Here is a 60,406-nt window from a genome sequence, read left to right as displayed (position 1 = left end):
ATTCAGTGCTGGGTATAATATAGTAACTCTCTGATGTTTATATTTGATATGTGATGAAACTAAACCCAAAGTGATGAAGTTATTTAACAAAGCTCATGCAGCTGGTAAGTAGCAGCACTGGAATTTTACTCTAGAACCCATGCAGTTTATACTATTCCAGCCTGGCTACAAATCTGAATTTCCTGACTGCTGATCCTAGAGCTCAGCCTCCCAGAATTGTGAAGCCAGCTGATGAATCCTTACAGAAGATGGGGGGAGAAAAATGGCAAAGTGGGAGAAGTTCTAGCTTCCAGGGAAGAAAGCAGGCCTCTAGTCCCTGGCTGGCTACATACTTTTCTTAGGTCACTCTTCATCTCTGGATCTCAGTTTCCGTATCTGAAAAAATGGGAACTTTGATCAAATGACCTGTAAGATTCCTTTCTAGCTCCAAAATGTAGGACCTCACTGTATCTGCTCTCTACCTTGAAGGCCCAGCCTGCTCTCCAGCATGTTATGTGCTTTCTAAGAGTCTGTGGGATAGAATGTTTATCCACAGCCACGCAAAGCAAGACAGGACAAGATGCAGTCCGTCAGGCCAGAGTTCTGGCTGCAACCAGCCTTAAGTAATCAGCAAGAAATACCTAACTACCAACTTCTGGCTGCCTCTCCAAGTGAGGAATGACATTGGTTAGCATGTACTTCCTTTTTCATGTAAAGAGATTGTCATTGTGTAGCCTCTATTCTATTTTTGGTTATATGTTTTGCAGCAATTCTCCTATGAGATTGTAATGTAAATAAGATAGTTTTGGATTCATAAGGCAGTTATAAAATATATATTAAAGTGTTGTGTTCTAAAACACACTGAGAAGCTTTAAAGAAAGCACGTATCATGGGCCTTAGATGAACTCGCACATGTGTGTTAAGTCAGAGATCATCATAAGTGGAAATGACGATGGATCACCTCATTCACACCTCTCACATGTCAGATGAGGTCTTCACTGCACTCCCAGATGATTCCCAGAAACTCTGCCTGTACTTAGTGCAGGGACTGGCCACAGCAGCACACATACAGCAAGAAGAGATCACACAGAAGACCAAGGGGTGGGATCAGCCAGTCAACAGTGGGCCCAAAGAGAATTTTTGCCCTGGACATTGGGAGAGCAGAATCAGCTCCCAAGACAGAGACATTTCCATCGCCGTGGTTCTTCAAAGAGGAAGTACCTCCTTTCTCTTTTTCCAATGTGCTGCCCAAAATTCTTGGCTTCTCCTAGATATGTTTAGTTCAAATTTCCATGTATTACAAAAATAATTTTCCAATGCCTATAGCTTCTACTGATATTGAATAATATAATGAAGGCTTTTCAAAGAAGAGAAACCTTGTGGATGGAAGCTGTTTGACTCTGTGTATCACTCAAATCGGGGCAATGGTACTTGTGTCCCTGGTTCATGCTTACACTTGGCTTAGCAGCTGCTAGAAGCCTCTGTGCATTACAATAAAGAAGTCCATGCCATGCTTGGCTGCTGATTTTTACACATTCACATAATAAACACTGATGGAACAGAGAAAGACTGAAAATTATCTAGTCTCTTCTGACTTTTTAAATACAATATGACTCATATCTTGCAATGTGGCCAGCTATAGGATGGATAACTGTAACAGGATGGAGCATTCTTGGAATGGCTGAGAACTGCAGTTCTGCCCACATACCAGAGAGGCAGGCAGCAGGTAGGAAGTCCACCTACACAGACAGAAAATAATACTGAAATATATGGCAAGAAAAAAATCAGAGGCAATTGAAAGGGAAGCATGAGGAGGACAGAATACAGCATTAATTATGGGAGAAAAGACTGTAATTTCCATATCTGACAGAGCTGGATATCCACAGGGTGACTCAATCTGGAAGTTCAGGGAGGGAGACTGATGCACTGTATGTATGTATGTATGTATGTATGTATTTATTTATTTAATTTTATTTATTTATTTCAGAGAGAGAGAGAATGAGAGATAGAAAGCACGAGAGGGAAGAGGGTCAGAGGGAGAAGCAGACTCCCCGCCGAGCAGGGAGCCTGATGTGGGACTCGATCCCAGGACTCCAGGATCATGACCTGAGCCGAAGGCAGTCTCTTAACCAACTGAGCCACCCAGGTGCCCTGCACTGTATTTATTTTGTGAGATTCAGACGAAATGCACCAGGTCAGGGAGAAGTGGAAAGAACAAAGAAGATTCTTGGCCACAAAGTGATTTCCATACTCAGGAAGATGTCAGAATTGGGAAATACAGTGGGGCCAGCTCACCGAAAGTATGTCAAAGCCTATGAGGGAGTACGGGCCTCAAGGGGCGAGAGGAACACCAGTGGAAAGGGTAACTTGCTGCTGAGTTGGGGACCAGTAGTCCAATTCATCAACACTCCTTGCCTGCAAGAAGGATGACATTAAGCATTTATAGGGTTTCAGCTCTGCTGAGAGAGGCCCAGAAAGCCGAAAGACATTATAAAAGAGGTGCAAAGTTAGAGCAAGTTGCCAAGAAATTAAGTGGCACAAGAAATACCAGACTCTACCCCTAACATTCTTTAAAAAAAAAAAAAAGACTTCACAAAGCTTTCACCGGGTTTATAAATATAATTTTTTACTTTTGAAAGTATCTATTTTATCTTTATAACTAAGAATGTAATAGATTTGATGAAAGTTCCTCTGTGTATCTACTTTTTATTTTTTTAATTTATTTTATTTATTTTTTAAAGATTTTATTTATTTATTTGAGAGAGAGAATGAGAGAGAGAGAGAGAGAGCACACATGAGAGAGGGGAGGGTCAGAGGGAGAAGCAGACTCCCTGCCAAGCAGGGAACCCAATGCAGGACTCGATCCTGGGACTCCAGGATCATGACCTGAGCCAAAGGCAGTCGCTTAACCAACTGAGCCACCCAGGCGCCCTGTATCTACTTTTTAAAAAGGCAACAGTACTGTGACAGATTTAAGCTTCCCTGATCTGAAATGACACTTCTTTTAGAATAGAAAAAAAAAATTAATGATACATGTACCTACTTTAATACTATACAAGAAAGCACAGTAATTTCGTACAATTCATTTGTGAACATACAGACAGACATTTCATGAGCTGAGACTAACAGGATGCTACCTGCTCTTTACGAGCTTTTTTCTACTGATTTATGCCACAAGTATTTTGAATGGTTACTATGTGCCAGGCACTGTTCTTGTGGCTTGGGACCCAGCAGTGAGCAAACAGACAAAGATCCTTGCTCTTCTGAAGCTTGGATTTGAGTGAGGAAAGATACACAATAACCACAGATATATATATTTTAGTATGTTAGAAGATAATTTGCTATGGGGAAAAAAGTATAGAACGGAGTGGGATAAGGGAGATCTAGAGTGTGATGCTGGGGGGAGCATGATCTAAAAAGTGATCCTTGGGGTAATCTCAAGTAAACTTAATCATAAAGATCTGAGTGAAGATGTAAGAGCTGAGGGAGTTAGCCAAACTGACATCTAAGGGGGCATGTCTGGTGTATTCTAGGAATAGAAAGGAGGCCAGTGTGACTGGAGTGGAGGAGGAGAGAAGCAGGGAAGGGATAAGGGAGGGAAAAGAGGGAAGAAGAAGAATAGAAGAGACTTTGTTTCAAAAGTAATTTACAGGGGCGCCTGGTGGCTCAGTTGGTTAAGTGTGTGCCTTCGGCTCAGGTCATGATCGCACAGTCAAGGGCTGGAGCCCCGCATTGGGTTCCCCACCTCGGCAGAGTCTGCTTCTCCCTCTGCCCCTCCCCCTGCTCGTGCTGTCTCTCTCTCTCTCTCTCTCTCTCAAGTAAATAAATAAAATCTTTAAAAAAAGTAATTTACATGCTGAAAATGTAATTTATATTGAACTAAATCTCCATAAGGCTCACTATCCCCAATGTAGCATTTGTACATAAATAGACATGTTCTATAAGATTCCAGTACTCCAAATAAATGTAACATTGGATCAAATAAAATTTTAACTTTATATTAGGTTGGAAAGCTATGTGGGAAAGGGGGAAGGGGAGGTGCATTTAAATGTCATAAATAGCTTACTTCAATAACAGAGCTGAAAATCTATCATCTATCTATCTATCATCTATTATGTATCTATCTATGTTTAATCCCTCAAGGCAACAGAGACCTGTTCACCTACCGGGCACATTGGAGGAGATTGTGGAGCAACAAAATCACCAGATCTGGAGCCGTTTGAATGAACTGGGATGTAGGAACCTACATGTATCCAATACTCCAAAAACCAAAATATCAGTGTCAAGAAGAGGAAAATGTCAGTTGCTAGAAGCAAAGACTGGTCTCCTAATGAGTGGGTGAGTAGATACACATGCAATGCTAGTTTAATCATTAAGTGGTTTTCTTCTGCTTCTCTTTGCTTAGAGTAAGCTTAATAACTTTAATTTAATAAATTCCAACAATAAAAATGATAAGATTATTTGGAAACATATCTTTAAATGCACACATATCAACTTGCCAACTATGAAGAAAACAACAAAATTAGTCAGGCTTAACTATGCAGAGTATTCAATGCTGGAAAAAGTCTTGAGAGCCTCCCCTAACAGGGAGCAATTTTTATTTCACATCTCTACTAGCATTCTCTAAGCATTAGCTTATTTATTCTACACAACAATCCCATGGTCTCGATTTTATTTATTTTTAAGTAGGCTCAAGCATGGAGCCCAACGTGTGGCTTGAACTCACAACCCAGAGATCAAGAGTCAGATGCTCAACTGACTGAGCCACCCAAGCTCCCCTCTATGTTCCTAATTTTAAACAGATGAGGAAACTGAAGCACAGAGAATTTGAGTAACTTGCCCAAGGACACACAGACAATAAAAGGTAGAGCTGGGATTTGAACCCTAGTGGCCTGGGTCCAGAATTGGACTCTATACCAAGGGCATTGTGGGCTTACCATATGTGGAACTTAAGAAATAAAACAAATGAGCAAAGGGAAAAAAAGAGAGAGAGAGACAAACCAAGATGTGGGTTCTTAACTATAGGGAACAAACTGATGGTCACCAGAGGGGAGCATGGGGTGGGGGGGAGGGGGGTGAAACAGGTGATGGGGATTAAGGAGTACACTTATGATGAGCACCTGGGTGTTGTAGGGAAGTGAACAGCTATATTGTACACCTGTAACGAATATAACACTGCATTAACTATATTGGAATTAAAATAAAATGAAATAAAATAAGAAAATATGTATATGCCCAAGCTATTTATGAATGATATCATCCTGGAGGGAAAGCAACTATATACTATTGCAACATTAAGATAGGGAACACCAGGTAGACTGGGGCCGGGGGGTGGGGGGCGGTAAGAGTTCTCTTGAAAAGAGGCCAAACAAGATAAAGGTCAATTGTGGATACTTGACAATTGGCGGCAGTCTTCATACTCTTTCCATCTTTTGCAGGCTCTTCGTGGATCTAGTTTCATTACTGCTTCTGGAGCCCATAAGATGATAGATGTTTTCAGCCACAGGGTAGTATAACTTCTAGATGATTCTCATGATTTTGTGACGGCTACCGTGGGAGCTTCTACTGCAGCCCGGCAGCTTTCTATAGATGCCTGAATGGACCCTGGGCTCGCAGTCTCATCTTACAAATAAAACAGAGAATGACCCACAAATCACACTTGGGTGCTCAGTTTTCTCAATTCCTTCCGCTCTGGCAAGTTCTCCTTCTTTCTTTTTTCTCAGCTCTCTTTGGGAACTTGAGATCAGTTGGAGAAAGACGAGGGCTGCGGCTTTGCCACAGCTGCACCCACCACAGGCCACCCTGCCATCCTCGGTCCCCTCAAATGTGCCGTCTGGCCCCAGCAGCTGTTTATCCCACTGTCCTTGGCTGCGCCTGAACCCAGATGCGCTGCTTTGGTTTTACCATTTCATGAGCAAAAGAGTGAAGCTGAAGGGCACCTAGGTGGCTCCGTTGGTTAAGCATCTGTCTTCGGCTCAGGTCATGGTCCCAGTGTCCTGGGATCAAGCCCCGCATCTGGCTCCCTGCTCAGCGGGGAGTCTGCTTCTCCCTCTGCCCCTCCCCCTGCTCGTGCTTGTTCTCTCCCTCAAATAAATTTAAAAAAAAAATTCTTGAAAGAGCAAAGGAGAAGAAATGTTGTCAGTAATATCAAGTACTGCTGAGAGCACACAGAGGGTTGAGATACGAATAAAAGGTTATCAGTTACATCACTGAACATAGTTTCCACGGAAAGGTAAGTGGAAGGCAGACTTCAATGTGGAAGAGTAAAGAGAAGTTGAAGAAATAGACAAGGAAAGGAAATGTTGGCATTTCAATAAGATTGGCTGAGGAGAAACAGGGAAATGAACTGGTGGCCAGAGAAGGAAGTGGAGCCAAGGGATACTGTTTTTACTTGATGACTGGTTCTCTGAATGTGTTAGCAACTAAGGGAGAAAACATCAAAAAGGAGGCAAGTATAGTGGACTGGAGAATAGGTGGATGGAAAAGGCTGCTAAAGGGAGATGAACAGCAAGAATACAATTTCGGGAGAAACTCAAAATGTCATGTGGTCAATCCCCTCTTCTTTTAAGGATAACAAACAAACATAATAATAGGGTTCAAAGCTACTTTGTTAACTAGTCAGCTGGCTTTAATTTCTTACCTAATAAATTTTCCTAAATTTCCTTTTGCATTATTTGTGTAATGAGTAGGTCAGTTAATGATATGGTTTTGATTTGTGTTAGTAGAAAACCCCAAAACTCCTAACCACTTTTCTCATATCTGTTATGTTCTTCTTATGAAAAAGTTTTGCTTAAAAATCAGGTAAATTAGCTTAAAGGAAGAACAGGGATTAATTTATGTTTGTGTATATATAATCAGTCCCAAAGAAGTTGACAGGATATTAAATGTGAAACAAACTGAGCTTATCTTTAATAAACACTGTGGAATTAGTGGAACCATTGTTATTTCCAAGAATAGAGATGCTAAAATATCACGTTAATCCTCAGTTATTCACACAGTTGGAAATAGGCTTGAGTCAAGAATCCAAAAGGGCAAATTAATCATGCATTTAATACACATTGTTTCTGGAAGGTTTAGTGGGATTTCTATTTATATGTGGAGATTCTGATGCTTGAGAGTATTTAAAGATTCCCCAAAATGAACCTGCATATGTAAATATCTACCATTTAATTAGATTTACTCTGGTGCTGCTGCCAAAAGCCACACATACCCAGAGCTACATCTTCCTTCTTATTAAAGGAAAACAATTATCTTGCTAGTTTATACTGGTACCTAAGGTAGTCAATTGCATTAGCTAAAAAGGAAGGTGGTTTACTATGTAAAAAGTGTTTAAGTATGTTAATGAAGAATCTCCCTAATTAAATACAGGAAGTGACAACACTGGTCAGAATATTTAGGCATGACTGAAAGTTAACTTTACGTTAACACTGGATTCTTATAAGCTCTCTGCAGTTTTTCTATGCTCCCACTAGAGCCTGGGCATTTATCTATTATTGTATTATCAATATATGCAGAATGTTTCCCGGGAGCATATTTTATGTAAGCTACAAAAGGGGAGTTACAAGCTTTGGAACACAGAAGAAAATCATCTGACCTGGACATGAAGAGTAATTACATGAAGTCTTCAAGAGTAAGTGATCTATAAACTGGGATGTGAAGGATTGGTTTGCATTTTAGAGGAGCTTTGGTAGACGTTATGGTGACTGTAGAAATGGGCAGTAGAGATCATGGTACCGGTGTGGTAATTGGTAATAGAGAACATCTGGTTATATTAGACGGAGTTTTCAAGCTAATGTGCCCTAGTTACACTGCCATGATGCGAAAGAGTTATCGACATATTTGAATCTTGATTTCCCGATTCTTGGTTGGGGAGGGGTCTAGGTGCGATCCCAGGTCGATTGCCCCTAGACACAATGTTAACAAGAAAACCACAGGCCCAAAATGGCATTCGTAGGCCAAGTCACCAAACCAGGGCTTAATACCTAACCTAACTGCCTGTCAAGCTCCCCCAGAGATATGTCTTAACTAGTCAAGTCAGGAATTTTCTGATCACCAATAAAGTAATCAGTCTTAGGGGCCCTCTCTGTTCCCCAAAGGAAGAAGAGGTAATCCACCTAATAAGATCCCCTGTCCTTCCCCCTATGGGAAGGTGACCTTGCTTTTTTGGCTAATAACTTTCTTGCCCCAACCTCTTTCCTACAAAAACCTTCCATTTTTACAACTCCTCAGAGCTCCCCTCTACTTGCTAGATGAAATACCGCCTGATTCATGAATTGCTTAATAAAGCCAATTAGATCTTAAAATTTACTCAGGTGAGTTTTTGTTCTTTAATACAAGCAAACTTGTTGATTTATCCTGGCGTGTCATGCACGTATTATGATTTTGCCTGTGTTGTGAAGTAAAGTTGCTTGGAAAGCGCTGCCTTAAAGAGTGGGTGTGGCTACCACACTGAGTGAAAATTGGTTGGGGGAGGAAAATGAGGCTATAAAGGTGAGCATGGAAAGATCACGAAGGGCCTTGTAAACCATTATAAAGATTTCGGGGAGCCATCGAATGGATTTAGGCATAGAACTGACGTGAAGAAATTCACATCTTTGGAAAAACCACTCTAGCTGGGGTGACAGAATAGATTGGAAGGAAGTCAGCCAAGCAGCAAGGGAGACTAGTTAATACATTGTCACAATCTGGAATTATGATTACTGGCCTGGGAAAAAAGCTAAGGGGTTGGAGAAACTGTAGAACCTGGAAATTAAGTAAATAACCAAAGGAGGGCAAAAGGTAAGGGTCAAGGATGACTTTCAGGCATTTGGTTTAATCAATTAGGTGGATGATAATAGGAATAGCTGATGTTTATGAAACAGTTTTAATAATCTTATCTATATGCCTGCCACTGTCTCAAGAATTGTATCAATTCATTTCATTCTAACAACATTCTAACAACATGGCAAGTATCAATCTGTTACTCAGAAGAGCCACTGGAATGGAAATACACATTTGGGAGTCAACAGCTTATGGGTAGAAAGTTGAACCATGGAACTTAATGAGACTGACTGGCAAGAGTGTGTGTAACAGAAGAGGGCTGAGAATGAAAAATTAAGCCCATAGAGACATTGACATTTAAGGAATAGACAAAGGAAGACAAGGTAGCAAGAAAAATCTGAGCAAAAGGGGTTAGCAAGGAAAAATAGAGAAAGAACCAAAAGAAAGCAGAGGAGTGTGGTGTCACAGAGGCCAAGGAAAGAAAGATTCTGGGAGAAAGGAACGGAAGAATGATGTTAAGTGCTACAGTTACAAGGACTAATAATGATCCATTGGATTTAACTCTAAGAAATCACTGTAATCATTAGTGGGAACAAGTCTATTATAATAGACTTGTAAAGGCAGAAATCATATAGAAAAGTATGAAGAGTGAGGGGCTGTTGGGAAGCAGTGAACTGAGAGTAGGTAACCCATTTGAAGAGGGGTCCTTAATGGGAAAGGAAGATGATGGTAGATGGAGGCCAACGTGGGGTTGAGGGACACTTTTGTTGTTCTTAAGAGAGATTTAAGGAAGCTTAATGCTGCTGGGAAGGAGAAAAGGAGAAAGAACGTGGGTTCAAGAATATAGGAGGGAGATGGGCTCATTAATAGGTAAAGTCCTTGAGAGAGTGGCTGAGATAGAAAGGCAGAGAGCCCAGGCAGAGATTAGGAGGAGGGACACCGATTCTTTTAAAAGAGAAGAAATAAGAGAATAGTGAGTTTGGAAGCAGGTGAATCTTTAGATTGAGAGACAGATGTGGAGAGAGCTTTTATCTGATGACTATGTTTTCCCTAACGACTAAGTATTTTGGTGTTTTAAGAATAAGGGAGAAGTTGGGGAGGCCCTGGGTCGAAGTTTACTTTGTTGGTGTAGTGCTGGAAACACTGGATTCTTCTATGTTTGTTTGTTTTTTATGAGGCAGTGGTGGCAACAGATTGGGATCTAGATGATTGGTCAGAGGAGAGGTTAGAATGTGAACCATGGAATCATGGCTGGAGGGGAACGCTGTGAGTTATTGAAAAAACTGATAGGTGAAGATAAAGGAAAAGGACCCTGGAATTACAAGTTGTCAGGACTTCGTAGGACAGATGGTGAGGGTGTAACTACATGGCCAGAGAGTAGGATGACTAAGCTGAAGATTTTAAGGATGGCAGTTCTGCATGGTGACAAGCTCCAGAGCATGGTCACTGGGAATGGGAATGAGATGTTTTTACAAAGATGTTTAGCAGAGCCCCTGGGTGGCTCAGTCGGTTAAGTGACTGCCTTCAGCTCAGGTCATGATCCCAGGGTCATGGGATCGAGTCCCATGCCATGCTCCCTGCTTCACAGGGAGTCTGCTTCTTCCTCTGCCCTACTTGTTCTCTCAATCTTTCTCTTTATCTCTCTCAAATAAATAAAATCTTTAAAAAAAGTGAACAAGCTTACAAATAGGTAAAGTTATTTTAAGTAAGGAGTCAAAATGTAATCTGAAGTTCTCAGATCCACCTCATTCTGTTTCTTTTGTTTATCCACTTCATTCTGTTTTTTTTATTTTTACTTTTATTTATTTATTTTTTTTGAGGTGAAAGCCAAGTTTGTTGAAGCTATAGAAAGAGCAGATACAGATACAGATGGAGTGGTGTGTGTGGGAGACTCAGAAAGGGAATAAGGAGCATGAATCTCCAACCTCATTCTGTTCTAGTTCAAGCATGAGAATCAACAGAGAAATCAGTGATTGTCTCTAAGAAGGAAATTTCAAAACCAAGACACCTGTACCTATGTATACCTCTCAAAAACCTCTGGTGATACAGTTGCCATGTCCTTAGGACTTTGAACTCTTGCCTAGCACAGCCTTCCTTTAGCAGCGAGGTAACTTTGCACCCAGAGTCAAGGGTGCCTTGCAGAGAAAACCCAATGAACTTTCTGCAGCTGTTTTCCCCCCATCTCAGCTGGAAGCACCAATGCCTTGGCATCTTTTCGTATTATTAAAACAAAACTTTACCTCCCGACAATGTTGCAACCTGTAGTTCCAAGATAGCAATGCTTCCAGAGCTCCTTTTTATGTAAGTGTGGAGTGTTTATTACTATTAATGGGATGATTCTAATCAAATAGAAAAGTTAGAATCAAAGGAAAGTCTATGGAGGAAAAAAACTGATTTCATGAAATTTTATTATATCAGAATTGTGAACACAGCCTAATGAACTGTTCTGCCACTACTTTCGAAACATGGAAAAGATCTTTTACTTGTCTTTTCCGTTTCCAAAACTACCAGGCTGCACTCACTTTGCCCCGGTGCTCCTTCTAGCATTTGTGTCACTCCTGCCTTGGAATGCTGAATGTCTCCTTTGTCAGCTTTGAAATATATTGTCTCTCAGGCACTTGGGGCTTAGTTGGTTGAGCTTCTGGTTCTTGATTTCGGCTCAGGTCATGGTCTCAGGGTTGTAGGATCACGCTCCATGTTAGGCTCAGTGCTCAGGGGGGAGTCTGCTTAAGATTCTCTCTCTCCCTCTCCCCCTCAGCCCCCCCTTTAAATAAATAAACCTTAAAAAAGAAAAGAAAAGAAAGATATTGTCCATAGAACTTCTACAAGGATCATCATTCCTCCCCATATTTGAAGTTTAGGTTTTGTGGGCTGCTCATCTCATGAGCAAGTCACCTATCATTCTCTGTTCTTACGTGATGACGATCTTTTCCAAATACTATTCAAGATCCACTTAAATCTTATCTCCTTCATGAAGTCTTCTCTGGCCATCCTAAGCTGCAGAGTATTCTGTCTCCCATGACGTGAAATACATAGTTCAACACGTATTTGTTGGATGCCTACTAAGGGCAGGCACTGTACTAGGCGCTGGTGATACACTGTTCAATAAGATGACCTATGTAAGCATAAGGGCAAAATGCATAGTATGAAGTAAGTACTTAGTAAATAAATATTTCTGCAGAAGTTTCAAGGTGGAATAAAAGAAATTGAACATTTATTTATTAAACGTGCCTTTCTGTAGATCAGGACTTTAATCTTCAGAATATTCCTTAAGGCCTTACATATGACAAAACTGGCCAGAAGGGGTTATAGGTAAGTAACACCTATAAAAGCCATGTGATACAACAGAAATCAGGGAGCATCTGTTTGATCCCAAAGCCATGCTTTTACCTCTTTACTGAGGCTCCCTCGCAGAGTAGAAAAGACAAGGCTGATTACATTTGCAAACATTTATTGAGTGCTTATTAGAAGCCAGGTACTATATTAAGTACTTTACTTAGGTAATTATTTAATTCTTAGACAGCTGATACTGACATGAACACAATCATTATCCCTATTTTAAAGATAAAGAAAATGACTGATGAAGAGATTACATAACTTGTCCAGTGCCTCCAGCATGTAAATGCCACAGCCACTATTTTATCCCATTTTCTCCTGACTGCAGACCTCAAGATCTTATCCATTTTATTTTATTAACACCTAAAGGTGAGGAGACTAGATTGCACTTCTAGCTCCATCCTTATGACTTGATTGAACATATGTCATTTTCTTCATAGTCTCAATTTCTCGGTTTTTCAAATGAGAAAAATGATGTCTATTCTGAATTTTTGTGGGGCAGTGTGGGGTTCAAATGAGAATGATTTATCAGGTGCTTTATTAATAGTAAATAACAAAGAGAAAGGTATATTTTAGACCGGGATACTGGCTAGGACCTTCTGAAAAGCTGTCTATTGTCAAATCTATTACTCAGGGAGTCACTTTTAAGTTTAGAGTTCATTTTTAATGAACAAATTTAGTAATGATAAAACTACCTTTTTAAAAGATTTTATTCATTTATTTGTCAGAGAGAGAGAGAGAGCACGAGCAGGGGGAGCGGCAGGCAGAGGGAGAAGCAGGCTCCCCACCAAGCAAGGAACCTGATGCAGGACTTGGGATCATGACCTAAGCAAAAGGCAGCTTCTTAACCCACGGAGCCACCCAGGCATCCCAAAACAACTTGATTTTTAATGTGGATTGTTTTTAGTAGATAGTATGGAAAAGTGTCCAACCAAGCAAGTTAATGTTTCATGTTATTATCCTGAGAGTTAGCCTTACATGGGGCTTTCTACTGATTTTGAGACATTTGGGAAAATTAGAACGGCAATGCACACCACACTGTGATGTTTCAAGGTACAGTGAGGGTCTCAGATTCATTAAAAGTAATCTATTGAAAGGTCCGGAAGACACTGGAGGCCCAGGAGGCAGCTCTGGTCAGTGGTTCTTCTGGGAAAGACAGAGGCGGGCCTGCAGGGTTCTTCCCCGCTGGGGGTGGGGGCGATGAGAGGGCATGGCCTCCCAGGGTATGTAACCTGCTCCCTTGTGAGGAATCCAGTGCCCTGGGGTCCCTTGTCCAGAGAGACTTTTTATCCTGGGGCCTGGGAGGCCAGACGGTGCTGCCAACCAGCCCTTGGTGCTCATGCTGCCCCCTGCATGCTTGCGCCTGAGACCAGCAGGCTCTTTGCTGAGCCTGGGAGACAGTGCTCCAGAGGGGCACACACTTGTGCCCAGGCGTCCTGGTTCTCAACTCTGAGATTCCGGTTTCCAAGACCATTCTTAAGTCTCCTTTGCAGTGCCTGGGGTGTAGGCAATGATTAACTGGGGGTTTTCTGGCTCTGGGAAAGTCAGTGGTTAAGGGCATGGGCTGTGGAGGCTGACGGACGAAGTCAAGGAACAGCAGGACTAAAGCAAAGTGCTTATAGAAGGTCACCCCCATTAGGCTGGAGGTCTATCCTGTGTAGAAGTTACCAGACAGTGCTGACTCAGAGTGGTCAAAACTGGAATGGGTATGCTTTTAGCATAAACTAGTCTTCTGGGGGAATTAGTCCAGTGCTGATGACTTCTGACCCCCTGCCTCCTCAGCTAAGCTGAAGCTGTGGAGCGCACCAGGCGGTTCTGGTCATCATGCTTCAGGCATTTGGGGAATCAATGGAGGGACAGAGAAGCACTGTGGACCCGTTCCCCGGGATGTCACTACCACATGGGAGGCACTACTGGGGAGAAGAGGGAGGGGAGGGGAGGGGAGGATAAAGCTGACTCTTTGTGAGACTTTGGGCACATTCTTTCTTTCTTCGGGGTTTCATTTCTCCAGTGGTCACCGTACGGCTTGGCTGGGGGGACAACCCTGGGGTGGGTCACAAAGATGGCTCCAGCCTTGTCTCTGCCTTCAGTGGAGTGGAAGAGGGGACAGTAAACAGAGTTACAATCCTAGATGACTGGGGTGGTGGCAAAAGTCTGTGGCCAATGACTGAGGGACCCCAGAGGAGGGGCAAATCATGTCACCTGGGGAGGACACTTGGATGAGATTGTTGTGATAGAACCAGCATGCCCAGTCTGAATCTTTTCACCACCCCAACCTGGGCCTGGCCAGGAGGAAGCTCAAGAAATGTCTTCAGAGGCCTCAGTCTTGCTGAAAGGAGGTACTCCCCGCTCCGGAGTTTCTGTTGACTACTGAGTGTCTTTGGTGTTGGGGCGGGGTGTGTGAGGGGTGTCAGATAGGCTAGGGGTCAGGCTGACCCGATGGCCCTGAGCCTTTAGACACACCCATCTTTGCTTAAAACCTTTCAAGCTCATCCCTTTGCCTTCAGGATAAAGTACGGATTCTTTAGCAGATCAAGGCCTTGAGTGCACAGACTCTTCAGACTAGACTAAAATTTCTCAATTTTGGAGTTGGATAATTCTCCATTGTCGGGGGCCATCTTATATACTATATGATGTGTGGCAGTTTCCCTGGCCTCTATGCGCTGAGATGTCAATAGCGCACATACCTCTCCCCAGTGGTGACAACCGAAAATGTCTCCAGACATTGCCACATGTCTATCCCCTGCGGGCACAAATCATCCCTGCAGGAGAACCACTGGACTAGAGGAGAATCAGCTACTCAACCTCTTTTGTTTCCAGAAACGTGCCTTTCTATCTCTTTCCTCATACAGACTTTTCTCCCTTCTTAACCTGGTTGATCCTTACTAGCGCTGCAGATCTCAGAATTCTCTCCCCCAGAAACTCCTCTCAGACCCTCTTAGACTGGGCCACATACCCTCTTTGGGCTCCTGTAGCCCACTCCCCTGTTCCAGCTCTGCACACTTGGGATTGTCACTATGTGGGGACCAGTTTGTCTTCCCCACTAGGCTGGAAGCCCCAGGAGGGCAGAGTCTTCATCACACTGGTTTCCCAGCACCACCCAGCTCAGGGCCAAGTGCAAAACAAGAGCTCAGTGTTTGTGGACTGAATGGATCTTGAAACAGAGATTAGGCTGTGGAATTCCCTGATGCAGATGGTGGATGCCAGCAGTAAGGTTCTGCTGTGATGTCTTGCTTCTTCCAGCCCCTACCCAGCTGTCAGGGTCGCAGTGGTTTCTCAGCCCTCATGGGCCTCTTTACAGATGTTTCTAAGGATTGGATGTGAGATTGGATGTGTGGGTCCAAAAGCAAGAACAGTGTGTTAGTCACTACCACTCTCCCCTGTTCACGGGACCTGGCACAGAGCAGGAGCCTTGGTCCAATCTCCTGCCCAGCCAGCTTGCTCCTTCATTAGCCAGATTAGCCAGGGGCTCAGACATGAGGCCACACTCTGCCCTTCATTCCTTCAGCTAATGTGTGTTGAAGCCTCCCCCTACATGTAGGCCCAGTGTTATGGCTGGGATACAGTTGTGAAAAAACAGAGGCCCTGCCCTCTTGGAGCTCTGTTCTAATTGAAGGCAAGGGTACAGTGGGGCGAGAGGAGATCAGGGATGAATAATGAACAAGATGAATAAAAAACACTATATAGGGGGTCAGATGGCAATGACTGCCATGGAAAGAAAGAAAGTGGAGGAAAAAGTGAAGGCCAATGGGTAGGAGAGTTGCAATTTAGAAAGGTGGTCTAGGAAGTCATCTCTGAGAAGGTGATATCTGAACAAGGACCTGAAGGATGTGTGAGAGCCACACTGATAAACAGGGGAAGAGTGTTTTGAAGTTAAGGGAACAGCCAGTGTGAGGGCCCTGAGGTGGGAGGGGCCTGCTATGGTAAAGGAGCAGCTTGGTGGCCCATGTGGTTGGAGTAGGTGAAGTGAGGGAAAAGAAGTAAGAGCGGAGAGGCAGGGAGAGGTCAGCTCATACCAGGTCTTGGGCACCACAGTGAAGGCTCTTGCCTTTACTCCAAGGGAAGTGGGAGTCTCCAGGGACTTATCTCTTACTGAGGTAAAACTTAGATACCATGGTCGGTGTAGCATTCAGTGGCTTTCAGCTCATTGAATCAGGTGCACAGTGAGCTATCAGAACCGTCTGAGAACACTTCCATCCCCTCAGAAAGTTCTCGTTCCCTTTTGCAGTACCTCTCCACTCACACCCCCAGCCCCAGGCGACCACTAAAGTGTCTCCTGTCTCCACAGTTTTGCCTTTTCTAAAGATTTCTTTAAAAAAAAAAAATCAATATAAGGTGTTTTATTTAATCTATTGTAAGCTGAGAAAACAGCTCTGAATGCATGCTAGAACTTTACAGATTTACTCTCCCCCACCTGTGTTTTGTGTTTGGTGTCACAGTTTATATACTTTTACCTTATGTACCCATTAGCAAATTATTTTAGTTATAGTTATTTTTAATACTTCTAACTTCCATGCTGGAGTTATGTGAATTACCCACCACCAGCACAACATTCGAGTATTGTGAATTTCACTATATGTTTACATTTACTGGTAACAGGAAAACATGTGAAAGTGTAAATCTAATTAGGCATCCTTTTCATTTCAGCTTGAAGTCCCTTTACCATTTCTTAAAAGGCCAGTCTTGATGAATGCCTTCAGCCTTTGCTTGTCCAGGAAACTCTCCTGCCATTTTGAAGGACAACCATGCTAGGTAGAGTATTCTTGGTTGGCAGTTTTCTTCCTTCAGCACTTTTTGGAGCCTTGTGGTTTGTGGCTTTGTGATCTCAACTCCTGACAGAGACATGGTCATCACTTCACCCGGGTGCGTGGCTAACATCCCCTTCAAAACTCCCACTCTAGAAGAACTCAGCCATTCTAGCTTTTCTGAGTTTGCTCCTAGCATTTAGCTGGAGAACAACCACAAAACAGCCCTTTCTCTCCACGTGCCAGGGCTGTTTCCTTCTCCAAAGAACGTGACCAGATTCAGCCTAGAGACTGCAAGACCCTGGGTGCTTCATATCCTTTCTCTTCATATATATCCAAAGGCTCCTTCTTTTGCTCCAAAAAGATAATCAGGTCTGGCTTTGACACAACGAGACCCAAGAAGAGGTTTCTGAAGCTCTCACATCACATCCCCATACAATCCCCACTGAAGATGGTTCAGGCATCCCCCACTCCTGAGAGAATTTCAGGGCCACATCCCGGAATGTCAGCAGTCCCTGAGAACTGGCCATTTCTTTTTCTTTCACCTCAGCCTCTAGACTTACTTTTCAGAAGAGATGTGTGGAGAAATCCTCTAAGGATTTCTTATAAGTAGAACTTGTCGACAACAACAAATCCACATCCTAGTTAATATGGCTTTTTAGTACTTACTCTTCAGGGGTGAATCTCAAAAATAAATAAGGGCATAATTCAAAATGATAGCAATACTGCCTTTTAAGTTTGGGTTTGTAAACTGAGGCATGAAGAGGCCAAATGAGTCACCACGTCAAAAAATAAGTCACTCCCAGTAAGAAAAGAAAAACAGGGGATGTGATTCTGAGATTTCAAACCCCTATTCTGCATTGCTTCCTCCTGTTTAAACTTTTCACCCTACTAAAACTCTCTCCAATGAAAACAGCCTTAGGTAGGAAATCCCAATGTTTGTAGACTCACTTTTGAAAAGAACGCCTTGTATGTTTGTGTTTGATAACACTGTTGTAGTTACTAAAATATCAACTCATGTTTCTGGAATTTTGTAGGATTTCCACTGTGGAGGCAAGGTTATTTGTGTGTGCAAGCTTCTCAGTTCAGTATTTTCTTTAATGTCGGGTTGCTCTGGAATCATATAAATAATTGAATTTCCTTGATATACAAGCTAGTCTAAATTGGTTTTGAAAAATGATTAAGTGTGACTGGATAATTTTGTGCCACAATTTTTCCACCTGTGAGGTACTTTACAAAAGAGGAATACAAACATATTGCTTACACAAGCCCTCGGCAGAGAGAACAGAATAAAAATAGTAAAGGGTTAAAAGTGGTCATTTTAGCAAAATGGTTTAATCTGCACTGCGGTTATTTCCTTTGACGGTATTTCTGTTGCCCTATTAGACCACGAGTCCGGAGCAATAGGAAATTCAGTGACTACTGGTGGCAGACAGGTTGAATAAACAGGCTTTGTTTTCAGATCTATCAGACAGATAGATATCTTAAATTTGAATCTGTAACATGGAAGAAATAAAACAAAGCAGAAATTTCAATAATTTACTTAACTGATATCTCAACCTTCACCCTTCCGCTTATATTTCTTGGCATATCAAACAATTTTACAAGATATCGTAAGACAAATGTCAAACCCTCGTATTCAGGGTTTATTTTCAAGCAGTTCCTAGAATGTTCAAGACATAGTCACATCTCACAGCAAGAGGGAGACAACACTGATCAAATTTTCAAATCCAAACAGAATAAGATACCATAAGAGTTCTGTAAAAACAGCATAAGAATAAGTACTAGTCATAGTTTAAAAGAACATTAATGGACCATATTGTCCATTAAATTTCAGAATATTGGAGTAATGAAATTTGCTAAGGAAGAATTGTCTGCTACCAATTTTGATACTTGGTCCAGCAAGAACAACCCCAAGAAAGCATCAGGATAGAAGAGAGAGTTTGTTGTTAGGGTTATAAGAAATTTTGTATTTTGAGTAAATACTAAAGATGATCAAAACTAAAGCAAGTATAGATTTATGTACATGTTGTATGTTTCATTCAAAGTTGTCCTAGTGTTTTGTGGTCCTGATAGAATTAATTATTTCACCTTAAGATACTGAAGACCAGATCAATGATTGACACCTAGTACCTTTGCAACAGGTGATTTTAGACATAATGTCAGATCTAGGGAGCACACAATGTAAAAATCAAACAATCTGTGGATTGTTCCTTACTCATAATGAAGAGTAATGTCTAGTATTAGTTGGCAAATGTTTAAGCATCCTATTAATAACAATTATAAATCATAACAACTACGAATGCATAATACAGTGGTTTTTAATTTTCTTTTTTCCACCTGAACCTTCCACAGAGTACACCACAAAAATCACCAAGACTCATACAAGATATATAATTAGAGGGTAAATCTATCTGTTTACACTGAAGATAATAACTTTCTACTATTCCAGAGCTCCCCCTTTCCAATAGCAATATCTATTGCCCAAAAGAGGCAGGAGAGTGTATCAGCGGAGATCAAGGGGTTTGGCATCAGATAAACCCACATTCAAATCCAGCTCTGCAACTTGCCAGCTGAGTTTCCAATAGTCTGTTGTACAAGTCATTTCATCAGAATGACTCAGTTTCTTCATCAGTGAAATGGAAAACAGAGTTGTTGGAAAAATAAATCACCTTGTTCAAAGACCATGGAAGAGCAACTGGCTTACAGTAGGACTCAGTATATCATGGTTCAAATATCTATGAAAATTAATAATCAGAATTCTAGTGGGACTAAAGTTACAGCAAAATGGACCTGAAGAATATTGCCCCCAGATTATGATAAAGTGCAGAGAACCATTCCTTTTTAACTATAGAAAACATGTTCTTCTACGTGATTGGAACACTCGTATTCTCAAGAAATAGTTAGCCTCTCACTGCCTTTTTTTTAGTACTATATAAAAATAAAACCTGACACATTTTTACCTTTTACTCTTTAATCTCCTTTTGAAAGCAATCATCAAACCATGAGATGCACTACAATACACTTAAGGTTACATTTTCTTTTACATAATCTATATCACATTCTTATCTTTCTGATGATATATTATCTCATTTTGAATTTAGAAAACCATGCCAGTATATCTGCAAATCATTCCTGCAGGAAGCAAAACTCTTTCATCATCCTTCTCATTCTCACTGACTTTAATATCCAAGGATAACGTTTTTCTAACTTTGCTTTAGCTCCTGCATGATCCTACATAGCTACATTTTAGGTGGAACATCACTGAATAACAAACATCTAATTTACTGCCAGACCAATAGATTATTTGATAGAGAATGGCTAAACTCTTTTTATCTACAGTTAGACTTATTTTTAAGACACCTTCGAAGTCCCATGTGGCCATACGCCTCAGTTTCTGGTAGTGCAACGTGGGCAGAAATGTCCCATGCCATTCTTCCCCCATTATTGAGCAGAATGCCAGTGCCCAGAGAGTCCTCGATGCTACACACTGAAGAATGAGGGCACAACAGACTTGGGATGGGAATGACTGTGTTGAGCAGAACCCTTGCCCCTACTGCAGATCAGCCTCTACAAAAGCAAGAAACAAACTCATGAAGTCTATGAGATGTCAGAGTTTATCTCCTATAGCGTCTAGCATCCTTAAATAATATAGAAATTGTTGCATTTCACAGTTATAACTTTGACATTTATGTCTAGAATTTATTTGAGTTAATTGTTGTATAAGGAGTAAAATAAAGGTTGATTGTTGTTTTTTTCCATACAGACATCCAGAACCATTTGTTAAAAAATTTTCCTTTCTTATTGAATATGTGTCGCATTTTTGCTGAAAGAGAAATGATCATGTATGTGTGGGTGTACTTCTGGAAGCCTTCTGTTCCATTGATCTAGATGGCTATCCTCTCACCCATACCACCTTGTTCTTGATTACTGTAGTTTTACTGTAAGCCTTAAAATCAAGTGGTGTGGGATGCCCGGGTGGCTTAGTTGGTTAAGCGTCTGCCTTTGGCTCAGGTCATGATCCCAGGGTCCTGGGAATGAGTCCCACATTGGGCCAAGGAGCCTGCTTCTCCCTCTCTCTGCCACTCCCCCTGCTTACGCTCTCTCTCTCTCTCTCTCTCTCAGACAAATAAATAAATAAAATCTTTTAAAAAAAAATCAAGTGGTGTAATTCCTCTAACTTTATGCTGCTTTTTAAAATTACTCTGGCTATACTAAATTGTTTGCACTTTCACATGAATTTTTAGAATAAACTTGTCAATTCTATCTTAAAAGCCTCCTGAAATTTTACTGAAATTACATGAAATCTGGATCATTTTTGTAGAACTGAAATCTTAGCAAAACTGAGTCTTCTAATTAGTTAGGGTAATTCTCACTATTTAGGTAAGTCTTCTTAAACTCAATTCATCAAGGATTGTAGTTTGCAGTACATAGGTCTTGCACCTATTTTGTTAAGTTTATCCCTAAGTAGTTTGTTTTCTCACGCTATTGGGAATGAAATTATTTGTTACTGGTATATAGAAATACTACTGGTTTTTGTATAGTATACAATATTGGATCTTGTGTTCATGCTCAATTAACTTAGTTTTAGTAGGGTTATTATTATTATTATTACTATTATTATTCCTTAAGATTTTCTATGTACTCCCACAACACCATTATGCTGTCTGTATATAAAAGCAATTTTACTTCTTCCTTTCTATAACATATGGTTTTAATTTCTCTTTCTTACCTTACTGCACCAACTGAGGCCTCCAGTATAATGCTAATTAGAAGTGGTAATGGTGGACATCCTTGGCTTTGTAAGGTCCCGAGCAGGCTGCTCCCAGATGTGCCGCTTTGGCATGAAGAGTATTTTGAGTTAAAAACAATCAAAACCCAGCATATTCAGGAAAAAGCTCTTGACCTCCCCTTCAACTGCCTGCTAGTAACATAAAGAGACCTATTAACAGATTATTTTTTACCTAAGAAACTTATCTGTATAACAGGAAAGCCTTTGTTTTCCAAATATCTCCTTTTCACTTTCCTACTAATGGTCTTCCTCCCTTTGTATTCTCAGATCTCAGCCCTGAATCCTTAGTTTTTAGGATGCCATATAGCCTTTTCTGACTGTCTTTGGATTTTCACGTCTGAGTGGATCCCTCATATGTACAAGATTAAATCTGATTTTCTCTTGTTCATCTACATCATGTCAATTTGATTCTTGGTCTAGCAGAAGGATCTTAAAAGGCAGAGGAAATTCTTCTTTCCCAACTTTGGTGTAGTCGGCAGGACACTTGAACTCCTTGGACACTGCTCACCTCAGACATTGCTGCAACTGAGAGATCCTTGGGATATCTGACGAACAGCCCACAGAAGATTTCTTACTATACCAGTTCCCTGGAACCTCTATCTGCATAGTCCGATGGAGCAAGAATGGTGAGAAAAATTCTTTCTGTCTTTTTCTAATTTAGATTAGCAGGAGAAAACACTTAGGGAACTTAGTAACTCTTGGTAGAAATTTGGTAGAGTACTCTTTGGTTATTCTCGAGTTTCTTCCCAGAGATGGTTTTTGTTTTCTTTTGTCTATGTCTTTTATGTCTTTTGTCATTAAGAGGAATTACCACAGGCATAGGCCCTATCAGTCAGCTGCTCAAGCCAGCCTCACAGACTGGTGAGTTCATGGTTCTTGTTCAGATCAGTGTCTGTTTAAGCAAACTTTGCTATGGGTTAATGTGCACCTGAGGTAAAAGCTATTGCTAAAGGGACATCTTGGAAGCCAAGGCCACAAAATTCAGGGACATGGGTCAAGCACTTTAAAGCTGTTGGAGCACTCACCACCTAACTCAGACTCCTGTGTTAGGATAAGTTGGTCATGGAATGAGTTTAACTGACACTAGGTTATGACAACCTCAAAAAAACTTCCATGCAACAAGGTACACTGTAAAACCCCCAAGCCCATGGCCCATCCTTTTTAGGTGTTAGTGTGGCTCCAAGAGACCCAAAACTTAGCCAAAAGAAAAGCTGAATGAGGTTTTCCTTCTGTCTTGTTCTATGTCCTAAGAGCTAGGCTTGGTGACCAGTGAGAAGATGCTCTTTGGTCTTCACCATCTGGAGAGTGTACTTACTGGGGTGCACACTGGTGGCCAGCTGGATAGACTAGGGTTCTGAGTCTCCCTGTCCATTCGTGCCAGCCCCCAGGTGTGTCTGTTGTGAGAGGTTGCAGCCCGTAGGTACCTTTGTTGTCTCAACCTCCATAGTTTGTCAGTGCTAGAAAGTCCCATTTCAGCAGTGCCAGCCTGGTGTCACAACTTAGTAGGTTATGACTAGAGGTGTGTCACATTTCTGTGGGAGATTGGAGACCGGAGACTCCACCATCCTTATTGCCCATGCAACGAAGGTTTTTGCTTTCTTAGACTAATTTCAGGAGTAAACTTTTGGGTCATGGTGGTTGCATCATCTGTGCCCTCTCTGGATGCCTCTTGCATCTTTGGTTAAGCCATTAAAGGGCTTATTGGTTTGAGTCACTATTAATAGATCCTACTCATCAATTGCCAGATGGATCCTTTAAATTGGCTTTTAAAAAAAACAAATATATTCTTAGTAGAGAGCTCTCAACTGTCTTAGTAGTAGTATAAAACCTAACCTTAAGTACTCCCTTGACAAGATAAAAGAACATAAATTACACTTAAGACAAAAATGTCCACATCCAATGTAAATTCCCCTTCTTAAAATCCAGCCTCATATGCCTGTTTTTTTAACTTCTCTTTCCCTGTAGGAATTACAGAGAGCACACTGGCTTAATCTAGGTCCCAAGGACACAGGTTGCTCATGTAAGTGCTGAAAGCCAGGAAATGAATTTCACACAAGCTCCAGAGATTGTCAGTAAGGCCGGCTTTGCTCCTACCTTCCAGGGCTCTGTCCTCAGGCTCTGCCGCTTCAGGCATTCCTATGCAGTGTCCTTTGCAGATACACCCCAGACTGCCCCCCAACACAAAAGAATTAATGTCCCATGGGACAGCAGCAGATCTTCTAACCTACATTTTCAGAAGAGTCTCCCAAATTTATTTATTTATTTATTTATTTATTTATTTATTTATTTATTTATAAGATTTTATTTTATTTTTGACAGATGGACAGAGAGTGTACAAGCAAGGGAAGCAGAAGGCAGAGGCGGAGGGAGAAGCAGATTCCCTGCTCAGCAGGGAGCCCGATGCGGGGCTCTATCCCAGGACCCTGGGATCATGACCTGAGCTGAAGGCAGACACTTAACGACTGAGTCACCCAGGTGCCCTGATTCTCCCAAATTTAGAGGGGAATTCGAAAGATGAATGATGATTCACAACTCCCCCTTCATAGAGGAAGCAGACGATCCAAATTTCTCCTAGGCCCTCCTACAAATGATCTGTAAAAGGTTAATATTCAGAAGTTAATTAAAAGCCAATGTTGAATTGTATAACCAGAAAGAAGACTTTTGTTCAGGTGCTTTATATGGACTTTACAAAGTCATAAATCTTCTGATTCCCACTTTGGTTAAAAATATCCCTGATATAAAAAAGCAAATGTAGTTAAAATGATGAGCCAATCTCTTGATATTTAGGCTATAACCCAGTTCATTAGGGAATTAGAAAAAACTGTATCTCGGCGGAGCAAGATGGCAGAGAAGTAGGAGACCTGGATTTTGTCTGGTCTCAGGAATTCAGCTGGATAGGGATCAAACCATTCTGAACACCTTCGAACTCAACAGGAGATCAAAGAAGAGAGTAGCAACAACTCTCTGAACAGAGAAGCGACCACTTACTGGAAGGTAGGACGTGCGGAGAAGTGAATCCGAGGCGATATTCGGGAGGATAGATGGCAGGGGAGGGGGCCTCCATCGGCCGCTTCTGGCAAGTCATAGAGCCGCGGAACACAAAATTGGAACTTTTAGAAGTCGGCTCCACTGAGGGGCATCACTCCAGTGGCTAAGCTGGGGGTGGAACCCTCGCAGGACACTGTGGTCTCAGGACCCTCAGGGTCACAGAAAGACTGGGGGTGCCTGAGTGCAGCAGAGCTCCCAGGTATCAGAGCAGGGAAGCCGGCTGCAGAGACGGAGCCGAGGCGCGGGCTCTCAGCTCGGGGTTGCCCTAAACTGTGATCCGCGGCCCAGTCGGGCCACTGCTCCTCCAGCAGGGACCCAACAAGCGGCAGAGCTGGGGAGACTCCCCTTCCTCCCCGGGAGGAGCGGTGCGGGAGAGCACCGCAGGGATCTGCTGGGTTTGGACACTCCACACCGAGTTGGGTGCCATTATAGAAACGCTCGGTCACAGGCTGAGTGAAGACAGAGTGCGGCCAGAGACTGGGGAGACGGGAGTGACTGACTGCTTTTCTCTGGGGGCACACTGAGGAGCGGGGCCCCGAGTTCTCAGCTCCTCCGGATGGAGATTGGGAGGCCACCATTTTCACCCTGGTCCTCCAAAGCTGTACCGAGAGCTTGCAGGGAACAAAAGCTCCTGAGAGCAAACCTGAGCAGCTTGCTTAGCCCGGACCGACAAGAGTGGGGCAATTCCACCTCCCGCAAAGACATTTGGGAACCACGGCAACAGGCCCCTCCCTCAGAAAATCAGCACAAACAGCCAGCAAGCCAAGACCAAGTTTACCGATCAAGGAGAATGGGAGAACTCCAGCGCGAGGGGAATACTGCACATAGAATTCATGGCTTTTTTTACCACGATTCATTAGTTTTTCAAAGTTAATTTTTTTAACTGTTTTTTTTTTGAATTTTTCTTTTTCCCTTTTTCAACCAACATCTTATCAATCCCTTTTTTATTTTTTTATTTTATTTTTTTAAAGATTTTATTTATTTATTTGAGAGAGAGAATGAGATAGAGAGCATGAGAGGGGGGAGGGTCAGAGGGAGAAGCAGACTCCCCCTGAGCAGGGAGCCCGATGTGGGACTCGATCCCGGGACTCCAGGATGATGACCTGAGCCGAAGGCAGTCGCTTAAACAACTGAGCCAGCCAGGTGCCCCTCAATCCCTTTTTTAAAAAAAAATTTTTATTTTTCATTTTTAGAGTCATATTTTATCCCTTCATAGTAGTTACCCTTATTTTTGGCATATATATATATAAGTTGTCCTCTCTTTAAAATTTTAAGATACAGTTTCTTCTAACAGATCAAAATATACCCTAAATCTCTAGTGTATGGCTTTGTTCTAGTCTCCTGCCTGGTCACATTCTCTCCCTATTTTTTTCTTTTTTTTTTAAATCTTCTTCTTTCTTTTTTCAAACAACTTCTTATCAATTCCTTTTATAAAATCTTTTATAATTTTCATCTTTACACTCATCTTCCATCCCTTCATTGTATCAACCGTTATTTTGTACATATATAAGTCTTTCTTCCTTTAAAATTTTAGGAGGCACTTTTTTCTAACAGACCAAAATACGCGCAAAATCTAGTGTGTGGCAATGATCTATGCACTAGCCTGATCATATTTGATCATATTCTGGTTTTTTTGTATTGTTCTGTTTTTGTTTTTATCTTTTTCTTTTTTTTTTTCTCTTTCTTTTTTCTTTCTTTCCCTTTCTTTTCCCCTGGTTTCAGGTCTTTTCTGATTTGTATACAGTATATTTGCTGGGGACGTTGTTAACCTGTTAGCATTTTGTTCACTCATTCATCTATTCTCCTCTGGACAAAATGACAAGATGAAAAAAATCGCCTCAGTAAAAAGAACAAAAGGTAATACCATCAGCCAGGGACCTACTCAATACTGATATTAGTACGATGTCGGACCTAGAGTTCAGAATCATGACTTGAAAGATACTAGCTGGGCTTGAAAAAAGCATGGAAGTTATTAGAGAAACCCCTTCTGGAGAAATAAAAGAACTAAAATCTAACCAAGTCAAAATCAAAAAGGCTATTAATGAGGTACAATTAAAAATGGGGGCACTAACTGCTAGGATAAATGAGACAGAAGAGAGAATCAGCGATATAGAAGACTAAATGATGGAAAATAAAGAGGCTGAGGAAAAGAGAGAGAAACAACTACAGGAGCACGAGGGCAGAATTCGAGAGATAAGCGATACCATAAGACGAAACAACATTAGAATAATTGGGATCCCAGAAGAAGAAGGAGAGAGAGGGGCAGAAGGTATATTGGAGCAAATAATAGCAGAGAACCTCCCTAATGTGAGGAATGAAACAGGCATCAAAATCCAGGAGGCACAGAGAACCCCTCTCAAAATCAATAAAAATAGGTCAACCCCGCGACATCTAATAGTAAAACTTACGAGTCTCAGAGACAAAGAGAAAATCCTGAAAGCAGCTCGGGAGAAGAGATATATAACCTACAATGGTAGAAATATTAGATTGGCAACAGACCTATCCACAGACCTGGCAGGCCAGAAAGGACTGGCATGATATCTTCAGAGCACTAAATGAGAAAAATATGCAGCCAAGAATACTATATCCAGCTAGGCTGTCATTGAAAATAGAAGGAGAGATAAAAAGCTTCCAGGACAAACAAAAACTAAAGGAACTTGCAAACATGAAACCAGTCCTCTAAGAAATATTGAAAGGGGTCCTCTAAGCAAAGAGAGAGCCTAAAAGCAGCATAGATCAGAAAGGAACACAGACAATATACAGTAACAGTCACCTACAGCAATACAATGGCACTAAATTCAAACCTTTCAATCGTTACCCTGAATGTAAATGGGCTAAATGCCCCAATCAAAAGACACAGGCTATCAAATTGGATTAAAAAACAAGACCCATCAATATGCTGTCTGCAAGAGACTCATTTTAGACACAAAGACACCCCCAGATTGAAAGTGAGGGGGTGGAAAACCATTTACCATGCTAATGGACACCAAAAGACAGCTGGGGTGGCAATCCTTATATCAGACAAATTAGATTTTAAAACAAAGACTGTAATCAGAGATGAGGAAGGACACTATATCCTACTTAAAGGGTCTATCCAACAAGAAGATCTAACAATTGTAAATATCTATGCCCCTAACATGGGAGCAGCCAATTTTATAAGGCAATTAATAACAAAAGTGAAGAAACACATTGACAACAATACAATAATAGTGGGGGATTTTAACACCCCCCCTAACTGAAATGGACAGATCATCTAAGCAAAAGATCAACAAGGAAATAAAGACTTGAAATGACACACTGGACCAAATGAACTTTACAGACATATTCAGAACATTCCATCCCAAAGCAACGGAATACACATTCTTCTCTAGTGCCCCTGGAACATTCTCCAGAATTGATCACATCCTAGGTCACAAATCAGGTCTCAACTGGTACCAAAAGACTGGGATCATTCCCTGCATATTTTCAGACCACAGTGCTTTGAAACTAGAACTCAATCACAAGAGGAAAGTCAGAAAGAACTCAAATACATGGAGGCTAAAGAGCATCCTACTAAAGAATGAATGGGTCAACCAGGAAATTAAAGAAGAATTTAAAAAATTCATGGAAACCAATGAAAATGAAAATACAACTGTTCAAAATCTTTGGGATGCAGCAAAGGCAGTCCTGAGAGGAAAGTATATAGCAATACAAGCCTTTCTCAAGAAACAAGAAAGGTCTCAAATACACAACCTAACCCTACACCTAAAGGAGCTGGAGAAAGAACAGCAAATAAAGCCTAAACCCAGCAGGAGAAGAGAAATAATAAAGATCAGAGCAGAAATCAGTGAAATAGAAACCAAAAGAATTGTAGAACAGATCAATGAAACTAGAAGCTGGTTCTTTGAAAGAATTAACAAGATTGATAAACCCCTGGCCAGACTTATCAAAAAGAAAAATGACCCAAATCAACAAAATCATGAATGAAAGAGGAGAGATCACAACCAACACCAAAGACATACGAACAATTATAAGAACATATTATGAGCAACTCTATGCCAGCAAATTAGATAACCTGGAAGAAATGGGTGCATTCCTAGAGATGTGTCAATTACCAAAATTGAACCAGGAAGAAATAGAAAACCTGGACAGACCTATAACCACTAAGGAAATTGAAGCAGTCATCAAAAATCTCCCAACAAACAAAAGCCCAGGGCCAGATGGCTTCCCAAGGGAATTCTACCAAACATTTAAAGAAGAATTAATACCTATTCTCCTGAAACTGTTCCAAAAAATAGAAATGGAAGGAAAACTTCCAAACTCATTTTATGAGGCCACCATTAACTTGATCCCAAAACCAGACAAAGAACCCATCAAAAAGGAGAATTACAGACCAATATCCTTGATGAACATGGATGCAAAAATTCTCACCAAAATACTAGCTAATAGGATCCAACAGTACATTAAAAAGATTCTTCACCATGAACAAGTGGGATTTATCCCTGGGCTGCAAGGTTGGTTCAACATCTGCAAATCAAACAGCGTGATACAATACATTAACAAAAGAAAGAACAAGAATCATATGATCCTCTCAATAGATGCAGAAAAAGCATTTGACAAAGTACAGCATCCTTTCTTGATCAAAACTCTTCAGAGTATAGGGATAGAGGGTACATACCTCAATATCATAAAAGCCATCTATGAAAAACCTACAGCAAATATCCCCTAAGGTCAGGAATGCAGCAGGGATGTCCACTATCACCACTGCTATTCCACATAGTATTAGAAGTCCTAACCACAGCAATCAGACAACAAAAAGAAATCAAAGGCATCCAAATCGGCAAAGAGGAAGTCAAACTCTCACTCTTTGCAGATGATATGATAGTGTATGTGGAAAACCCAAAAGCCTCCACCCCAAAACTGCTAGAACTCATACAGGAATTCGGTAAAGTAGCAGGATATAAAATCAATGCACAGAAATCAGTGGCATTCCTATACACCAACAACAAGACCGAAGAGAGACAAATTAAGAGTCGATCCCATTTACAATTGCACCCAACACCATAAGATACCTAGGAATAAATCTAACCAAAGAGGCAAAGGATCTGTACTCAGAAAACTATAAAATACTCATGAAAGAAATTGAAGAAGACACAAAGAAATGGAAAAACGTTCCATGCTCATGGATTGGAAGAACAAACATTGTGAAGATGTCAATGCTACCTAGAGCAATGTACACATTCAATGCAATCCCCATCAAAATACCATCCACTTTTTTCAAAGAAATAGAACAAATAATCCTAAAATTTGTATGGAACCAGAAGAGATCCCGAATAGCCAGAGGAATGTTGAAAAAGAAAAGCAAAGCTGGCGGCATCACTATTCCGGACTTCCAGCACTATTACAAAGCTGTCATCATCAAGACAGTGTGGTAGTGGCACAAAAACAGACACATAGATCAATGGAACAGAATAGAGAGCCCAGAAATGGACCCTCAACTCTATGGTCAACTCATCTTTGACAAAGCAGCAAGGAATGTCCAATGGCAAAAAGACAGTCCTCTTCAACAAATGGTGTTGGGAAAATTGGACAGCCACATGCAGAAGAATGAAACTGGACCATTTCCTTACACCACACACAAAAATAGACTCCAGATGGTTGAAAGACCTAAACGTGAGACAGGAGTCCATCAAAATTCTAAAGTAGAACACAGGTAGCAACCTCTTTGACCTCAGCCACAGCAACTTCTTCCTAGAAACATCGCCAAATGCAAGGAAAGCAAGGGCCAAAATGAACTATTGGGATTTTATCAAGATAAAAAGCTTTTGCACAGTAAAAGAAACAGTCCACAAAACCAAAAGACAACCGACAGAATGGGAGAAAATATTTGCAAATGACAGATCAGATAAAGGGCTAGTATCCAAAATCTATAAAGACCTTATCAAACTCAACACCCAAAGAACAAATAATCCAATCAAGATATGGGCAGAAGACATGAACAGACATTTTTCCAAAGAAGACATCCAAATGGCCAACAGACACATGAAAAAGTGTTCAACATCGCTCGGCATCAGGGAAATCCAAATCAAAACCTCAATGAGATACCACCTCACACCCGTCAGAATGGCTAAAATTAACAAGTCAGGAAATGACAGATGTTGGCGGGGATGCGGAGAAAGGGGAACCCTCCTACACTGTTGGTGGGCATGCAAGCTGGTGCAACCACTCTGGAAAACAGTAGGGAGGTTCCTCAAACAGTTCAAAATAGAGCTACCATATGATCCAACAATTGCACTACTGGGTATTTACCCCAAAGATACAAATGTAGGGATCCGAAGGGGTACGTGCACCCCAATGTTTATAGCAGCAATGTCCACAATAGCCAAACTGTGGAAAGAGCCAAGATGTCCATCGACAGATGAATGGATAAAGAAGAGGTGGTATATATACACAATGGAATTCTATGCAGCCATCAAAAGGAATGAGATCTTGCCATTTGCAACGACATGGATGGAACTGGAGGGTGTTATGCTGAGTGAAATAAGTCAATCAGAGAAAGACATGTATCATTTGACCTCACTGATATGAGGAATTCTTAATCTCAGGAAACTGAGGGTTGCTGGAGTGGTGAGGGGTGGGAGGGATGGGGTGGCTGGGTGATAGACTTTAGGGAGGGTATGTGCTATGGTGAGCCCTGTGAATTGTGCAAGACTGTTGAATAACAGATCTGTACCTCTGAAACAAATAATGCAACATATGTTAAGAAAAAAGAAAAAGAAGTCGATAGCAGGAGGGGAAGAATGAAGGGGAGTAAGTCGGAGGGGGAGAGGAACCATGAGAGATGATGGACTCTGAAAAACAAACTGAGGGTTCTAGAGGGGAGGAGGGTGGGGGGATGGGTTAGCCTGGTGATGGGTATTAAAGAGGGCACGTTCTGCGTGGAGCACTGGGTGTTATGCACAAACAATGAATCATGGAACACTACATCAAAAACTAATAATGTAATGTATGGTGATTAACATAACAATAAAAAACTGTACCTCTATAAAATCAGGAATGCAACTCTATAAAGGATTGAAAGCCCACCCATCTTTAACAATCCTCATAAGTTGTCTATTCCTCTCAAAACATTTGTGGACATTATAAAAGATCAACATATTGGAACAAAACTGTCCTGTACCTTAAACAAACAAAAAAGGTAAATTTTAAGTAGAAATTACCCTGAAATTCTAGGGAAAAATATTTTTTTTTACATTCTCTGTCCCTTGAAATTATAAATCTTACCATGTCTTTGAAATGTAATCAGCCCACAATTGCCTCAGACTGAAAAAAAGGTGAGCGGGGGAGCTGTTGGTTAGGGGGAAAAGGCGTTTTTATTTTTATTTTTTTAAGATTTTATTTATTTATTTGACAGAGATAGCAAGAGTAGAAACAGAAGCAGCGGGAGTGGGAGAGGGAGAGCAAGCTTCCCTCAGAGGAGGGAGCCCGATGTGGCACTTGACTCCAGGACCCTGGGATCATGACCTGAGCTGAAGGCAGACGCTTAAGGACTGAGCCACCCAGGCGCCCAGAAAAGGTGTTTTTAAAACACAAACTGCTTAGTGCTCAGACTCCAACCTCTAATAACAAAATCTTCACCTTGAAGAAAACTTGGATACTTTGTGCCTTTGGGATGTAAATTTCCTCCCCTCCACCCCACTCTGGGAAGTAAGAGCTATTCTTTGAGGTGCAAATTTTAGGGAGAAGTTTTTCATCAGGAAGGGAAAAAAGGGTATTTTAAAAAATAGGCTTTTAATGTCTTTTCCACAATAAGATTTTTGTTTGCATCTTATCTGTATATGTGTGTTCATTCATGTTGTAAAATGTGAGATATTTTCTCTACCTCTATCTCTGGTTGTACTGCTGAAATTTGTTAAAGAGCTCTACTTAGTATAGTGTGAAGGAAGGCAAGTGCTTATAAGGATCACGCATTCTAAAACTCAGCTGCACAGAGGCGTTAAGGTGGCAGAGTAGTAAGAGGACCTTAAGCTTGCCTTGTCCCTCAAACAGAGATAATTATCAAATCATTTTGAACACCCAGGAAATCGATGTGAAGATGGAGAGAACAAACCGCACAACTAGAGGGAGAAATGAGGCCACACTGGAAATAGGAGGTGCGGAGACAGGATTTGGGGAAGAAGGGAATCACAGGTGCTGTAGAGGGGAGGGAGCCCTGAACACAGAGAGAGGAGAGGGGGAGAGAAATAAAGGATAAAGCAGCAGCAGGGGATTGCACAAGAAGAACACTTCCCCAAAACCATTCGCTGGGAAACTGAGGGGCAGATTATTTAAGTTTTTTAAAACTCAGAAAGCTAGAAACTCACCCAAATGTTTTTTGAGTTAATGTGATCTGGGAAAATGTTCAGTATTAAAGTTAATTTGAAGTCGTTGGTTTGAGGGGCACCTGGCTGGCTCAGTCAGTAGAGCATGTGACTCTTGATCTCAGGGTCATGAGTTCAAGCCCCACATTGAGCACGGAGGCTACTTAAGAAAAATAACGTTGTTGGTTTGATTAAAATAGATGTCTTTAAAGTTATCAGTATTAAATATATTAACTTTTATTCTGGCTGTGTTTACTAAAAGTCAAATAAATTCATGTTATCTTTGTTGCAAAATTTATCTGAAAAAAACTTAGAATAATGGTTGACTTTGCCTAACGCCTCATGAAGTTTTATGGGTGGTCTAAACCTAAGTGTTAAAAACAAGTAAACTCGATAGATTTAAACAAAACAAAAAGGTTTGTGGGTAAACTTCCAAATAAAGTTTTATAACCTGAAACTTTTAAGTTTTGCTAATTAAATAAAAATGATGAGTTAACTTAAATTCATTAAATAATCTAGATCATTTCCAAAAATGATAAAATAATAAAACATTAATATTTTTTATCTAATTTCTTTTTTTTCCTTCTCTTCTCTTTTTTCTTTTTAAGTAGGCTCCCTGCCCAGCATGGAGCCCAACACCTGGTTTGAACTCACGATCCTGAGATCAAGACATGAACAGAGATCAAGAGTGGGATGCTCAACCATTTGAGCCACCCAACCTCCCTTCTAATTTTTTCTTATTACAGAAAAACTAAAGATAAATTTGAGTCTGTTAGTAAGCATGTTTTGTGCTTAATTTAAAAACTGTACTACAGAAAAGCACACGTTTTTAGACATTATGAAATGTGTTTATAAATTTGCCAATCTAAAGAATACTGGTATAGCAGACAACTCACAACTGCTTCCTGCTTAGTTTTTACTAGAAACTAAGGTTTCTAGGAGTTAAGGATTCTAAGAAATGTAATTAAGACTATTGGAAAAAATAAAGGAAACAACTCTGTATGTAAGGAAAGTAAGATGTGTGGTTTGGGTAAGCAAAGGAATAAAAACATTTTTGTTGAGAGAAAACTAGATTTGTTCTCAAGTGAGACTGGTTACTTCCGAGAGGGAACTTAGGACAAAATCTGAATGGAAAAAAGAAAGTTGTAGAAGGTTTATGGAAAAAGAATATTTGGAGAAGAGTTTTATATGTGGTCGGTGCTGGCTAAGATTCAGACAAATGTAAGTAAATGAGTTTTAGTATCAAAAATATACCGATGCAATATTAAATACTCTTTTCTCTTTGCTTAAAGGACAAAGTTTTCTTCAACTATTGGGGTCTGCTCTTAAAAAAAATCATAAACAAAGTTTTTCTTTACTCTAAAGTTATCTGCCTGGAAAAATAAGGATTCTCTGTTTTGCCAAAATAATTCCTGTGTTTACCAGATCTTTGATTACACAAGAAAACTGAGACTGACTGTTCAAAGAGCCAGGCATGCCTGAGTGGCTCAGTCAGTTAAGCCTCCGAGTCTTGATTTCGGCTAGGTCATGATCTAAGGGTCATGAGATTGAGGCCCGCATCAGGCTGTGCACTGAGTGTGTAGCCTGCTTAAGACTCTCATGACCCTGAAATCAAGACCTAAGCTGAGATCCAGAGTGGGACGCTCAACCAAGTGCGAACGCGTCATGCATTCTCTCTCTCTCTCTTTAAAAAAAAAAAAGCTAAAAGTTTGCTTACAACTATGTAGCCTTGTTTATTTGCCCTTAAAATCTTTTATTGTTTTTATAGAGCGCCGCGCGCAGCGGACAGAGACAGCAACTATTGGCGTCACCACCACCCGACTGCTTTTCCTGGAGACAGGAGTAGAAGGCCGGCGAGTTGGTCATAACGGCAGGTGAAGAAATTAATGAAGACTATCCAGTAGAAATTCATGAGTATTTATCAACATTTGAGAATTCCATTGGTGCTGTGGATGAGATGCTGAAGACCATGATGTCTGTTTCTAGAAATGAGCTGTTGCAGAAGTTGGACCCTCTTGAGCAAGCCAAAGTGGATTTAGTTTCTGCTTACACATTAAGTTCAATGTTTTGGGTTTATTTGGCAACTCAGGGAGTTAATCCTAAGGAACATCCAGTAAAGCAGGAATTGGAAAGAATCAGAATATACATGAACAGAGTCAAGGAAATAACACAAGAAAAAGGCTGGCAAGCTGGACAGAGGTGCAGCTTCAAGATTTGTGAAAAATGCCCTTTGGGAACCAAAACCTAAAAATGCATCCAAAGTTGCCAATAAAGGAAAAAGTAAAAATTAACCCTTTGGTTTTGATGTACACATAATGTAAAAGTACGTCACTTTTATTGTTTTCCACAAAATAGATGATTATGTGGCATTGCAAGCTTTAAATGTATTTGTTACTGAATCCATATATAAAATTTACATTTAAAAAAATCTTTTATTGTCTTTTTAACTTTGGTTAAATAAAAAGTAAGTATTATTTTATAATGATTTATGATCCTATTTAATTGTAGTTAATCAAATGTTTTATTTCTATATTATATATTTTACATGATTTTTATAATGATTTGTGATCCTATTTAATCCTACTTAATCAAATGTTCAAGTCTTTGGATATTTTTTGGCGTACTTCCAAAGTCAAATTCTAAAATGAAATCTTTTGGCCATAATCTAACTGAAATTTTCCAGCAGGTCCCTGGAACATTCAAAGATTTCTGTGAAAAATTAAACTAATTAGGCTTACTTGGTATGTTGTTACATGGGAAGCATTGTCAAATAAGTGATACTAAACACTCAGATTATATTTGTGCAGAGATATGTTAGTAGAATAAATGTTCTAAAATTGTATGAAGCTCCTAGAAATCTGATTTCTTGGAATGTTATTATCTTGGAGTGCTGTGTGTCACAGAAATAATCAAATTCCCTTGTCATTTGCACTGTAATGAATGTGAATCAGATCTTCAACCATGGCCATTCTTCAGTCTTATCACTTGCAAGTTACCATTTTACTCTGATGCTGTGGCAGATGTGTTTCATCTTCAGTGAGATGCAAAAAAACTCTTTGAGTACAGTTTTCTGATACCGTAAGATCATAAAGCTGAACTAGGTTAGAATTTCTGAACTAGTGGTGAAACTGGATTCAAGCAGAAAAGTCAATAATATGGGACTGAATGAACTAAGAAGGCTAATTAAAATTTTTATGACTTTTTATTTGAAACATTGCTGACTTTAAAAATGTTGTTTTTCCAGATTTAAGGAAACCTTTTCTCTCAAGCTAACTTAACAGCAGTTTGACAAAATATACCTTTTGGAAACAAATGAAATATTTATCTTTTTCTCCCTACTCAATCCCTCCAGAATTCAAAAACTCAGTAACTGTTCTTATATATTCATGGCATTGTATTTATTTGTCCAATGAGTTCAATGTTCAGTGTTCAAAATCCAATGTCCAATAAAACTTTGTTCTCCTTATGACAGGACACAATTGGAATCATTGGTTATATTACTAAAGCTTTGACTGACATGTCATATTTGAGAACGACATGCATAGATTCAGACATGACCAGACAGCTTTAAGGAACTAAGGTTGACTTTATGGAACCAATAAAGCCCCTTGAAAATATCATCCTGAAAAAAAAAAAAAAGCAAGGAAAAGAAAAAAGAAAGAAAAGAGAAGAGAAAAGATCATTCTGATACCTTGCTTACAGAGTTCCCAGAAGCTTTACCAGATGAGTAAAGAAGGTCACTTTCTGTCAGGTGCAGGAACCTCAGGATATATGGGGGAGCTGGAGAAGAGAGGAATTAATCCAAATCTATAGGTATTGCAGGGGAAGTCTGATAGCAAGTGCTTGGTTTGGCTTCTGGATCTGAGAGGCTATTGAAAGTTCAATTTGGAGATTCCTTATGAAAAGTTCCAGCAAAACAAGTTTGTTTGTTTTCATTTGTTTCCTTTTTTAATTCAGGTATAATTAACATACGGTGTTACATTAGTTTCAAGTGTACAATATAATGATACAATTCTACACATTACTCAGTGCTCATCATAAGTGTACTCTTAATCCTCTCCACCTATTTCACCCATCCCTCCCATTCACCTTCCTTCTGGTAACCATCAGTTTGTTCTCTACAGTTAAGAGTCTGTTTCTTGGTTTATCTCGTTTTATTTCCCTTTGTTCACTTATTTTGTTTGTTAAAGTCCAGATATGAGTGAAATCATATGGTATTTGTCTTTCTCTGATTTATTTCACTTAGCATTATACCCTCTAGCTCCATCCATGTTGTTGCAAATGGCAAGATTCCATTCTTTTTTTATGGCCGAGTAATATTCCATCGTGTGTGTGTGTGTGTGTGTGTGTGTGTGTGTGTGTATACACACATACATATATATATATACCACACCTTCTTTATCCATTCATCTATTGATGGACACTTGGGTTGCTTCCATATCTTGTCTGTTGTAAATAATGCTGTAATAAACATAAGGGTGCCTATGTCTTTCCAAATTAGTGCTTTCATTTTCTTTGGGTAAATACCCCATAGTGGAATTACTAGCTCCTATGGTAATTCCATTTTTAATTTTTTGAGCAACCTCCATACTGTTTTCCAGAATGGCTGCACCAGTTTGCATTTCCATCAACAGTGCATGAGTGTTCCTTTTTCTCCACATCCTTGTCAACATTTATTGTCTTGATGTTTTTGATTTTAGCCATTCTGACAGGTGTGAGGTGATGTCTTATTGGTGGTTTTGATTTGCATTTCCCTAATGATTAGTGATGTTGAGCATCTTGTGTTTATTGGCCATCTGTATGTCATCTTTAGAGAAATGTCTACTCATCTCTTCTACCCATTTTTAATTGGATTATTTTTTTGGTGTTGAGTTTTATGAGCTCTTTATATATTTTGGATATTAACCTCTTATCAGATAATATTATTTTTGCAAATATCTTCTCCCATTTGGTGGACTTTTTGTTTTGTTGATGGCTTCCTTTGCTGTACAAAAGCTTTTTATTTTGATGTAATCCTAATAGTTTATTTTTGCTTTCATTTCCCTTGTCAAAGAAGACCTATCTAGAAAACTGTTTCTACAGTTGATGTCAAAGAAACTGCCTATTTTTTTTAAGGATATTTATGGTTTCAAGTCGCACATGTAGGTCTTTAAACCATTGAGTTTATTTTTGTGTATGGTGTAAGAAAGTGGTCCAGTTTTTCCTTTGGCATGGAGCTGTCCAGTTTTCCCAGCACCATTTGCTGAAGAGACTGTCTTTTTCCCACTGAATATTCTTGCCTCCTTTGTTATAATTATGGGTTTATTTCTGGGTGGTCTCTTCTTTTCTATTGATTTATGTGTCTATTTTTGTGCCAGTATCATACTGTTAGAGTACTACAGCTTTGTAGTGTATCTTGAAATCTGGGATTGTGATACCTCTAGTTTTGTTCTTCTTTTTCAAGATTGCTTTAGCTATTTGGGGTCTTTTGTGATTCCATACAAATCTTAGAATTATTTGTTCTAGTTCTATGAAAAGTGGTATTGGTATTTTGATAGGGCTGGTATTAAATCTGCAGATTGCTTTGGGTAGTATGGACATTTTAACAATACTTATTCTCTCAATCCATGAGCATGGAATACTTTCCATTTGTTTTTGCCATCTTCAATTTCTTTCATCAGTGTTTTATAGTTTTCAAAGTACAGGTCTTTCACCTTTTTGGTTAAGTTTATTTCTAGGTATTTTACTATTTTTGATACAATTATGAATAGGATTGTTCTCTTAATTTCTCGCTACTTCATTAATGTATAGAAATACAACAGAATTTCTGTATATTGATTTTGAATCTTGTGACTTTACTGAATTTGTTTATCAGTTCCAGTAGGTTTTGGTGGTTTTTCAGGTTTTCTATACAGAGCATCATGTCATCTACAAATAGTGAAAGTTTGACTTTTTCCTTACCAATTTGGATGCCTTTCTTTCTTTTTTCTTTTTTTTTTAAAGATTTTATTTTTATTTATTTGACAGAGAGAGTGAGAGAGAAAGCACAAGAGGGGGTAGGGTCAGAGGGAGAAGCAGACTCCCTGCTGAGCAAGGAGCCTGATGTGGGACTTGATCCCGGGACTCCGGGATCATGACCTGAGCCGAAGGCAGTCGCTTAACCAACTGAGCCACCCAGGCGCCCCTCTTTTTTTTTTTTTTCCTTATTGCTGTGGCTAGGACTTCCAGTATTATGTTGAATAAAAGTGGTGAGAGTAGACATCCTTGAAGCAAGGATCCTGATCTTAGAGGAAAAGCTCTCAGTTTCTCACCATTGAGTATGATGTTAGATGTGGAGTTTTCATATATGGTCTTTATTAATAATGTTGAGGTATGTTCCCTCTAAACCTACTTTGTTGAGGGTTGTTATCATGAGTGAATGTTATACTTTGTGAAATGCTTCTTCTGTATCTATTGAAATGATTATATGATTTTTATCCTTTCTCTTATTGATGTCAATGTCACATCGATTGATTTGTGAATATTGAACCAGCCCTGTATCCCAGGAATAAATCCCACTTGGTTGTGGTAAATTATTTTTTAATGTATTGTTGGATTCGGTTTGTTAATATTTTGTTAAGGTTTTTTCCAACAAAACAGGTTTTAAAGAGCCTACATGGTCAACTGCTATTCTTGTTGCACTTACGTAAATAATCAGGCCAATTTATTTTTAAAACTAAGCTTACTTTGCAAATAAAGTCGTATTAATTTAGCTATCTTCTGTAGAAATTAGAGTGATTATATAAAGAAAAATATATGTTTCAATAACACAGCTGTGTAGATATTAGATTCTTTTTTTAAAAGATTTATTTATTTGAGAGAGAGAGAGAGAGACTGCACGCAGGCATGATCAGGAAGGAGGGAGGGGCAAAGGGAGAGGGAGAAGCGGACTCCCCGCTGAGCAGGGAGCCTGATGCGGGACTCGATCCCAACACTCTGGGATCATGACCTGAACCAAAGGCAGACCCTTAACCAACTGAGCCACCCAGGGGCCCCATAGATTCTAATATTATTCATTATAAACTGGACTAGATCCTTATTTATTCTAGTTTTCTCCAGTGTCTGGGTGCAAGTCTCCAAACTCACGTTTTCCATTTTTCTCCCACCTTTCTGACTTGTAATCATTTGAGAATTAAAACCGCACTTTTTCATGAAGCCCTCCAAACTAAATATGAACAACTTGATGTAAACTTCAGAGAAATCACTGTAATAGCTCACATATAATCTGAATGTCTGTTGTCTATGGGCCACTCAAAAGGACCAGAAATATTTGAACTCTTAACAAGGAAAATCTGTGAGATTACCACTGCTAGCTCTCATTGTATCTGAAAACACTTCCAACCTGACATCTAAAAATCTTCTGGACTGGCTACTCTCAGAACTCAGAAACTGGTTGATAATTTGATCCAATTATTAATCATTGTTTTTCTTTTGTTTCCATAGAAATCTCTCTCATTGAATACCCAGTGACTTAAATCAGAGGCTTACCTTTGAGAACACACCTACATTCCTGACTCCTGAAAAGAGTTTAACTGAACTGACCTATTGTCAGGGTTAAGAGACTAAATCAATAAGACAGAACAATCTACCAACTCAATTTTAATATGGAAAACTTCAGGGAAGTTTCAGAAGAGGGAACTGTAGGGGCCACGGGTAGGTTACCGTAAGATGAGCCACTTTGACATGAAGATTATTTTGAGTTAAAAGAAATGAAAACCCAGCACATACAGGAAAAGCTCTTTACCTCCCCTTTAAGTGCTTGCCTATACCAGGAAGAGAGCTATTAACATATTCCTCTTTTACCTAAGAAACTTATCTGCATAGCAGGGCAACCTTTGTTTTCAAAACATCTTCTCTCCCCTTCCTGCTAATGGTCTTCTTCCCTCTGTATCACCAGACCCCTGACACCTCTCCTTCGCTCAGGAAGTCATATATGAGCCTCTTGTTAGCTGACTGTCTGGATTTTCATGTCTGAGTGGATTCCTCATGTGTGTGAAATTAAACTTGATTTTCTCCTGTTCATCTGTCTCATGTCAGTTTGATTCTTAGTCTAGCAGACTAAAAGGCAGAGGGATCCTCCCCAACAGCTTGTTGCCAATCTTAGAACAAAAGCATTCAATCTTTCATCATCAGGTATGATTTTAGCTGTAGGTTTTTCTTGGGTTCTGTTTATTAAGTAGGGCATTTCACTTTCTATTTTGCTGAAAGTTCTTTTTTTTTTTTAATCATGAGTGAATGTTGAATTTATCAGATGTTCTTTATACATCTATTGAGATGATCATATAACCTTTGGAAATCTGTTGATCTAGTGAATCATATTAATTTTCAAATGTTGAATCAACCTTGCATCTACAATTTGGAGAGCATGAGAAAAGGGAACCTACTGCAATATGCTAAGCTTTCCTTTCTGCATCTTAAGATGACTGCCTGCCTTTAATGAAGGCCATGGCTTCTCTTGAGTGGTCTTCCCTATGGAGCGCTCTCTTTGGGTCCTGAGAATTCCTTCCATCTTTCCCCCTCTCTTCAGGCCTAAAGATGGTGGAGGCTTCAGGCAAGGCCCTGCACCAACTGTTTTGCTTTTTTTGAAACATGGCCCACATGTTTGTAAACAGTCCCTTTACAAAACTCTCCTTACTCTCTGATTGTGCAGTTTTTTTTACTGGGATCCAGCTAATATCAAATTACAGTATTGTGTCCTTAAGGACAGTTCCTACAGACTTCAGCTCATAGGTGCAATCAGGGTGAGTATGTGTGTGTTTTGGACTGTGTGTGTGTGCATGCACCTATGTGTGTGTGTGGCCCTGGGTCTGAAGTCAGTATTCAACTACTTCATTTTCCTAAAGGGCAGGAGATTCTGAGCCCAGAGGTAGGAGCTGACAGGTCAACTGTTCTCAGCTAGACTCTGCTTAGGCAGAGGGTTTTTTGAGCCCAGGCTGCCCTCGCAGGGAGGTCTACTGCAGCCAGTTGCTGGGAGGTCTCCAAAATAAGGCTTAGTAGCCCCAGGCTTTCAACATGCAGGGATCTCAGTATATTGGTTGCTTCAGTTAGTTTTGCTATTGATATGAGTAGATAGTTTCTACAATCTTCAGAGAAAAAGATTTTTTTGAATAAAAGACTATTTCTCTAATCAGTGAGTTAATAAGTTATACAAGTACCATTGAAACCAAACAAACAAAAAAGGAGCAAGCATTGAAGTTCTATTACTTAATTCATCTATAAACACCAACAAGGCCAGAATGGGAAAGCACTGGGAATCTGGAGGTAAGTCAGTCTCTTATCTGCCAGTGCCTAGCCAGGTTTCTGCAACCGCCAATATGCAACTGCTGTGTGCTTATAGCTAGCATTTATTGAGCAGTGATTATATGCCAGGCTCTGTTTGAAGCATTTTAGTTAATTCTCACAGCAAGAAAGTAGACACTATATATTGCCTCTGCTCTACTATTAAAGAAACTGGACACAGAAGGGTTAAGTAATAAGTGGTAGAAATCAAATTCGAACCCAGGTAGTTTTAGCCCCAGAGCCCATGTTCTTAACCACTGCTCCGTGCTTTTTTTCACCTAAAAAATGAGATGGTTGGTGTAATAATCTCCAAGGTCACTTAGCTCTAAGTCTCCCCTATGAGTCTGTTTCATTCCCTACACAGAAGGTTAATAATTTCCTTTAACATCAAGAGTGCCCTAATTTCCATAATACAGTACTGTGCTGATGAGTCCAGTGGGCCCCCTACTCTTCCCCTACCTCTGTTGGAACAATTCCTCATACTGCACGATAATTTTTACTTGCAACCATTACCAGTAGATGGTGAACCTCTTGGGGTCATGGACTGTTTTTCTCTTCTCTGGAGTTCAGTTCAGAAAACACCCTTGAGCCCTTACTCCAGTTCTGCCTAAAAAACCTTGCCATTCTCACAGCTAGACATGATGTGATACCAAATTTCCACTGGAACCTAAAGGCCTGCTAATTGCATGATGACATCCATGCCTGCCATACTTAGTGTCCAAGTGTAGTTCTTTGGGAACATCCCCATCTTTCCTATTCATCTCTTTTTCTTATAATGCCTTTCTACCTAATCCATTTTCCCACTGTTCCAGCCCCCGCCCCCAAACCATTCCATAGCAACCCATAAGACTCTCAACTCAGGTGAACAAATTCTCCTTCTCAATCTCAGTTTAGTAACCACTCTTTTGAGATCATCTTTGACCCAAAGCTATCATGGTAATAAGCAATAGCATACTTTCTGGAGAGGCAAAACTAGCATAATGGATACTAAGATTCAAATGTGGTGGACCATTTTACAGTGAATATACTTCCTCTTTAGGGACTAGATTAAAAATAACTCATAGATTAAAAATAATTCAAATACTACTCTTTCTTTAATAGAACCAGGTTTTATACAAGTGCCCCAGCTGAAATAGCACTTTGGAACTTGGGGCTTCCTGGAAAATACAAATGAATAGCCAGATCTTCAGTCTGATCATACTTGAGATAAAGGAAGTGTATTTTAAATGTGAACAGATGGATTTGTTAAAAAAAAAGATTATGAGAAAGGTTATCATAGATATTAGAATGATTAGTTTACATTCTTCAAGTTTCTTCAGATGTGTGGCCAATCCAGGTTCATACATCTTCCAACTCTGGCAGAGAGAGAAGCACAGCATATGCTGTAATGTCCAAAATCTTGTTCAAAATAAAGTGCAAGAAATGATGGTTTGGTTTTCTTTTTTTTTTTTTTTTGTGGGTTTTTTTTGCTGAGGTTTTTTATATTTTGGAACTGTCAATTATAAATGTATAAAGAAACAAAAATTCTTTGAGCTCTATCAAGAACTGCGAGGTCTTTATCTGCTTATATCTTAACCTACAGAAAGTGTGAATTCTTTAAGTAATTTAATTTCTTTAAAACAATGTTGCTCTCTGGGCGCCTGGGTGGCTCAGTTGGTTAAGCGACTGCCTTCGGCTCAGGTCATGATCCTGGAGTCCCGGGATCGAGTCCCACATCGGGCTCCCTGCTCAGCGGGGAGTCTGCTTCTCCCTCTGACCCTCCCCCCTCTCATGCTCTCTCTCTCTCTCATTCTCTATCTCAAATAAATAAATAAAATCTTAAAAAAAAAACAATGTTGCTCTCTAGAACTTTACTTCATATACTTAACTTTTCTCCGAAGAATGGTTCAAATTTGTGGAGTATGACATTTAATAGTATATTGATCTACTACATTAATGGGCAGATATTTTGTACGTTAGGAATGATGCTCTAGCATAAGAACACAGGAGTGAATAAACCAGGATGTCGAGGTCACGTTGGAAGATACTGACCCACACTCAATTAACTGCAATGCATGGTGACTGTGCAATACCAGTGGATGAACAAAATATTGATGGATTGCTAAATCATAAGGATTACTTTAGGTGGGTGGCAGGAGAGGTTAGAGAAGATGACAGATTTAAATGTCTTAAGTTTTGAAGCATAATTAGGGGTTCCCCAGTTGGGCAAAAAGGGTAAAAGCATCCCAGAGTGAGGGAAACCATGTATTTTTTGAAAGTATACGGCCCTTTGAAACCAAAATTTTTGGTTAATTCAATCAGCTATTTCATGGTACTAAGAATTCTAAGAAGATAAAAGGACTTGGCCCTCAAATTCTGGTTCTGCAAAATGAAGGTGGAAATAATTTAGAGGATTAGGAAAACAAATGCTTACTTGTTTGTACAAATCATATGTCTAATAGAATTTAAAAATTAGTTGAGACTGGGTTCTCCTTTAACCCAGGACTGCATTATGACTTCCATTGACCTAAGCACTTTTATCTTTGAGGGCCTTTGCTTCCCTTCCCAATCTCCCCCGACCCCAAAAAAACCACCAAAAAATTTATGACTATGCTGGTAAAAACAAAACAGTATGTTAATATTATATATGAAAACATTTTCTTTGACCTAAAAGTTTTTTTCTTTTGATTTTAAAGTAAATTAAAACATTTTCTTGTGGGGGAGGAGGTCACCTGGGTGGCTCAGTTGCTTAAGAGCAAAATCAACTCTTGATTTTGGCTCAGGTTATGATCTTGGGGCTCTGGGATTGAGCCCCACATGGGGCTCTGAGCTCAGCATGGACTCTGCTTGTCCCTCTCCCTCTGTTCCTTTCCTATATTGCTCTCTCTGTCTCTCTCAAATAATAAAATCTTAAAATTTTTTTCTTGGGGTCCTAAGCACTACGGCTACTGTGTCTAATGATAAATTGCCTTCAGGAATTCTATCCCATATTCCATTCTGCCTTTGGTTGCCAGAAAACACTTCTACAAATTGCCCTTTCCTTGGGTCATCAAAACTTCAGTGTAGTTTCAGTGTAGTCACCTTAAGATAAGTGTATCTCCAGATCCTCTGCCTTGAATTCAAGGCTTCACTAAGTCTTGTTTTGCCTGATGATTCAACCTGAATCCCCAATGCACCTTTTACTTCTACCTTGCTAGTTCCTCTCACCCAATACTGTGTATTGAAATAAACCAGGGAAGTATTTTGTTTTTGTGTTTTTATTTTACAGTCTCTGGGTGTGGGACCCAGAAAACATTATTTTTAAAGCTTTTCAGGTGATTCCGATTTGCTTACTAGTTTTCGAACCAGTGCACTAAGCAACAAACAAAAGATAATCATTGTCCTGTAATGTTCTATGAAGTATCACAGTACATTGTAACAACTCGTTTATACATGAATCTCTTTACTAGATGGAAAACTCCAAGCATCATTTCTCAATCATTTTACTTGGACCCACCACCTAGTTCAATGACAAGCATGGAGTAGACACTCAATAAATGTTTTCACTGAATGAGTAAATGGGTGAATGGATTGGCACATGTTCTTAAACTTCTACTTTCCCTCTTCCTTTTTTTCTTCTTCATTGTCTTACTCCAAGGTTCTCAACCCTGCCTGCCCATTAAAATCACCTGAGAGCTTTGTAAAACTCTCCTGGGCCGCACCCCAGGCCAGTTAAATCAGACATTTTGAGGGTGGGGCCCATGTAGTTTTTTAAAAGATCCTTAGGCAATTCAAAGGCACAGCCAGGGTTGAGAATCATTGACTAATATTTACTCACTCTTTGAGACCTTTAAAATCCAACCGTTTCAGTAGACTTCTTCTGATGCATTCCCACGTTTATCTTTCAATTTCTTAAATTCTGATTGTCCTTAAGAGAGAAATATGTAGCTTAAGTCTTAATTCTTTTCTTGTGCATCCATGTGTATGCTTTCTCTGTGAAGCTAGCATTTGAGGGCAGGATTTATGCTTTCTACAGCTTTGTCTTCCTGGGAGAGATAAGAACAGCACTAGGTCTGAATTCTAACACAACCTAGGGATGAAAGGCAGTTACATGGGTTTGTTGGATTATGTTTCTTGGTGCAGACTTGCCTCATACTATCCGATAGAACTTCGCGATCAATTGCTTGCAATTTTCAGTGTGTTGTAGTAACCAATTAATTTTCTCAACCAGTTCCTGGTTTTAAAAGCTTTGACTTAAAACTAGAACTTTAGTCTGATACACACTGATGATGGCTAGCTCCTCGAAAGGCATAATTCAACTTATCAAAGATTAACAGGCTGATTTCAGTTTATGAAGGAACAAGGCAAAGAGATTCAGATGGCATTGTTGTCCTCTCTAACCCTTAACTCATATTGTCCCAGGAGAAGTAAAGGTGGTGCAAGAATTTGGGAGGCACCTATTAGCACTCACCTTGGGCATGTGAACACCTGATTATTTTCATGACCAGATCGTAGAATACCATACTGCTTATTAAAAATGCTGATCTTTTTATTAGTCAGCATTACTATGCTGCTGAGTAGTATGAATTTGGTAGCTTAGCAGTTAATGGATATATGTTTATTAATAACTGAACAATTTTAGTGCTGTATCTTATATACATATTTCAGCTATACATTTTGTAGGACTCTGATGTTTTGAAATTTCTCTATTTTTAATTTCAGAAATAAATATCTAATAAATAGGTGGTTTTCCAACCAGGACAAATGCACGTGGCTTATCTGTGTTGGATGGGCAAAATGTAGACAAAATGAATATAGGGATTTGGTCAGTCTATAGACTGTATTTGGACAGTATTGAACACTTGAGGGAAAAAAGTCAGACTTTTATAATTGAATAATACAGTTAATTAGCATTCAAAGATTGTACTTACCTGAAACTCTTGCTAAATAAATGCCAGAAATGGTGACTTTCATAAACCTCTATAGAATCTGTAAGTTCTCATGAGGACTAAAGAAATTATGATTTCTCAAGAATTTAGTGAGACATTTCTTTTTATAGTCAGATAACCCGCTTTTCATCCCTAAATGTTGTTCTTAAAGTTAGTTTAATCATGATAAGTACAAATTCTTGGAAGTAGTTGATGATCATCTGCTTGGAAAACAAATCTGCCCCCCCCGACAAAAAAAGGATATTTGTAAAATACTCAAACCCACACGCACATATCACAGACACATAAACACACCTGAAAGAGGGGATTTGGTTCTTATTCCAAAATCCAAATGGAGAAATGAATATGTAATAAAAAGTAATTTGGCACTAATTATGCACAACAGTTTGAAAGGAAATACTAATTCAAATGCCTTGTATTAAGCTAAATATTTAGTACCTGCTGTCTTTGCAAACCCACAACTTACATATACCAAAGAAAATAATGAAAACACAGAGGTTTCTACTGAGTCATTTGTTTCAGTCTTCTTGAAAGAGATTAACAATGGGAGGTTTCGTTCATGATTAAAACAATTTAGCAGTCTTTTTTATTGGTATTGTTCTCATATGGGTTAGGTGGCAAAAGTAATCAGAAAAAAAAATGAAAATCAATTTCCTCATTCTTCTCCTAGATCTACTAGATAATATATCATGAAGAAAACCCAACATGTGCTTTACATTTCTAAGAGCATTTTAACATACATTTTTTTTTAATTTTTCCTTATAGTGACCTATGAGATTTCTATTTTTTTCTCCCATTTCCTGGAGATACGGTAAAGGAGACTCAGAAAGTCTTAATGACTTTCTCAAATTTCCACAATCTTTAAACTCAGTAGTAATGGATTTTATATCTTTTTATGTAAACAGATGTTTAATAGATGGGTGAAGGTAACATGTTTTCATTGCTCTTTCATAACAACAACAACAAAACACCATTTACTTTCAGATCAAAGCCTGGCCACTTGATTATATGATCAACATCTTTCACTTCTGAAGAACCTTGTGATGACCAAAGTCTTTCAGCAAGACTTTCAAACACCCCTGAAATGTTTAGAAAATATTGGCTGCCTAGCTCTCTCATGAACTAGTAACTGCTTTAGACAGTCCTACATTAAAGTCTAGGTGACTCCAGTAGATGAGAATAAAGTGTGCTTAGGGCCAACTGGTCCCTTCAGTCTCAAGAGTTGGCCTGAAGACAGTATTTCTACACAAAGTGGTTTATAATAAGTGTTGCTTCCTAGCATCATGGTGGTTGTAAATGCTAATAAACTTCCTACAAGGGAAGTAGAAGTGGAAAGTTTTGTCAAACATTTTATCACTGTACTTGGTTAGCATGGACCATTACCCCAGTTCCCCGAGGCACATATTCCCTGAGAGTTTAGCAGTTAATGAATATAAATAGTAGCAAGCCAGCAATTTTAAAACCATAAATAATTGTTCCTCTGAAAGTTCCTGCTAATGGAAAAAAAAGTAAATGAAAAAGAACTATCATAGCAAAAAACTACTTACGACCAAAGGCCAGAAATGAGGTTCAAAATCTTACCATACCAAGACACTATAAATCTATTCAGTTAATTCACAGATGGAGCTTTACAAATGTAAGTTTTCAGTGATTGTCTTTTTTCCAGCTATAATATTTATTACTTATGTAATTCTCTAAAAAAACAAACTACAGTTAAGGTCCATCAACAGGATTATATCCATCAATGATGAGTCAGTTTTGTCCAGTTTTGTCTGGATTGGTATTTCTATAATCATTTTTTACTACTTTTTGAATTTAAAATATTCCATTAAGAATACAAGTTCATGGGGGCGCCTGGGTGGCTCAGTTGGTTGAGTGTCTGCCTTTGGCTCGGGTTGTGATCCCAGGGTTCTGGGATCAAGCCCCACATAGGGCTCCCTGCTCAGTGGGGAAGTCTACTTTTCCCTCTCCCTCTGCCCCTCCCCCTGCTTGTGTTCACTCATGCTTTCTCTTTCTCTCTCTCTGAAATAAATAAATAAAATCTTTAAAAAAAATGCAAGTTCATATAGCAAATCCAACAACAGAGAAATGAATAAAAGGAAAGCTAACAATGTTCTTCTCTCCATCAATAAATATATTTATTGACTTAACCATATCAGGGATTAACATATCAAAGTATCAGAAAGATCTTAAAATAGCATGTTAAATCAGGATTTTATTAATGTTCTCATAGTTTCTAGAGAAAGGGCAGCAATCAGCTTAGTATGCAAAACCTGGATGATAGAAATGCCAATCCATGCAGAATTTTTTAATTTGCTGATTATTCGTGGACATCTACTGAGGTATGTGTACCAGATTCTTATATTAGTTATTATATCACCAGAAAACAGACTTTTAAATTATGATAACCATAGAAATAGGGTTAAGAAAGGCTGTAATAATTTGACAAATATCTCTGCAAAGTTGTAGAAAACAAGATAGAATTTTTTTTTAAGAATTTATTTCAGAGAGAGAGACAGAGACAGACTGTGCACAAGCATGAGCTGGAGGCCTCGATCCCAGGACGCTGGAATCATGACCTGAGCCCAAGGCAGATGCTTAACCAACTGAGCCACCCAGGTGCCCTGAACACAAGCTAGAATTTAGTAGTTTTTATTAACATAATCTTTTGCAAAATTTTAAAATAGTTTTAGATGTATATAACAGATAGTAAGGGAATTTCCATATATAACATATACCCAGTTTCCCCTATTAACATCTTAGATAACCATATTACATTTGTCACAACAAATTTCCTGACTGCTGCAGAAGACAGATGGATTGATTGAAGAGGAGGTTAGAATGCAGGAAGGGAGAGAGGAAAGAGAGGGGAAGAAAATTGAGATACTAGTTTAATTTCACAGCTATGTAATAATGTAAAATGTTGAGGTAAGTTGGAGATGCTTTTTTTGGAGTGCTTAAAATGGAATTGGAGAGGTATTTGGGAATGGAGAGTAAGTATTAGCTGATTTATGGGTGAAGGGGAGAAAGAGATACAGGCTTTCAGTTGTGGAACCAGTAAGTCACAGGAATCAAAGGCACAGCATAAGGCATGTAGTCAATGACACTGTAAAAGTGATATAATAGGACAGGTGGGAGCTACACCTGTGATGAGCATAGCATAATGCATAACCTTGTCAAATCACTAAGTTGTACCCTTAAAACTAATGTAACATGGTGTGCCAACTATACTCAAAAAATTTAATTTTAGGGGTGCCTGGGTGGCTCAGTCGTTAAGCATCTGCCTTTGGCTCAGGTCATGGTCCCAGGGTCCTGGGATCGAGCTCCACATTGGGCTCCCTGCTTGATGGGAAGCCTGCTTCTCCCTCTGCCACTTCCCCTGCTTGTGTTCCCTCTCTCTGTGTCTCTCTCTGTCAAATGAAATCTTTAAAAATAAAATAAAATAAATTTTAAACATTAAATTATTATTTTTTTAAAGATAAAACATTTTTTAATGAGGTGGCAAAGAATAGCTGGGGGCAGGGTGGAGGAAAGGATATTCAGGGAAGGCCTCCTTGAGCTGACAGCTGAGCTAAGACCTGGGTAATGAGATGGAACCGGCAAATGAAAAATATGGAAGGCGAACATTCTTAGGGAGGGTGTGGGGGGGAAGCAAGTGCAAAGGTCCTGTGGCACGAATCTATGTGGTGTTTAAGGGATAGGAAGAGTGTGACTGAGATAGTGTGGCTACAGTATAGTGAGCAAGAGGAAAGAGTAACAAAGATGAGATCAGGAAGGTAAAGTTTTAGTTTAGCAGATGTCATGTGGTATTGTAAGACTTGTGTTTTTTTTATCACCAGACTTTGGGGATCATTACTTTTGATTATCAGATCCCTGACGTCTGACACAGAATCGGGCGCTAAGTTGGTAAAATACCTGTTTAATGTTATAAATGTGAAAGAATACATGTTTTTCTTCAAAACAGAGTTTAAAGTGGCCAGTTGGTTCAAGATAATGAATTTTACTAAATGTTTAATAAATCATCAATACTCGATTTTTTATTTTTATTTTTTTATTTTTTTAAAGATTTTATTTATTACTTATTTGAGAGAGAGAGAATGAGAGACACAAAGCACGAGAGGGAAGAGGGTCAGAGGGAGAAGCAGACTCCCTGCTGAGCAGGGAGCCCGATGTGGGACTCGATCCTGGGACTCCAGGATCATGACCTGAGCCGAAGGCAGTCGCTTAACCAACTGAGCCACCCAGGCGCCCCATCAATACTCGATTTTTTAAAAAAATCCTTGCAGTTACTATGTAAGTGGCTACAAAATTGTATTGCTCTCCAGTATTATTGCAGAAGCTAATGGCATTTTGAAAGAAGTATTACTGTATGTAGCATTATTTGGGTATCTGTTTCATTTATTTCCTCTTTTATTCAACTCTACTGAACACTTAGTGCATATGAAGCAGCATTCTGGACACAGAAGATAGAGGAATCAATAAGTCATATCTTCAGAAAATATTGTTTTTATAAAGCAACAGTACTTGGAAAAAAAGAAAAGTAAGAGAACCACAGAGACAGATAAGCAAATAAATGAGATCATTTTGGTGGAGTAAAGTCTGAAAAAAGTTCTATAGACAATAGAACAGGGATGGGTGTAGGGAGAGGCTACTTTATGCTGAGTGGTTTAAACTCTGATAATAAGGTCAGAGTTTGCATTGTTGTGGCAGCTGTTTTGGTTTGTCTGTCTGTGTTTTGGTTTGTGGCTGTTACCCTTGTCTCTTTCATGTCACTGCGCTGTGGCAGAAGTTCTAGAAAGAGGGGTTGTGAAAGAGGGAAAGGCAGTGTAAGTGGTATGGATCATTAAGTGAATTCTACCCAGAAAGTTTCTCAGTTTCATGGAAGTAAAATGATCAAACAGTATATTCTGAAACTGGGACCCCACTACAGAGATAGTTAAATAAGTCTACATAACTATAAAGAGGTAAAAGGATTTTCAACACTAGTAACGATGCATCCAAATGAGTATTTTCTGGAACATTAATTCCCTTAGTATATGACAGACTTACTAAAATGATACTGCACTACTCAGAATTATCAAAGAGGTCAGAAAGTGTTGAACACACAGTCGATAAGCTATACAGCCACCAAGGGACCAATATTCATTCAGATGAACAATTTCTGGTAATTTGGTTTTTAAAAATGAATCATCTTACTTCATAGTCACTCTTCATGTTCTTCTACAAGCCACTCCCAAGACGTTTTAGAGACCTTTGCTTTTATATTTTGTTGTTTTATGTCGCACTGTATGATTAAAGCTCAACCTAGCAAGAATTTTATCGCTTTAATTTATGTATACATGTATAAAAGTTCATCCAGTCTCCCCATTCTGCTCCAGTGCTAGTGGTCTCTGTGCTGCTCCTGGAATTTCTTGGTAAGACCTAATTGAATTATTATATAATTATTACATATTACATATAATTTATATATTATTATACAGTAACATAACTTGTATATTATAGATATTAGGTCTTGTCATATATATAGACACCTCCTATGTATATATGAGAGTGGTATAATTGCACAGGTAATGTAATGTACAACTCAGCATGCTGAAGATGTTTTCTTTATTTTTAAAGATTTTATTTATTTATTTGACAGAGAGAGACAAACAGCAAGAGAGGGAACACAAGCAGGGGGAGTGGGAGAGGGAGAAGCAGGCTTCCCATGGAGCAGGGACCCTGATTCGGAGCTCGATCCCAGGACCCTGGGATCACGATCTGAGCCAAAGGCAGATGCTTAAGGACTGAGCCACCCATGCACCCCTGAAGATGATTTTCTAAGAGTAACTTTGTAATGTGCAGCCTATTAAAAATTCACTTATTATATAAAAGCGCAAAATTAGGGACACGTGGGTGGCTCCGTCAGCTAAGCGGCTGCCTTTGGCTCAGGTCATGATCCTGGGGATGGAGCCCCGCATCAGGGCTTCTTGCTCAGAGGGGACCCTGCTTCTCCCTCTCCCTCTGCCTGCCGCTCCCCCTGCTTGTGCGCTCTCTCAGACAAATAAATAAAATCTTAAAAAAATAAAATAAAAATGCAAAATTAGAAGTCTGCTCCTGCTTACAGAAATAAATTTAACTTAACCAGTCTTCTGTAAGTCCTCTAAACAAAACCTAAAGTTAGACTAGTTTTCATTATTAGTGTATACCATTTACTTTCTTTAAAATCAAAATGACTTACTACAATACTATTGAATCTCTTGGTTATCAATAACATTATTATGCAGTTGCTAACTTAATCACTGTTATAATAGTCCTACAGCCTATTTTTAGGAATATTTCCACACTAAAGGGAAATAAGAAAAATAATATATAAATCTCTAGAAATAATAAGGAAACAAATTCATAATACTTGATTCCAACAAAAACATTTGGTTCCAATGAAGCCTTGGCCAACTTTTCAGTTAGTAGATTGTAGAATTGATCTACGCACATCTCATTCCCTTGGTTAACCCCTCTTCTGTGAAAACTAGGAAAATTACAAGCCGTCCATTCTTTGATAAGGTATCCTTGAGGTGGGCATGGCTGACTAATGACACCTGCTCACTAATTTGCTTAGCTGGCTCTGGGCTGTTCTCGTGCCCCCAGGTAAACGGCACACCTAAATATTCCATTAGAAGATCATTTTGGATTGTCATAACAAGCTTCTCTGAATCGGAAGTAAACCAAATGAGGTGAAAACCTTAGTCTTTGTCATCCAAGGATGAGTCACTGATGCTTACTAGATCTGGCTACTCCCTGTTATCCACCCTTTTTTTTTCCTTTTTTTAAACCTGGCAGGGATGGCCTTTTCTGGCACAAATGAGAGGCAATGCAATTAAGTTTTATTTGGCAAATATCATCCCTACTCTTTGCCAGTTACTGTGCAAGGTACAACAGTGATCACACTCAAGTCTTTGCCCTTGAGGCATATGTAGTTCAGAGGAGAAGATGGATAAGTAAAAGGGCAACTTTAAAACCTTAGGATAAGTGTAAAAAGACAGGTGTGATATGATGCACATTGAGGGTTTCTTAACTCAGCTTGGCAGGGTCACAGAGGACTTCCCCAAAGAGGTAAAATCTAAATGAGACATTAAAGTAAGTAGGATGTTATACGCAACAATCGTTGAACACTACATCAAAAACTAATGATGTACTACATGTTGGCTAACTGAGCATAATAAAAAAAAAACAAATAAAAAATAAAGTAGACTGTAACTAGCGTAGATCACCATTGTCCTCAGTGGTGCTAAATCTGCTGGTCAATTGTCAATCTTCATCTTATCTGACCTCTCAGCGACCTTGACATAGTTGTTTACCTCCACATCTCTGTCCAGCTTTCCTTACTTGGCTTCTAGAATACTACATTCTCCTGGTTTTCCTATCTTATCTTACCCAATCTCCTTTGTTCCTCAGACGCCCTGAGGAATATTGGTATCCTCCTGGGCTCGGTCCTTAGTTTCTCTTTTCTGTCTACATTCAGTCCCTTGATTATGCATCTGGTTCATGATCTTAAATTTTGTCTATGTGCTAATGATTTCCAAATTTATATTTCCAGCCTCGAATCCAGAATTGTCTACTGAATAGTCTATTCAAACACTCCGCTTAGATTACTAACATCTCAAACAACGTATTCCAACATAAACATCTAACACACCCTCCCTAAATCTGCTCTGCATGTAATCTTTCCCAATCTCAGTTAACGATAACTCCGTGTTTCCAGCTACTCAGGACCAAAACCTTGATGTAATCTTTGCTCCCGCTCTTTTTCTTTCATCTCACATAAATCTGTTAACAAATCATATTGACTCTTCCTTAAAAATATGTCCAAAATGGAATCAATCACTTATTACTAACATCTAAACCCTCGCCCAAACTACTTTCATTTCTCATCTGCATTATTTTAATAACCTTTTAATTTGCCTGCCTGTTTTTGTCCTTGCCAATCTTCAGTCTATTATCAAAAAAGAAAGCAGATTATATCATGCCTTTGTTTAAAACCCACTCCTCTTGCCATGGCTTCCCATTTCATCAAGCAAAAAGCCAAAGGTCTAGAAGGCCTTAGTGATTTGGCCGTACTTTACCTCCCTGATCTAATCTCCATCCCATCCAGTCTCTCCCCTTTGCTCACTCTGCTCCAGCTTTAGTGATCTCTGTGCCGGGAACTTTCTGACAAGACTTAATGGCTGATTTGGATATGAATGGATAAAGGAGACATGGAATTAAGGATAATGCCCAGATTTGTGGCTTTGGCCACCAGGGGTATGGTGACGCATTCACTAAGGAAGAAAGCATGAACGGAAGACTTGGTTTGTAGTTGATGGGAGGAGAGAGAATGAGTTTTGAAAATGTTGAATTTGAGTTGCCTCTGATATATCTATGGAGAAACAATAATCATTTTTTTTAAGATTTTATTTATTTATTTGACAGAGAGAGACACAGCGAAAGAGGGAACACAAGCAGAGGGAGTGGGAGAGGGAGAAGCAGGCTTCCCGTGGAGCAGGGAGCCTGATGCGGGGCTCCATCCTAGGACCCTGGGATCATGACCTGAGCTGAAAGCAGACGTTTAACGACTGAGCCACTCAGGCACCCCTACAATAATAATTTTATATAAGAGTTTAGAGCTCAGATGAGAGATCTGTATTATATATTTATATTTTGGAGTCTTTATATAGTAATCGAAGCCCTGAAACTTGAGATGACTGGGGAGTGGGCATAGCAATGGAACAGTTACAAATCCCTTATAAGCCAAGGGATAGACAAAGCTCGTGGCACCTTCAAACAGGGCAAAAGAAAAACGAAATATATAAAAAAGAAAACTAGTAGAGTGAGACATACCAGTTAGGATGCTTTTAGTTGAAAATAACAGAATGTCTTACTAAATGTAGCTTCAAAAGTAGGAATTTACTATCTCCAAGACAAAGTATTTGAAAGTAGATAGTTCAGTGACTTGGTGAGTCCTTCAGAACCCAGACTTTTTCCCTCTGTCTACTCCTCACTCTATTGAGTTTTGTTCTCAGGGGTATCTAACAAATAGCCTCTGCCAGTCCCACTGTTTCAGAAAAGTTAACTTATTTAAGCCTCACTTAAGCATCAGGTAGTTAAAATTATTATCATCATTCCTAGTTTACAGGTGGGAAAGGTCAGCCCGGAGAGATTAAGTAATTTGCCCAAGTCATAAGACAGCACACTGAGGAGCTGGAATTTGAACATTGGATTCCAGAGTTCTTGCTCTCAACCATTGTGTTGCAGCCTCTCCTTCTTCTAAGATGACTATCACAGCTTTAGGCCTCACTTCTCACGCAAGTCATTCAAGGGCGGAGAGGGCTTGCCAATAGCCCTTTACCAGAGTTCTCCTTCTGCCTTATTAGGCAGAACTAGGTAATGTGTCCTCTCCTAAATCAATCATTGGTAGTAGAAAATGGGATAACTTTCTTTTTTTTTTAAACTTTTTTTTTTAAGATTTTATTTATTTATTTGAGAGAGAATGAGAGAGAGAGAGAGAGCATGAGAGGGGGGAGGGTTCCGAGGGAGAAGCAGACTCACTGCTGAGCAGGGAGCCCGATGCGGGACTCGATCCTGGGACTCCAGGATCTTGACCTGAGCCGAAGGCAGTCGCTTAACCAACTGAGCCACCCAGGCGCCCTGGGATAACTTTCCTTGAATTCAGTGTCACCACGTATTTGGAGAAAAATTGGGATTCTGTTAAAAAAATGTATATTGGAGAGGAGATGCTTATTGAGAAGAGAAGAGAATGAAACTATTCTTCAAGGTGGAATAGAGGGGCACCTGGGTGGCTCACTGGGTGAAGTGTCTGTCTTCGGCTCAGGTCATGATCCTGGGGTCCTGGGATTGAGTCCCACGTCAGGCTCCTTGCTCAGAGGGAAGCCTGCTTCTCTCTCACCCTCTGTGGCTCCCCTTGCTTCTGCTCATGCTCTCTCTCTTTCTCATTCTGTTAATTAAATAAATAAAATCTTTAAAAAACAGAAAAAAATAAAGTGGAGTAGAAAGGAGAAGAGGGAAATAGATAAATGACGCTATAAAGTTGAGAGAAATTTTTCTCTTTTTTTTTAAGATTTTATTATTTATTTGACAGAGAGAGACACACAGTGAGAGAGAGAGAACACAAGCAGGGGGAGTGGGAGAGGGAGAAGCAGACTCCCTGTGGAGCAGGGTGCCCGATGTGGGACTTGATCCCAGGACCCTGGGATCATGACCTGAGCCGAAGGCAGACGCTCAATGACAGAGCTACCCAGGCGCCCCTGAAAGGAATTTTATATATTAGAGATGAGAAATTGACTTGAGGATACCTAAAAGTTGATGAGAAGGAACTGGGATAAGGGAGGTGAGAAGTGAGCTCCCAGTGAAGAAGGAGAGACTAGGACCTAAGTGCAAGTGAAGGATGTCAATGTTAGGTAGTTCTCCCTTCCAACAATATAAAGGGAAAAAAGGAAAAATATGTGGGTTTAAAAAAAATATGTAAGTATACTATTAGAAATTTGAAGTGGCTCCTAACGATTACCCTTGTATCCAGGTGGCAGAATTCAAGGTGGTGGGACCTTTCCTAGACGTGGCCCAGAAGTAAGAATTGTGACAGCCTATTAAGACCGCTCATAAAAATGCCCACAGCACTTATAAGAGTGATCCTAGTTGAATGTAGCATCTTAAGATCTCAATGATTGCCTTTTCACGAATAATTCTTTAGACACATTCCTTTAGATCTTAATATAAAAATGAACTATTGCTATTTTCACTTGTTTGTATTATGTGCCACACATTCCTGATTAGATATGCATCCTCTCAAAGGAAGCATTTTTTTCTTGTCAGTTTCTAATACAGGACTATGTAAACAGTGGATGGCCAATAATTATCAACCAGTGAGAGACAGTGACAATGATAGTTTTAGAGTAAAAATAAGACAGACTTCATAATTTTTTGTGTGTCATGCATGAAGGAATAGAGAAGAAATGCCCATTATTGACCTTCATATTTTTTTTAACAACAATTTCGGGGTTCCCACATAAAGGTTAGAATTTTATGAATGAATTTTACATGGGCAGTGAGTAAGCTCCTGCTGGCCAGCAGCCATAACCCCTTAGACTTAGTGAGCTTCCCATTCTAGACAAAACTGGACAGTGTCAGAACTGGAAAAGGTATTCTGAAGATGACAGGTCACCTAGGTGCAGCACATATCTCTGAATCACCTTGGGATGCCCGTCTGAATCATCTTTGACCAAAAGTCAAACAACTGGGATCGTGGGATTAAAAGATGGATAAAACATAAAGTAAAAATTCTCCCTATTTAAAACTCATCATACTTCACAAGATGTCATTGGACAATTAATGGAAACAGACCCTAAGGTAGTCTGGACTTAATGTGACTCTAACAATTGGAGACGAATGGATGTCACTTCCAATTCTGAAGCTGGCAGGAAGCACGACATTCATCCATTCACTTACTCATTCACTCATGCTTGGTTGATTCAGCAGACATGTATTGAACACCAATTTTACACCAGGAACTGGGAATTCAGACAAATATGGATATGAGCTTTGTCTTTTAAGTTCTTCACGATCGCATCTGGTACCTCACAATCCAGTTGTGAATGATTTCAACCAGATGGTAGCCCTTTAATGAATTTCTACTTAAAGGATTCATTGCTCTGAGTTTGTATAGTTAATAAAATTCTGCAAGTTTCCTGATCCTTTAATATTTATATAAAAGGCAGCTTTAAAAAAAGCAAATAATAGGACGGCTGGGTGGCTCAGTTGATTAAGCGACTGCCTTCGGCTCAGGTCATGATCCTGGAGTCCCGGGATTGAGTCCCACATCGGGCTCCCTGCTCGGCGGGGAGTCTGCTTCTCCCTCTGACCCTCTTCCCTCTCACGCTCTCTATCTCTCATTTTCTCTCTCTCAAATAAATAAATAAAATTAAAAAATTAAAAATGCAAATATAGAGCGCAGGTTTAAAAAAAGGGTGGTATTCTTTCAATGAGTGTATAATTAATCAAAAGACATTTACTTTTTTTTAAGATTTTATTTATTTATTTGACAGAGAGCAAGAGAGCACAAGCAGAGAGATGGGGCAGAGGGAGAGGGAGAAGCAGGCTCCCCGCTGAACAGGGAGCCTGATGCAGGGCTCCATCCCAGGACCCTGGGACCATGACCTGAGCTGAAGGCAGTCACTTAATCCATGAGTCACCCAGGTGCCCAACATTCTTTTTTAAAAAAGAAATGTATAGGGGCACCTGGGTGGCTCAGTCGTTAAGCGTCTGCCTTTAGCTCAGGTCATGATCCCGGGGTCGTGGGATCGAGCCCCGCATCGGGCTCTCTGCTCAGCGGGAAGCCTGCTTCTCCCTCTCCCACTCCCCCTGCCTGTGTTCCCTCTCTCACTGTGTCTCTCTCTGTCAAGTAAATAGAAATAAAATCTTTAAAAAAAATAAAAATAAAAAAGAAATGTATAAGCCATTGGGAATTGTACATTGAGGCAAATCTCTTAATATATAAGATATCTAATAAACAGTTAAAATCTGCAACAAAGAAAGCATTAGAAGAATGCTCCCAGCAGAGATTAAAAACAACTACACATTGTCTTAATCTTCTAACCTACTCCTGGAAGATTTTTTTTTTACTCTTTTAAATTAAAGGAAGCTATTTCAATTAATTCATCTAAATCAAATACATTTATTTTGATGTCTTGTTTTCTAAGTGAATTAAGTAATTTGAGTATTTTTTCTACCTCTGAAATTCAAATAACCATTTACATTTTCTGTGGTTACCAGTAAGCATAGCTGATTAGCCATGAATTAACAATCAGTTAGGCAGGGTGATGATGTTCCTCCTAGCTACATTCTTCTTTCTTTCTTTCTTTAATTTATTTATTTATTTTAAAGATTTTATTTATTTACTTGGCAGAGAGAGAGAGGTAACACAAGCAGGGGGAATGGGAGAGGGAGAAGCAGGCTTCCCACTGAGCAGAGAGCCTGATGCGGGGCTCTATCCCAGGACCCTGGGATCATGACCCGAGCCGAAGGCAGTCGCTTAACCAACTGAGCCACCCAGGCGCCCCTACATTCTCATTTATTTATCTGAAAGTGTAACTACTTTATGTTTTTAGCTCGTTCATTTGATTAAACATTACCGAGAAAAAATTATATGCAAGGCATTATACTAATCCAATTTAA

The 60,406-nt window shown here is 39.6% G+C and overlaps 1 protein-coding gene across 1 annotated transcript; it reads left to right on the top strand.

Moving 5' to 3' along the window:
* Positions 1-925: 925 nt before the first annotated feature.
* On the top strand, positions 926-35,360 carry LOC113932601 (nuclear nucleic acid-binding protein C1D-like). The gene is given in 4 exon segments (XM_035722195.1): positions 926-1,196; positions 2,235-2,341; positions 34,846-35,168; positions 35,170-35,360. Coding segments are annotated over 4 exon segments (822 nt in total). The 3' UTR covers positions 35,291-35,360.
* Positions 35,361-60,406: the final 25,046 nt, after the last annotated feature.

This window comes from Zalophus californianus, chromosome 10 (genome assembly GCF_009762305.2).
Source record: "Zalophus californianus isolate mZalCal1 chromosome 10, mZalCal1.pri.v2, whole genome shotgun sequence".
Taxonomy (NCBI): Eukaryota; Metazoa; Chordata; class Mammalia; order Carnivora; family Otariidae; genus Zalophus; species Zalophus californianus.
The sequence above is the reverse complement of the archived record's forward strand: the minus strand, read 5'-3'. Positions and strand labels throughout refer to the sequence as shown.